General features: G+C 43.9%; 5 protein-coding genes across 11 annotated transcripts; 3 read left to right on the top strand and 2 right to left on the bottom strand.

Moving 5' to 3' along the window:
• The first annotated feature begins 27,664 nt into the window (after positions 1-27,664).
• On the top strand, positions 27,665-27,991 carry LOC136523996 (uncharacterized). Its single transcript, XM_066517489.1, has one exon. It carries the CDS (start codon positions 27,665-27,667, stop codon positions 27,989-27,991), a length of 327 nt encoding a protein of 108 aa, XP_066373586.1.
• A 2,076-nt stretch (positions 27,992-30,067) lies between these two features.
• Positions 30,068-30,526, top strand: LOC136523997 (uncharacterized). Its single transcript, XM_066517490.1, has one exon. The coding sequence runs from the start codon at positions 30,068-30,070 to the stop codon at positions 30,524-30,526; it is 459 nt and encodes a 152-aa protein (XP_066373587.1).
• A 479-nt stretch (positions 30,527-31,005) lies between these two features.
• LOC136521191 (protein neprosin-like) lies at positions 31,006-35,045 on the top strand. Its single transcript, XM_066514896.1, has 7 exons — positions 31,006-31,361; positions 31,481-31,567; positions 31,674-31,916; positions 33,768-33,932; positions 34,012-34,065; positions 34,186-34,332; positions 34,423-35,045. Exons 1-7 carry the CDS (start codon positions 31,149-31,151, stop codon positions 34,798-34,800), a joined length of 1,287 nt encoding a protein of 428 aa, XP_066370993.1. The 5' UTR covers positions 31,006-31,148; the 3' UTR covers positions 34,801-35,045.
• A 5,784-nt stretch (positions 35,046-40,829) lies between these two features.
• Positions 40,830-41,860, bottom strand: LOC136523085 (oleosin L-like). The gene has a single exon (XM_066516862.1). It carries the CDS (start codon positions 41,598-41,600, stop codon positions 41,076-41,078), a length of 525 nt encoding a protein of 174 aa, XP_066372959.1. The 5' UTR covers positions 41,601-41,860; the 3' UTR covers positions 40,830-41,075.
• Positions 41,861-42,303: 443 nt separating this feature from the next.
• On the bottom strand, positions 42,304-49,431 carry LOC136520443 (uncharacterized). Of its 7 annotated transcripts, none has more exons than XM_066513975.1 (8): positions 48,853-49,431; positions 47,946-48,037; positions 47,498-47,608; positions 47,382-47,416; positions 46,873-46,968; positions 43,534-43,730; positions 43,043-43,257; positions 42,304-42,632 (listed from the first exon to the last, which is right to left on the bottom strand). In XM_066513975.1, the coding sequence occupies exons 1-6, from the start codon at positions 48,902-48,904 to the stop codon at positions 43,724-43,726; spliced, it is 393 nt and encodes a 130-aa protein (XP_066370072.1). In that variant the 5' UTR covers positions 48,905-49,431; the 3' UTR covers positions 42,304-42,632; positions 43,043-43,257; positions 43,534-43,723. The 7 variants fall into 7 exon arrangements, 4 of the variants coding, with proteins under 4 accessions (XP_066370072.1, XP_066370071.1, XP_066370074.1 ...); XR_010775239.1 differs by having other exon boundaries at positions 42,305-42,632; positions 47,498-47,620; positions 47,946-48,024; XR_010775240.1 differs by having other exon boundaries at positions 42,305-42,632; positions 47,498-47,620.
• Positions 49,432-72,089: the final 22,658 nt, after the last annotated feature.

Raw genomic sequence — 72,089 nt, forward strand, 5'->3', positions numbered from 1 at the left:
AAGCATCTTTTCAGCTCTTTTGCTCTCGTCCGATATGCTCAGGCATGATTTTAGCCATTTTGCTATTTGGATCGGGTGTTAGCTTATTAGCTACCCTCATCGCGTGGGCTCAAGCATCTTTTCAGCTATTTTGCTCTTAGCCGGTATGCTCAGGCATGATTTCAGCCATTTTGCTTTTTGGATCGGGTGTTAGCTTATTAGCTACCCTCATCTGCAGGCTCAAGCATCTTTTTAGCTCTTTTGCTCTCAGCCGGTATGCTCAGGCATGATTTTAGCCATTTTACTTTTTGGATCGGGTGTTAGCTTATTAGCTACCCTCATCGGCGGGCTCAAACATCTTTTTAGCTCTTTTGCTCTCGGCCGGTATGCTCAGGCATGATTTCAGCCATTTTGCTTTTTGGATCGGGTGTTAGCTTATTAGCTACCCTCATCGGCGAGCTCAAGCATCTTTTTAGCTCTTTTGCTCTAGGTCGGTACGCTCAGGCATGATTTTAGCCATTTTGCTTTTTGGATCGGGTGTTAGCTTATTAGCTACCCTCATCGGCGAGCTCAAGCATCTTTTCAGCTCTTTTGCTCTCGTCCGGTATGCTCGGGCATGATTTTAGCCATTTTGCTTTTTGGATTGGGTGTCAGCTTATTAGCTATCCTCATCGGCGGGCTCAAGCATCTTTTTAGCTCTTTTGCTCTTGTTCGGTATGCTCAAGCATGATTTCAGCCATTTTGCTATTTGGATCGGGTGTTAGCTTATTAGCTACCCTCATCGACGGGCTCAAGCATCTTTTTAGCTCTTTTGCTCTCGTCCGGTATGCTCAGGCATGATTTCAGCCATTTTTCTTTTTGGATCGGGTGTCAGCTTATTAGCTACCCTCATCGGCGGGCTCAAGCATCTTTTTAGCTCTTTTGCTCTCGTCCGGTATGCTCATGCATGATTTCAGCCATTTTGCTTTTTGGATCGGGTGTCAGCTTATTAGCTACCCTCATCGGTGGGCTCAAGCATCTTTTTAGCTCTTTTGCTCTCATCCGGTATGCTCAGGCATGATTTTAGCCATTATGGTTTTTGGATCAGGTGTCAGCTTATTAGCTACCCTCATCGGCGGGCTCAAGCATCTTTTCAGCTCTTTTGCTCTCGGCCGGAATGCTCAGTGAAAACAACTAGGGGAAAGCCATAATAAGACATATGTTGTCGAGGAACACCATCTTTATTGATCATGAACGTTGATCTCTTGTGGCTTGTATATATATTCTTCCTTGAGTTGTTTTCATGCGGTGAATCTTCTTAGTTGGCTGATGTGCTATGTATTGTTGACTTCTTTTCCATCTTCAGTTATCAACTTGTATGCGCCAGCTGTCGATGTTTCGATGATTTTGCTTGTCCGGGTTGTCTCAGTTGTTTCTATCCAGGAACCTTTCTTGTGTCTTCTCCTCTGCAGTAATCATCTTTTCTACTATGCGTCTGAATTCTTCATTATTTCTTGGATTTTCTTTGCAGAAGTCCTAAAATTGCCACCTAGCCATGATTCCATGAGAGAAAGCTTCGATTACTTCTCATTCAGTGATGTCATGTACTTGAGCACATAGTTCCCCAAATCGTCGATAGTAATTTTTGAGACTTTCGCCTCCTTTCTGCTTGAGTCCTTTTAATTCTGCGTGGGTGATGGGGTGCGTAATGATACCCGTGAAATTTTCATAGAAAACTCTTTGCAAGTCCTCCCAATTTCTGATTGACCCTAGATTTAATTTTTCGAACCATTGGAGGGGCATGGTTTCTAGGGCCATGGGAAAGAACAAGGTCTTGACATCATCATCTCCTCTAGCTAGTTCAATCGACTGCGAGTAAATCCTAAGCCACTGCCTTGGTTTGGTCTTACCATCATATTTAGAGTGGTTGGATGGCTTGAACTTGTGAGGTAGTCTTTTTGAAGCAAGTCTGTTTGCAAAATAGGGAAATCTATCGTGCGTTCCGGCTTCTGTGTATTCTGATTCAGCACCTCCTTCTAGCCAACTGTTGTCTTGGTGAGAGACATTCTCAAGGGTGTATCCAAGTAACCCATGAACTGCAGTATGCTATCCATATACCATTGCAAGTCAACACAGTTGCGCCACCGAGTACTTTCCATAATTAGCTTGTGTGCTTGATGTCTTCTTGCATGCTGCTGTATGTCATGCCTCTTCCTTTGTTTCGCTTGAGTAATGAAAGTACATATAAATATGCACGTGCATCCTCATATTCGTGCTCATCTTGCTGACACAAAATATTCTTGTTCGACCATGATCTGATCCAAGTAAGGCAACCTAGATGATCCATCAAAAGGCTTCGGGTGGGTAGTCCCCTCACCGGAGACCCCATATCACCCCCACCTTAGAACTTCCAAATCATCACAACAAGGTCGACCTTAGCTATCGAGTAGTTGATCACCCCAACCGAGTAGTCGAACGTCTTGGCGACTTGTAGAGCAGTAACCGAGTAAGACAACGTGGGGCGTGTGTCTCACCCAATGAAGTAGTGGCCATGTAAGGTAGCCAGCGGTGGGCGAGCTCCTTATTTGATGATGTGGTCCAGAAAATGGTTCCCTTTCTAGCGAGTAGGCTTCATGGATTAAGGCCTCAGCAACCCAGGTAAATCAACTATAGTAGAGCCGCAGAGGCATATGGATAATATCCAGAGATATATGATGATTAAAGAATATTTGAAAAAATATTAAACCATAACTTAGCTTGATTGGCGGCCATGTGGAAGAATCAGCACATGATCCTGACATTTTGCGCTCAGGAGACCCCAGTGGTTGTAGCCCCCAAGCATCAGCTTACGAGTACTTGGACATGAGCTGTCGAGTAGTTGGTCACCGTAGCTAAAGTAGTCAGAAACTGTGATGAGTAGTCAGACAACTGGCTTATTTCTGGCCCTCAGACTTGCCATCGTATTCCAGGGCGTTGGGAGATATGTTGGATTCTGACTCATCTGAGGATCTGACATCTGGTGCTTGTGGTGGTATCAGCGGTGATTGTCGAACCATAAAAACTTCTTGGGCATGTACTGCTTCTATGTCTGCCTTGCATGAGTTGTTGGCGTCTTCTATGGAGGCATCGGTGTTGTAGAGCATACTGCCTTTTTGGTAGGGTAGAACGGCTGTCTCATCAACTAATCGGGCGTTGCTGCTTCTAGGAATAGGACCCGGCCAGTGGACGAGGCAATCTTGAGATGTCATGGTTAGTATGAGGCCTTCCTATGCTCCGGTAAGCTGTAGCCTTCGCACTGGACCGGTGACTTCTTGGAGTGGGTCTTGGTAAGATCTTGCCATGTTGTTGAGTCCAATTGGGAGAGGACCCAACTTCTTCAAAGGACTCTGAGTGTATTCCGAGTTGTTTTCTTGATAGGCTGAGGCCGCGCTCTAGAGCCCCACTAGAAAAGAACTTGGTTTCTTGAAAGAACTCGGTAAAGACTCCATCTCGGATGTAGAGCCTGAGTTTGAGTCAGATGCACAAAGCCGCGAAATCTGAGTTGGATCAGACATCATGAGCTGCACAAATCTTCCGACGAGTTGATCTGTCGTAGTCACCGAAATAGAAAGGTCTTCAAGGTGACCCAAATCTTCGAGGAGATGGCTTTGGAGCTTGCCATCATTGCCTGCCTTGTAGATCCATGAACCGAAGATGAAGGTTGATCCCATTGAGAAGATCATGTTGTCGAGGTCCGTCGAGCTCTTGGGTGCAAATTCACCAAAAGCCCCTACCTGGCGTGCCAGCTGTCGATGTTTCACCACCAATAGCCTACCATGGGGGTACCTGGGGCAGTATGTTTGGGCTTCAGCATATACAGAACTCGACGGTAAATGCAAGAGACAGTTGATTTATCCTGGTTCGGGCCCTCGACCATGATCGAGTAATAGCCCTACGTCCAGTCGATGTTAGCCTTTGCATTGAATTAATTGTAAAGTGTTATGTTGTGTTCTGTTGTTCTCCCTATCTAAGGAGCCCTGCCCTCCTTTATATAGTCAGGAGGCCAGAGTCCTAGTTCGTTTACAATGTAGAGTCCTAGTAGGATTACAGGGTAGTATTACTACTAGGATTACATGGGAGGAATCCTAATCAAACTAGATCTCCTCTCTTCCTTACGGTATATCCCATGGGTCCTGCATCGACAGTTCACCCTCACCCATTGGCACCAAAACAAAGGGACCTTACAATAAGGTCCATAGTCTAGTTCACATAACTCCTCTATGCGGCCATAATATGTTTCCTTATTCCCATTTGGGTCCATGACATCTATGCGAACACCACTATTTTGGTTGGTGCTCCTTTTATCTAGGGCTATCATGTAAAATATATTGCCATTTATCTCGTACCCTTTGAATGTCAGAATATGCCAAGATGTTTCACTAGACAACAAGTATAGTTGCTCATCTAGACTCTTGTCACCCTGACATCGTTCTTGCAACCAACCGCTGAAAGTTTCCATGTGCCGACACATAATCCAGTCTTTAGTCCTCCCTAGAAATTCGCCACGTACAATGTCCTTGTGTACCTCAATATACAGATCCACCAAGGAGGTGTTTTGCAGAACTATGTATTATGCTTTACAGAAATAATAGTCCTTGCTAATATATGCTTTCTTCCCTAGTGTTCCCTTTTCACTTAGTCTACCCTCATGCCATGATTTAGGAACACCAATCGGGTCGAGGTCAGGAATAAAATCAATGCAAAACTCAATGACCTCCTCTATTCCGTAGCCCTTGGTGATGCTTTCTTCTGGCCGAGCATGGTTGTGAACATATTTCTTTAGGACTTCCATGAACCTCTCAAAGGGGAACATGTTGTGTAGGAACATAGGACTGAGAATACTAATCTATTTGATCAAGTGAACTAGGAGGTGCGTCATAATATTAAAGAAGGATGGCGGGAACACCAACTCAAAGTTGACAAGAAATTGGACCACATGATTCTATAGCTTTGCTAGATGTGCTGGATTGATTGCCTTCTAAGAAATTGCGTTGAGGAATGCACATAGTTTCACGGTGGCTAATCATACATTTGGAGGTAAAATCCCTCTCAATGCAATCGGAAGCAATTGCGCTATAAGCACGTGGCAGTCATGAGACTTTAAGTTTAGGAATTTCTTCTTTGCCACATTTATTATCCCCTTTACATTCGAGGAGAAGCCAGATGGGATCTTGATGCTGTTTAGGCATTCAAACATGCTTTCCTTCTCTTCTTTGCTAAGAGTGTAGCCGGTAGGACTTAAGTGCTGGCATCCATCATCTACCTTCTCTAGATGCAGGTTCTCTCGTTCTTTCATACATTATAGGTCCTGTCTTGCTTCTAGTGTGTCCTTAGACTTCCCATACACACTCATGAAGCCTAGCAGGTTCACACAAAGATTCTTCATTAGGTGCATCACGTCGATCGCGCTACAGAGCTCTAGGACTTACCAGTAGGGTGGCTCTCAAAATATGGACTTCTTCCACATGGGTGCATGTCTGTTAGCATCATTCGGAATAGGTTGGCTGCCAGGTTCCTTCCCAAAGACTAATTGTAAATCCTTGACCATATTGAATACATCCTCACCACTATGGTTGTCATGCTTTGTTTCACGCTCTGCCTTACCTTTAAAATGCTTGCCTCTCTTTCTTAGGGCGTGATTCAATGGAAGAAATCAATGATGTCCCATGTGCATGACCTTTCGACATTTTTTTAAAAATATACCTTCCATGTCATGAAAATAGTGCGTGCATGCATTATATCCCTTATTTGACTGTCCTGAAAGATTACTAAGAGCAGGCCAATCATTGATTGTTATGAACAACAATGCTCGTAGGTCAAAGTGTTCCTATTTGTACTCATCCCACACACGTATGCCTATACTGCTTCACAAAACTAGAAGTTCCTCAACAAATGGCCTTAGGTACACATCAATGTTGTTTCAGGTTGCTTCGGGCCTTGGATGAGCACTGGCATCATAATGAACTTCCGCTTCATGCATAGCCATGGAGGAAGGTTGTACATACAGAGTAACAGGCCAAGTGCTATGACTGCTACTCTGCTCTCCGAAAGGATTTATGCCATCCGTACTTAAAGCAAACCTTAAGTTTCTTGCGTCATCTGCAAACTTTAGGAATTCTCTATCCATTGCTCTCCACTAGGACCCATCAACGATGTGTCTCAACATATCGTCTACCTTACGGTCTTATTTGTGCCATCGCAACAATTTTGCATGCTCTTTGTTTCTGAACAAACGTTTCAAGTGTGGTATAATAGGAGCATACCACATCACATTGGTAGGGATTCTCATCCTGGGACGTTCACCATCGCCCTCAACATCACTAGGGTCATCTCGCCTGATCTTATACCTTGATGGTGGCATACTGGGCATGCATCCAAATTCTCATACTCGTCGTGGTAGAGGATGCAATCATTAGGACATGCATTTATCTTCGAGATTTCTAATCCCAGAGGACAGACGACCTATTTTGCTGCATATGTAGTGGCGGGCAATTCGTTTGCCTTCAGAAGCATCTTCTTTGCGATAGTCAGTAACTCCCTAAATCGCTTGTCGGATACACCATTCTTTGCCTTCCATTGCAGCAATTCAAGTGTGGTACCCAACTTTTTTTGCCCCTCTACGCAAGTCGGGTATAGCAATTTCTTGTGATCCTCTAGCATGTGCTCAAACTTGATCTTCTCCTTTTCACTTTTGCATTCTCTCTGTGCATCACAGATGGCCTGACCAAGATCATCAGCAGGCTCATCTTCTATTGCTACCTCTTCTTCAGCTTCCCCCATTGCAGTATCATCAAAGGCACCGTATTCAGCAAAACCATGAATAATAATGTTGTCATCATCCCCTTCTTCTTCTTCATCTTCTTCCATTATAACACATCTTTCTCCATACTTAGTCCAACAGATATAGTTTGGCATGAAACCCAACATAAGCAGGTGTTCGTGTAGGATCCTTGAGCAAGAATAATCCTTCTTATTCTTACATAGAACACATGGGCAGCACATGAAACCATTCCACGTGTTTGCCTTGGCCACATTTATGAATTCATGCACGCCCCTAATGAACTCTAGGGAGCGACGGTCCGCGTTGTACTTCCATTGTCGGTTCATCTGCATTACATGATGTACACCACATCAAAAACTTGTAATAACCCATATTATACAACATGCATGATTAACAGTTAATTAAAAGATTCAAAATATCCATCAATCAACATGATTAATTAATATCCTATACCACACAGCTCACGTACTCTCGAACATTAATTTATTAAAGCCTTGATACAATATAGATAATCCCAAATAGCACTAAACAAACTAAACCTACAATGCACTTCAGCAGAATAAGGATTTCGTGACCATTTCCAACTAAAATAGATAGATTATTCTTCTACTGGTTCACTGCCTCATCATACAAAGGTGCACTCATCAGTCGCCTTTGCAAGAGATTTTTGGATGTGCTCAACATACTCTTTCTCCCAGTACCAACCGTCACAATGATCCAGTGCCATCCCACTGAAATTACAACAACAAATCAAGAACTTTAATCAAAATCATCACAAAAAATGGCTACAAAGCATAACAAAACATGACAAAAAAATTACTCACTTCACGATCGGGACGCGTGTAGAAGATGCAGCCTTGGTTGGGGCCCTTCTTCTCCACCATGTACTCCCTCACAGTCTTCTGCCCACACTTGCCGCATGCAATGAGAGGGAGGTCCAACCTTAGTCGCTTAGGAACCCCATGCGAGGCCAAGGACCCAGAAGTAGTCGTCATCTATGACTCTTTATACTCATTTTCATCAACTACTATAAATTTCTCATTTTGTGAACCATGAAATTAATTAAATGAGCTATATACTAGAAAACCTTTTATTTCTCTATTTCTAAACCATAAAATGAGGCAATGAAAGGTGCATACTACTTTTGATGATCTACTATAAGATTCCTTCATCTACATATGCAAACTATCAAGTGATTTTGATCTCAAATGGCATATAAATAAAAAATATTCACCATTATTCCTAATTTAGAAAACAAAAATTTTCTCTATTTCTATACCATGAAATGAGGCAATGAAAGGTGCATACTAGTTTTGATGAACTACTATAAGCTTCCTTCATCTTCATATTCAAACTATCAAGTGATTTTGAGCTCAAATGGTATATAAATAAAAAATATCCACCATCATTCCCAATCTAGAAACCATAAATTTCTCTATTTCTAGACCAAGAAATGAGCCATGCTAGTGATGAAACATGGGAGGATAAAGTTGGTAACCTTTAGAACCGAAAAATGGATGGAGGAATGAAGTCTTCACCAATCCCACAAGCACGAACTCCTTCCACGAGCCAGAACAGAGAGCAGGTAAAGAGCTTGAAATGGCTCGGGCTGGAGGAGGAAGGAGAAAGTATATAGCCCGGGACATGTAGTCCCGGTTTGTGATATAAACCCGAACTATAGGTAGAATTCTAGTCCTGGTTGAAGCCACCAACCGAGATTAAAGGTTTAGTCACGGCTGATAGCTCCAACCGGGACAAGAGGATGACCTTTAGTCCTAGTTCGAGCCACCAACCGGGACTAAAAGTTCCCTCCTGCTCCCCTCCTGCAAAAGTTGCGCCTCTAGTCATTGGGCAGGGGACTTTAGTCCCGGTTGGTAGCTCCAACCTGGACTAATCTTTTCTTTAGTCCTAGGCCCAAAATGACCGGGGCTAAAGCCTTGAACCGAAAGTTTGTTCTCTACCGATGTCAGTGAAGTTTTATTGTAGTAGTGCTAGCTGATAGTGAAAGGCAAGTAATTAAAAAAAAAACCATGACTTATAGCTTTTTGAACTCCTTGTTGAAGATGAAGGCCTAAAGCACGAGGGCGGTAGAGTGTTGAAGGCCAATAGCCTGGGGAAGGCACCGCCATGCCTCTTCGTGCCGACTTGGTTGAGAGATTTAGCTGTTGCTGCTGGTGGTCTCCATGTATTGGGAAATACTACGGTACTCTCATTATCTAATCTAAGAGGTAATAACTCAAAGAAATTTGTACTATTAATTTATTGAATTTTATAATAAAATGAATGAATAAATAAATAATAATCTAAGAACATATAAAAAAAACTCCCAAATCCTTTAATCATCGGAGGGAGGTAGCTTTCCTTTCTTGGTGTGCACCAGGCCAAGGGAGCGGCGGTGTGGCCGGGTGGGATCCAATGGCACACGTCAGCGTCACAGAAGCAACAAGCGGTCATTGGCATTAATTAAAAATTCCTTTCGATGCATAACGTGTATTTGGAATTTGACCATTGACACGATGGATTTTGCTAGCTGACAGTCCGACACATAGATTAAAAAAACATGTTATACAATCTTTTTTTTTTGTTAATGTCCGCTTCCGTGGTATATAACATCAACGAAGATCTCCAATGGCAATGCAACTATGATGCATAACAAGCAGGTGTATTGATGCATAAAAAAAGTACATGTTAATTAGATGGATCAAAAAGATTTGTCAAGACAAAGGAAAAGTACACACTACATGTATGTCACGTCCGAAGTTCCAAACAAAAAGATTTGCCACGCTCAACATATCATGCATGTATCAATTAGATCTAAAACAAATATTTTTAATCTAAAAACTTTCCTTTTTATCTCATTTTACAAAATAAAAAATTAAATAATATATATTTCATGTATTACTACCTCGTAACAAGTGATCATAACCGTCCGATCTAATTAAATGAACGACCCATAGTTATTTAAGAGGACCACAACAAAGCCCCCATGCATTGTTGATCATAGTACTAAGTATTGGAGATGCCTAAGGGTGTCCTCAATGATAACTTGTAAATAGTTAGCTAGACGAAACTTAGAAATAATAAGAAAATAATATTGTAATGGAGGGTTATGAGCTGTAATAGGGTTGTTTCTAAAAGATCGTGCTAGAACGATATAGTTATTTCTGGAAAGTCGTGCAAGACTAACAATTTAAAAGTCCTAGTTGTTTGATTTCTCTTTGGTAGAGACCAAAACTCTTCCTAAACTAGCTATTTAAAAACCACTAGAAACACCCTAAGAGGACTAGAACCGTGCAGGACACACGAGAAAAAGAAACATAAAACCCACACGGCAAGATGGCGCGGCTCACATCCTTGCCCTTGCTGCCTTGCAGTTGCAGCCTCCACCGCTCACCACGGCAGTCTTGCATGCGTGTTGCCATGTCCGGCACAAGAAACAAAAAGCTAGCCGCGAGAACACAGCGCGATGCAACACTGTGCCGCATGTATGGGCAGAGACATAAGAAAGTTAAAGCATCAAGACTTCATCGGCCGCCGCGCGTAGCGGACCATGACCAGACCGACCGGGCCTAGGCGCCTGGCGCGCCGGAGACATCCTCCATCCTCACCCAACCAGCACAATGGCATCAAAAACCAGGTTCGAACCATCAAAATCGCTAGCCTGCAGCTGACCACAGCATGTCCAATGCTTTTGTGGTGGGATGGTAAAAACTAATAAAAAGGTTAGTGCCATCGTATCATATTGGGTTTGGATCTACCGTCGTACTGCCTGGTTATTGTCCTGGCAGTGGTGGCCGTGGGGTGTGGTGGCTGGGTAACGAGACGATGGACCTCTGCTGCTGCTGGTGGTGTGCCTGGGGGCTTTCACGCACAACAGATCAACCACACGCTTTTTCTCCCGCGGTGCATGTGCGAGTGTGACCACGGAACACCGGTGGCCTGTGTGGCTGTGTGTGACCACTAATCACTAGTATTAGCTATCTACGAGAGTAGGTGTAACGGTCCAACTAATCTCAGCGTCATAAATATAGTAGGCTGCAAAAAGCTCAAAAAGTGTGACGGAAAAACGGCAGACACCTTGCTACATTATTATTTTTAGCATTTAATTTCTGTCAAAATATATAGTTATTTAGACAGAAAATCTTATATGTCATGACAGCACCTTTCGTGAACCCACGAAAACACGAGCGTTTTATTTGAATGTTTTAAAAAAAAATATAAAATTTGCATGCACAGGTTTGTTATTTATTAGGCCGTCGTTCCATTTTAATGCCCTGAGAGACGCTCTTGACAAATTCTCTGATCTGATCCAAAATAATGGCCGATTTTCTAGGTATCCAGAGTATAATAATTATTAGTTCTTTACCTACGACTATTAGTATTTCCATAATAATTCCTCTGGACCAAATTAAATTCTCCAGCGCTAGAATATTTTAAGCTTAACTAAATTTATTGAAAGAACACCAATATTTGTAACATCAGATTAGTATCTAATGAAATATATTTGACATTTATTTAATATCTTAGATGTTGTTACCTTTTTCTATATAAAGATAATTGAATTTAAGATAGTTTAACTACAGGTGATTTTTGAATTGATTTGTTTTCAAAACGAAGCAAATATTACTATATATATTGTTGACTATGCTTAGTGGGCGAGGGCTCCATATAAAATACTAAAGTTAGGACATGTTAGTATCAGTTCAGAATTGTGAATTGTAGCTTTTGTAATCGCAAACTGAAAGAAGCAACTCAGCTTCAGTTGTTGGTTTCCCGACCGGTCATTGAGTTAAAGGTTTTTTTTTTTTGGGTGTTAGCTTTTTTTTCCCTCAATCCCGCAGATAGCGGCCTCTCAGGGTTTCCTGCTTATGTTTTTCTTGTGTATTATTAGAAACAGGCACTGTCAGTGTCGGTTTGTTAATAAAAGGAGAATTATTAAAATCCAATAATCTACTCCCAATCTCCCATGTCTAGCTCGTAGATTGTACCAGTAATTTGCAACGTTCTTTTCAGAAGCTTTTCACAATCTAACTACAAGCTGAAACAAAACATGGTCTAAACTTTCACTGAGCTAGTATTATTTACCTCTTAGGTTCAAATTTCACTTTCAGGGACTATTTATTATTGGGGACATTGCTGGTGCTACTGCTACACTACTATAGAATGTTCCAATTTTAAGCATTTTCATGTTTGATTTAATATAGGTAAATAGTAGTAAATTTGTGACTACATGTATGTGCACTTGTGAACTACAATTAATTGCTATACGGTGGCAACCATGGCAAAAATATTGATCATAAGTAACACATATCTTACTGAACATAAAAACAGTAAGAACAGCAATATACCCCATCAAGGGTAGTGGCTCAATTCGTACAAATCAACATAATAGGTTGCTCAATCGAAGTCGTGGAATATAGCCGATGCAGGAAGGTGTTCACAGTGCAGTTCTGCAAATCTCCACCAGGAAGAAGACAAAGAAGATCGGCAGCAACCAGTCGCGTTAGAGGCTCTCCAAAAATCTAATCACTCAACACATCGGAGCAAGTGTCACAGACACAGGCATGGTTCCGGAGGCCTGCTTTCCTGATCCTCTATGCGCGATCAGCGCAAGTGGCAAAACCAAGCCTAGCCCGTACCACATCATGTCGTCGAGCAGCTTGAGCCCATGCACATCACGTCACGCTCACGGCTCGACGGCGATGGTGCCCGCGTGTGGCACGCCCTTATTCTCTCGACTTCTCAATAGGAGCACAGGTAGTCCATCTGTTTAAATTGAGTCAACATATAATCAAAATCTCATACGAGAAAAACTATATTGCACCGTAACATTAAATATGGGTCTAAAATTTATTTGATTGAATTAAATAAAATATGAGTCAAACCCATATATTAAATCTTACATAGAATAGGGCATCATTACCGGTACTGTAATAGTGCTAATTGGTACAAGACTTCTCTTGCGTGTCAGTGCATGCATGTATATACATCATATATCTATTTGTGTATGTAGACATGCCACGAGTACAAACCAAAATGTATAGTATGGAGGTAGGTCGAGCGCATTCATGAGCACCCAAGAAAGAGTTAAATGCCCAGTTCCCATGAAGGATATCAGCCTATCACGAGGTCACAGAAGACAGCCAGAGCAGCCACATGTGCAGGCGACTTTCCCTTCTCTACATGGCTGGAGAGCTGGTGGATCTGCAATTCTGAATGGTGGCATAGTCCAAACAAAATGCCCACTAATTAAGATCTCTATCTAACAGTTGAGCTGATGGGTACAGGAGGTGAATGATGTTTGGTCGTGTCGAGGTAACTCTTGACTTAGGTGGTGCTGGGATCCGGTGACTAAAATTTAGGAGGTGTGTCAGAAGAATGTTGCATGAGGTGTTCGGATACTAATAAAAAAAATAAATTACATAATCCGTCAGTACTCCACGAGACGAATTTTTTAAGCCTAATTAATCCATCATTAGCATATGTTTACTGTAGCACCACGTTATCGGATCATGGACTAATTAGGCTTAAAAGATTCGTCTCGTAAATTAGTCACAAACTATGCAATTAGTTTTGTAATTAGTCTATATTTAATACTCCATGCATGTGTCCAAACATTCGATGGAACAGCGACTAAAATTTAGGAGGGGCAACCAAACACCACCTTAGTGGAGGCTTCACACATGATTTGACTTCCTATCACAAAGATTTGAACCCTGTAATTGCAGCACCACGTTTTCTCTGGTTAGTCCTATTAACCTCGTTACGAAGGTTATAATCACTGTTTGCGAATTGAAGAACACAAGTAAGAATAAAAAAGAACACAATCTCAAATATTGCTAATATAGATTAAACTCAAAAGTTAGGTTAAATCATTGATCAGCGAAACTGCTTAATGACAGATTATTTTAATTAAAACTACAACCCGAACTTTGATGATGGCTACTGAATATATTATATTGTAAGGGGCAGCAAACGACCTATGGATGCATCCCTAATGCACTTTGATGTGATACACAACCCAACAGCCTAGAGGATGGTATCGCAACATTATGACAAATGTTGTGTGTCCAATTGTTTTGATGATTCTCGTTAACACTGATAGAATTTTGATGTGTCAGTAGCACTCTCGGAAAGGTCATCTCATTAGCTTTAGTGTGGGATACTTTTGGCATCCGACGTGGACTCGAACTTGATATGGATTAGGCCTCCAACCTAGCTTGATGCATGTAAGAAAAATGGCACCTAGCATGGAATATAGTTGAGTTTGGTGGTGATTGAAAGCATGATCGAATGGACTAATGTCAGTTGATAGTATATAAGGTTTAGGTAATTTGGATGAAAGGATAGATTGGACTTAATAAGTAACATGGAGGTCTAGTGATCAAGACCTCAAGGAAGACCATGGAGATGCTTAAAAGATCATACAACACATGCAAGAAGTCCAAGACATCACCTGCGCAAAAAAAAAAAGAAGTCCAAGACATCACATAAAGTTGCCTGGACGGGAAGACGCAAAGAAACGAAGACGAACAAGGGCTGCAGGTACTTATTGGATAACCTCAGTGATACTCTATACAGGGGCTTAGGATCTCATAGGCACTATTTATAGGAGGGATTTGTACAGACCAGAAAGGTCCGGTGGAGGGACATGCACTGGAGAAAGCATTAGCCTGAACATATTTCTGCAGAAGAATTTTCCAACCACCAAAAAACTCTAGTGGTACTAGCTAGGGACGAAACACCAGAGGAAGCAAGTGCTCTCGATATAGTTATGTAGAGGGTTTTTGTGCTCACCAGAAAAGCCCGGTGGCACCGGAGAAAGACGTCCCAACGGTCGGCAGAAGATCAATGGCTAGTCTACGTGACAGTCGCTGGAAACTCTGATGGGGTCACCGGAGCTTTGCAGTGCCTGTGCACAATCTATATCTTGCCACCAATGGCTATATTCTTTGGGGAGGCTATATACCCATATGGCCAGCCAAATAGAGTGCATTCGAGCCCAAGGGAGTGTAGAAAGAAATGAGGCCCATAGCTATCAAAGTGCTTAAAGTTTACATAGGTGATAAGTGTAGTTGCTCTAAGAAGTGCTTAGGCTAGTTAAACCACCGTTTTAATGCTTGCTCTAGGTTTAGGCTTAGTGTTTAGTGAGGTTTGCATACCTCTTACCACTCGGTGCTTGTGGGAACCATTGCTTCTACACTAAGGTCTTGTAGTCATGCAAGACCCTTTGATGTGCGAAGAGGCCACCGAGAGTGTACGAAAGGGAATGTGTGACCTACAGCATTTTTTTTGTTGAAAACACGATAGTGAAGACGACAGTTAGCGGTCTAGAAGAAGGCCACCATGAGACCTACTTGTGCATGGGGAAAGACCGTGGGTTATCCACGGAGTTATTTGGTCGAGAGCTTGGCCCTCAGGTAAGCATCCTTGCGAGGGGCTCCAACGAGAATTAGGGAGCTTCACCATACCTCGGGAAAATCACAATGGGAATTTGCATCTCTATATCTGAATTAAGCTTCCACACTTTACATGCTTTCTTAGGTTGTGTGTTTACCTTTCTAATTTATCTTGCTAGGCTAGCTCTAGGATTGGAACCTAGGTTGCATACCTCTTTGCGGTGGAGATAGGAACTCAAATCCTAGTTACACGTTTAGATAAGTAGAATTAGAGGCTATAAGTTTTAGAAAAGCCTAATTCAACCCTTTTAGGCGTCATGGCCCCTTACAATGCCCACGCTCGTCTTCTAATCCCTTACGATGCTGCAAAATATTAGTTCTGACAAGAGGCAAAATAGCTTGTTCATTTTATAACAATTTAGATTTAGAACAAGACTTTGTAGCATCAACACTCGTCCACTTGTTTAATAGCACATATTAGTTCCAACATGTTCTTTATAATCGATCGCTCTATATGATCTTACAAAATTTCAGCACTAGTCATAGGTAAAGTGTAATTTTTCTACCATTGTTTTTGAATGAGTATTTATTATCAATTTTACTATGCAAACTGATTTTCATTTATCTGTGATTTACTGAAGAACAACAAACATGTTTGCATAAGTACTATGTCAAAATCAGCTCTACCCTTATAAATATCCATTAAAATTTCTATGCGTGCAATTTTATTTACCTTTATCTTACCACAAGAATTTATCCGCTTGATGTAGTATAGATGTGGGTGTGGTTGTGCGATCAAGCAAATCTTATCACTAGCTCAGAGCTTGCAATGTTATTGCTACTTCGTCATCAATGATGATACAACAACATCGCTTCATAACAACAAAGGAAAGCTCGAACAAACTGTGAAATTGGTCACTCTGCCTTCTCCATTTGAGAATTTAGCATTTGCTAAGGTAGTCACAAGAGAAAGGACAACGAGGTGCTGCTCTTCTAAATAATCCACATCATTTTTGCAAGTAAATTCTGAGATTGAGAATCAAACTTGTCTCTCATAAGCATTTTTCATATCACTCCAAGTTCAAGATTTATCATTACATAAACAGATTCACACCAAGTTAAAGCATCATTAGTTAAAACACTATAAGCATTTGCAATCTTTCATCTTTCACACATACGCATTGTGCAAAAATATTATCAATCTTTACTTCCCACTTAATATACTAAACAGTGCTAAGAACATGATAAGAGGTAGGGATGAAAGGATATAATGACCTGAAGGTGCAGCAGCAATTGTATGCCTCGGCTCTCATACTGAAGAGTGGTGTAACCAATCATTGTTAGTAGCAAACAAAAAACACACAAATGTATGTTTCCCTATATATCAATTATTGAGATGTGTACAAAGAGTAAAGTCACACACTCAAGAATCTTACCGAGTTTTTACAAGTGTTCTTACCAAAGCAAACAGTAGATAGCATAACCGGCGACTAGTTCGTGACACCTGTGAGGGCGTTAAACCCAATATTGCAAGGGAAGAATATGTATTGAGCAGAAGTATATATGTAGAGCTCGGGTGGCATAATATAGTAGCAAGGAATAACATAGTTCAATTTAGAAACTGCAAGATAAATAGTACTAAGTTAGCCTATTTTGCTAGCCTAGACTCGTTCTCGGCCTAATTCAACCAAGTAACAATACAAATCAACATAAGAAAGTATGCAAGTAATTATGTTTTCATATTTTCTTTTTTTTTGTTGCGATATTTTCCCTTTTTGCACGTTCTGCTTTTCCTTTATTATTCTTTTTTTAAACAGGATACACGGCAACAAAAGTATGATTAAGATTCTACAACTCTGACCTGAACCAAAGCATGCGAAGCAAACAAATATGCGGGTTAGACTTCTTTTTTCATTCTCTCAACTCTACTAGAACTCATATATGTGCACGTGAACAACAAATAATTTTGGCCAGACTCGACATAAATAGTGGGTGCAAATGGAGCATGAAGTGTCGAGACAAATAACAGGGATCAATCTAATGGACGCCAACACAAGGAAACAACAATGGACATTAGAGACCAAGGATAAGACCTAGACATGATGAACACACACTACTAGAGAACAGACTTTAGAATGATGTCCCAATTTAGCATTAGCCTCAACATTTTTTGCCCCCGGGACTAAATATCTACAATCCTTATATAGGCCATTTTTTCATTTGAGAAAGCTTGAACAAAATGTAATTCAAATTTCACAAGTGTGTGACATAGTTTTAGAAAGTCTATATGAGATTCAAGAAGTTGTGACTAGTGTTTGATAAAAATTTCTCAAATGGGAAAATAAGCTATGTAACAATTGTAGATCTTGCTGAGATGATCAAACTTGGTATTCAGAGTTTTTTCATCTGAGGTCATTTAGTGTCTCATTTGAGCAAGTTTGACCAAGTCAAATTTGGTCAAATGAAAAAACAACACTTTGACTCTAGTATTATGAACTCTAAATTACTTCTAATTGAAAAGTTTTGAATACCAAGTTTGTTAAACTCAAAAAGATCTACAATTGTTGTTTTTGTCAACTTTCCATTTGAGAAAGTTTGGACGGTTCAGATTTGTGATTTTAAAATTTCGACGCCTACAAACTAGTTTTCGGAAACCTAGATTGTCTCAAATTGAAAATTTTTGAATACCAAGTTTGTTAAGCTCATCAATATATACAATCCTTATATAGTCCATTTTTTTATTTGAAAAAGCTTGAACAAAATGTAGTTCAAATTTCATAAGTGTGTGACATAGTTTTAGAAAGTCTATATGAGATTCAAGAAGTTGTGACTAGTGTTTGATAAACATTTTTCAAATGGAAAAATGAGCTATGTAACAATTGTAGATCTTGCTGAGATGATCAAACTTGGTATTTAGAGTTTTTTCATCTGAGGTCATTTAGTGTCTCATTTGAGCAAGTTTGACCAAGTCAAATTTGGTCAAATGAAAAAACAACACTTTGACTCTAGTATTATGAACTCTAAATTACTTCTAATTGAAAAGTTTTGAATACCAAGTTTGTTAAACTCAAAAGATCTACAATTGTTGTTTTGGTCAACTTTCCATTTGAGAAAGTTTGGACGGTTCAAATTTGTGATTTTTAAATTTTAACGCCTACAAACTAGTTTTCGGAACCCTAGATTGTCTCAAATTGAAAATTTTTTAATACCAAGTTTGTTAAGCTCATCAATATATACAATCCTTATATAGGCCATTTTTTCATTTGAAAAAGTTGTAGAACAAAAAATACTATATTTTCTTTATTTTTATAGGTTCAACAAAAATTTCCTGTCAATTTTGGTCAAAAATCGAGAAAAAATTGAAACATTGACGTTATAATAATGTGATAATAAATTTCCTATCGAATAATATTAGTTTTATTAATTTTAAGTTACAAATATATTTTTGCATTAACAAAATACTTAGTATTAGTAACATTTATATTCTATATTCATAAAAGAAATTAAAAACTTTAGGTTACAAAATTTTCCTATTTACAATAAATAATTAGTTAATCAAAAGTATTTTTTAAAATAAATATTGCAAAGTATTGAAGTTGCTATGGAATTAATTAATTAACCTAGTATTAAACAAAATCAAAATCCCAGGCCTTTCCAATTACACTGGCGGGTTGCCAAAATTTGAGGCCTTCAATCCCGGCCCAGGCTAAGAACCGGGACTAAAGGGTGGGCGGCAATTTTGGTGCCCGCCCAAAAATACCTTTAGTCCCGACTGGTAACACCAGCCGGGACTAAAGGACGTTTAGTCCCGGCTGGTGTTACCAGCCGGGATTAAAGGGTCCCGGCCTATATATATCGAATGTCTGTTCTGTTCATCTTCGATCTCGCCTCCATCGCTCAGCCCCGCCCGGCCGCGCCATCCGCCGTCGTCGAGCTCGTCTCTGCCGCGCCGCCGTCATCGTCTACCCCCGCCCGGCCGCGCCATTCTCCCGGCCCGCATCGCGTGCCGCATCCATCTCCGCCGCCACACCCGACCCCACCCTCCGTCGCCGACGCTTCCCACGCGCCCACCGTACCCTCCGTCGAACTCTTGATCTGTGCTCTCGATCGGCCATATTTTTTAGATTTTTTTACAAAGTCTAGGCTGTATGTTAGATTAAAATATATTAAATTTTAATTAGTAGTTTATTGTTAGTTTTTTAGTTATTTTTTAGATAGTTTTGATATATGTTAGATTTAAATGTATTAAAATTTAATTAGTATTTTATTTAGATAGTTTTTTAGATAGTTTTTTGTTATAGTTTTTGATATATGTTAGATTAAAATGTATTATCTATTACTAGTTTATCTGATTTCATGTTAAATTTATTTAATTGGATTTAGTAATTATATATTCTATCTCTCTATATATATCTAGAGAGAGATTCTATATGTATACATATGTACTTAATTATTTCTATATGTATATATACATGTACTTATTTTCATGTGTTGAGAGAGAGAGAAAATTGTATCTAGAGAGACATTCTATATGTTATCACATTCATATCTAGAGATATAGACATATGCACTTATTTCTATGTGTTGAGAGAGAGAAAATATATTGTATCATGAAAATATATTGTATATATATACATGTACTTATTTCCATATTTTTTGATCGAAAGTGTTTTTGATTCGATTCCAAAGCCTATACCTTATTATTGTTTATCCTTATGAAATATTATGTGTTATTATATTTAATTGGATTTAGTAATTCTATATGTGTTATCACATGTACTTATGTACCATAGTAATTCTATCTATGTGTTATCTTGAAGATACAAATGGCTGCTCCGGATGATAACTTGAGTGATGACATAATGGCGGATATTATCAACGCCGGCACCAATGTGGATGTAGATGACACGAGTCAGTACTTTGCTGATTAGGAGGATATCCCGAATATGCCGGTGGTTGAAGATCAACAAATTGTCATGCAAGAAAATACTGGCGAGGTATATTCGATTATCTATCATCTCTTATAGACGCATGCGTACGTATATTTGTTGTTAATCGTTGTGTTTCTACTCATGTAGCCGGTCTCTAGATCTACATCAACCACCGACAAAAGTAGGAAAGTCCGAGGGCCAAAAAAGTCATTAGAGGGCCATTTCATAATATCAAAATTCGACACCAACACCGGCAAACCATTGGGACCACATGCTCAGACATATGTCAATCAATGTGGGTTCATTGTAAGGGATAGGATCCCAGTTAGTGCTCGTGAATGGAAGCAGAAGATATCCGCTCCTAATGTTAGTTTTGTATCTGATCGTGACAAGAACCTAGCTTGGAGAGATATCACTCAGCATTTCACATTACAAGCAGATGATGCTTTGAAGGAGCTAGTGAGGGATTGGACGATGAAGAAGATGGCAACATTGTTCCAGAGTTGGAAGAAGACATTGTATAAAAAGTTTATCTTGAAGAATGCTACGCCGAATCTCAATGCTAAGGCATTTGTCAAGTTGGAGTCCTATTGGGATGCCTTCGTAGAATACAAGACATCTCAAGACAGTGAGGAACGTGTGATAAGGAATCAGCAGAATGTCCGACAGAAGCAATACCATCATCGCATGGGATCAGGTGGTTATAGGAGTGCTATTCCCAAGTGGTAGAACCTAGAAGCAGATATTACTGCCAAGGGAATTATACCTGAAACAATAGAGAAGAACTGGCCTCAACGCGCGAAGAATTGGTTCTACGCTCATAGGGGAAGCCTAGACCCAGACACTGGCAAGCTAATTTTTGGCCAAAAAATTGAGAGAGCAACACAGAGACTAGCTCGTGCTAGGGAAGAAGCTGATAGTGGTGTTTTCAAGCCCAACAGAGAGAAGGATGAATTGACATATGCCCTAGAGAATTCCGAACACGGTGGTCGAACAAGAGGCTATGGGGCGGTCCATGGCTACACGCATTCCCAGCAGACAAGGATACCTACAGAAGTCGCCAGAGAAAGAAGGATGAGGAGGCAGAACGAATCCGTGCATTGGAGCAATTTGTTGATGAGTCACGACAAGCATTGCTTGAATCACGTGAACGAGAAAAATCTCTTGAGGCAAGAATGCAAGAGGAGATCAAGAGGCAAGTGCAGCTAGCAATGAGTCAAATGCAATCGCAATCAACGCCGGGAGTCACTATTAGCCCCGTTGGTCAGATGAAAAGCAGTTGTGCTTCTATGGAGCTACCAGTTATTCAAGACGACGCTGGGTTGTGCTTCCCTATTGATGACATTACCGAGCCTCTAACAACATATGAGCTACACATTCCAGATGGTAATAATGCATCAATCATAGTGGTTGTCGGGGTTGTATCTCCAATAGACCGAACAAAGACACCAAGAATCCATAGGTCAGTTATTCAACCTGGATATGCTAGCATCTCAGTCAATAGAGTGCTCAAAGGTTACAGCAATGTTCCTCTTGACATTGAAGGCGGTGATGGGGAGAAAACACTAGGAGAAGCAGAGAAGACATTTATTCAATGGCGCAAACGCTTCATCATCATTCCTGGGGCGCCACTGCTTCCCCTACCTCACCCTAGGTACGAATGAAAGTGAATGAAATATTATTTTCCATTAATTTTCTATTGGCTTCAAAAATAATTGACACACAACTTGTTTTTGTAGCAGGGTCTCCCCCTAGCCTAGCCTAATCATTCATTCCCCATCTCATCACAGCGTCGCGGGGGGCGAGATGAATTCATCCCCACGGCGATCACCAACTCCTACACCGGCCCCATCGCCTCCACAACGATCTCCAACTCCTACACCAGCCCCACCGCCTCCACAACGATCTCCAACGCCTACACGCCGATCTCCACCAACACCGGCCTCATCGCCTCCATGCCGGTCTCCAACACCGCCCCCACCCCCTCCACAGCGACGCACTACAAAGACATCTAAGGTCCCGGCGGCAAAGAAGACCCCGAGAAAAAGAGTTATTTCTCAAGAAATACTTTCTGAAAAGACTGATGAGCAAATAGCAGCTGAAGAAGACAAAAAAGTGAAAGATTTTTTTATAGATATCAAAAACAAGAGTCAAGCGAAGCTTAAGGAGAAGCCGTACTTTTACATACCACGAGATGTGCTGAGGCAGAAGGTCGATGCACACAAGAAAAAGATGATTGAACTTCGTAAGCCTTCGCCACTATCAGACTATGACCGCTCCCTCGTGAAGTCACATGATGCAGATAAGAAAAGGAAAAGAGCATCAGGGAAGGATGTCCCACAGCTCGAACAACAGAAGAAACCAATGCAAAATCTTGTTGTTGCTAATGAATATGGTTCCAACATAGAAGTCTATCGACCAGACAACTCTGGAGAAGTGTCGGTTCAAGCCCTTAATGCTTTTTTTTAAGATACTGGTTTAACCTTGGATCAATTGACGGGCAAAGCTCCAATCCAGAACCTGGAAGTTGATATCTGGAAGACTTATAAATATGGCAAAAGTCTGTACAACCCTGCGGCTCTGAATGAATTGGGTACGCAAATGTACTTGCTCAACAAGTGGTACATGCAGGCGTGTGGCAGGGGTGAGCAGTGGATCTTTGTCAGATTTAGAGACCATCATTACTTCCGTGGCGATGACATCTTAAGTATTAGTTTCAAAGAATTACATCAACTATACCACATGGACGCTCTGGACAAATCAATCATTAGCTCCTTTTGTTTGTAAGTGATTCTTACTTTTATTTAATAAACTCACTTCCATGCGTACGTGTATATAATTATCCTCACATGTAACTTATATTTATATATAGATTCCAGATGTCAGAGCTCCAAAGAATACAAGACACTAGTGTTGGCTTCATTGATCCTTATATCGTATTCAAAACCGGTATTATTGTCAAGGAGCGGTGGGTATCTAAAGCACAGGATAATATCATGATGTTCTTCGTGAAGCAGCACGACAAGACAACAATACTTTTCCCGTACAACTTTGAGTAACTGTTAATAATAATGTAGTCTACACATTTTATGTAATATCAATACAACTTATATGCATGACGTGTGTGTATAAACCAATGCAGGTTTCACTGGATACTCATTGTCATTGAGTTAAACTCAAGTCGGTTAGTAATCTTTGACTCGTTGAGAAAAGAGCGGGCACTATACCAAGATATGATAGACATTATCCAGGGGTAATTTCGATCTCTTGCGCACAACTATTATTGAATAGACTTTGCCATAATTTATTAACGATCGTACATTATTGGTCGCATAGGGTTTGGAAAGAGTTTATTCGGCAACATCGCAAGGATTACAAGGCACCACTTAATGTAGTTGAAATACTAGTAAGTTGTACTATATACACTTCCCCATGTGTTTAATTACTATATCGTACTTTAATTTATGTGTGAGATGATGAGAATAATCTTCTTCTCGTACAGTGGTGTTTGCGGCAGGAATCAGGTAATAACTTGTGTGGATACTACGTTTATGAATTTATCACTGCGCACATAAGAAGAACTCCTAAAGATGTCCTCAGAGTACGTATATATCAATTTTTTATTTATTTTTAAATGAATATATATATATATATGTATTAATACTTTTCCTTTTATTTCAAATGCAAGACTGAATGGTTAAATGAAGGGTCATGCAAAAAGACCATCTGAAAGCAGTTCAAGAGTCAATAGCAGGATATCTTCTAGAAAAAGTGCTAAATCCAAACGGCGAGTTCTACTTTGATCCTAAGAAATAAATGATGTAAATTAAATGTTTATTGATATCGTTATTTTCGAGAACAAGATTATGAAAGTATTGTATATATACATATATATATCTATAATATATATAGGTTCATACTTTATTCGAATATAATAATGCTCAAGATGAGAATTAGATGTAATTATATGCGTGCGTATATTTATATTAGCAGCGTAGAATACGTACATAAAAACATATTATATATTAAACAAATACATGTAACTGAACTGAAAACAAATTAAACAAAAAAAAGAAAAAAAAAAGGAACCTTTAGTCTCGGTTGGGGTTACCAACCGGGACTAAAGGGTGCGGCTACGTTTGCTCGGCTGGAGGGCCTTTAGTCCCGGTTGATAACATCAACCGGGACTAAAGGTCCCTTTTTAGTCCCGGCTTGATGACCCGGGACTAAAGGTGGCACCTTAGTCTCGGGATCGTTGTCCCGGCGCGGTAACCGGGACTAAAGGCCGTTACCGCCCGGGACAACAAATCCATTCTATAGTAGTGACAATGACATTCAGATAGTTTGGGGAGTTTTGTGTGAGTTGGCGTGAGTTGATGTGAGTGTGTGGGCTTGCCTTTCGGCTGGCCTAGGGTGTGTTATATGGATTCTTTCCCTTTTTTTACTTCTTAATATAATGATGCGTAGCTCTCCTGTGTTTTTTCGAGATGAACACAATGACATGTGAGAGATGATTATTCAATAAAGTAAAATGAAATAAAAATATATAATGGTGCAACTGGTGACGAGACAACAGGAAAACAACGATGAACGTAAATATTTTTGTGGGACAATTTTTGGATTTATAGGGAATCAACTGAACTAGGGTAAAGAGCAAACCTAATAGTAATACCTCAAGCACTCTTTACCACTTTATAGGTAAGTTACCCCCACCTGACAAAAGATCGGACACCTCATATACACATCATGAACCCCAAAAGTTTTCTAACATTCATGCTTAGCAGCACACACTATTGTAGTTAGATTATGTTTGTTTAACATGCGTCATATTAGGTCCTAGGAAACTGGACTTTGAAAATTCCAAAAGATTGTGGATACTTAGTAATAACATGGATTATACGTTCTGACCATTTCATCTCTTTCGCTCATTAGGTGGGTAAATATGTGCACCATGATTTGGGAAAAATTAGGTATGAGTGGACTGTTGGATTATGGAATCTAGGCAATGTGTCAAAAACCATATGTTTTTTCAGCTATGAAGGTGGGAAGCTCCCGCACTAATATGGTAGGCGGCGAATGGCATTGGGGCAGAGGCGGCGGGATCTAGCCACCGACCTGGGAGTCAGAGAAGGGAGGGATGCCGATGGGGTGGCCTGTCCAAAGGCGTACTCTAGCAACAGGCACGGCCTAATGATGTTTTCCTATTGCGGGTCAAATCGATCTTGCGTGGACAGGAGGGAGAGGTCAGGCAGAGACAACATGGGTCCACGATGAGCTCCCAGTGCAGAGTAGCAGGAGAAAGTGGTAGAGTGGGGCTAGATCTGCCCACCAGAAGGCTTGGCGGAGAGGGAGGGGGCGACTCATGCCTAGCCATGGCATCTAGAAGGTCCTAAGCTGAGGTAGTGGAAGAGGGAGCCGTCTTGGGCGCTGCAGGATTGGGATGGCACCTAGCCCGGCTGCACTGCGATAGTGTGGGGACAATTCACGGGCATGCCTAGCTGCACATGGCGGTGCAGTACAATGAAGATCTCTATGGAGGAGGCTACTAGCACTATGAGATGGATGAAGGCAGTCCTGGTCAATGGATCTAGGTGGCAGTGAACAATAAGGATAACATGTGTGGAGGTAGGCAATCCGATGATATGACCCATGTTAGAATGACGAGGAGAGTGAGGATCTACTGCCTAAATAATGGCGCTACCCCCATTGGAGATCGATCTCTCTGGGTGCATACAAGCGATGTCTTCTGACCATCAGATAACAAATTGTTGACATTATATTCATGCTTAGCATAATTGTTTGAGACAATTTGTTTCCGACAAACTTCTCAACTTAAAAAAATTGTTCTTAGCATATAGAAAAAAACATGGTTACATAGTATAAAAAAGAAAATGGAAAATAAGGAAAGGATGAAAAGAGAAAAAAAAAGAGTGAGGCTAATTTAGATTTCAGATTTGAAACCGGTGTTTTTTATAGGAAAATAGGCGCTTAGGGCACGAGAGGCAAGTGTCACTAGCACATCGTTCCATGTAGTGCGGACCCTAGGTGTGCACACGTGGGCGCAGAGCTAGAGCTCATGGGGCTGATCGCATGGCAGTGGGCACCTCCTCCATGTGGCCGCCATCGAGCGCAACACCCGTCACTAAGGATGACAAGGCCCTGCGTTGTGGCCAGGCATGGCCGATGCCGCAAAGCATAGTACCCTTATAGGTGGGGCACACACGCGAGCGAGGTCCTCAGTGTAGGCATGGGAGCTCGTGGAGTATAAGATGCCGATGAAGGGAGCTTGGTGCTGGTGACAAGGCTACATGCACAGCCGTCGGTGTGAGGTGCGGTCTTGACTACCAGTGATGGGGTGGAGGTATGGCCACCATGGGCTAGGGGTGGGAGGTCGACCCGAGCTGACGTGTCACAGATAGAGATTAGAGAAAGGAATGAAGGTTGAATATAGATCTATGGTTAAAAATGTTGTCTATGGGTCTACAAAATTTTGGAGCCCATGGTAGAGTAAATTATGAGAAGGGATAATCTATTAGACCAGTATCAGTGGGAGTTTCATGAGAATTTCATGGACAATAAATAAGCTGACGTGGCATAATATAAATGAAGAAAGAGATAATGATAGTTTAATGGGATGACACAGGGCCGACGTATATGGACTACTTGGTCCATATACACTATGGTTGCTCTTATGTTCTCCATTGATGGCATGGATAAAACTACAGACAAATTTCTCTCTCTACCATTGTGGTTGACCTTAGTAGTATTATACTCTATCCATTTTAAACTCTAGGGTGTTTTTGTTTTCTAGATATATCATTTTTATTATATATCTAGCAAAAGTTATGCATAAAAAAACTAAAACGTTTTACAATTCAGAATTTAGAACAGAGAGAATAGCAGAGAGAGAGAAAAAATGAAACAATGCCAGGCCCAGTGACCGTGTTAGACTAATGTAACTATAGAAGGGATTGTAGCGCCTGTGTGGTTAGGCTTGCATGCCACCCCCGGCCGTACATGTACTCTTGTACACAATATGGAATACAATCACTAATTTCAATCTTCTCACATGATATCACGTGGTTCCGTTCCGCAACCAATTCCGCTGCCGATCCGATCGCCGCTCCGCCGCTGACTCCGTCGCCGAACGTGCTGCTGATCCGATCGTCCACCTCTCACACCTGCCGCTAACCAGATCGCCCGTCCCGTACCTGACCTTGTCACCGGGTGCGGTCACCGATCTCATCCTGATCCGATCGCCTGCCTCGTGCTGTCTCATCACCGAGCGCGGACGCTGGTCCGATCCACCCGCAACTGCTCGCCCATCCCTGTTGTGACTCTGTCACCAGGCCGTCGGCCCGTCTATGATGGCCGATGATGATGACGCCACCGAAACTGCTGCCAAGGAGGCCGAAGACCGTCGCCTCGCAGTCAAGGCCGCTGCTCGCGCCGACGCGGCCCGTCGGGCTGAGGAGGCTTGACTTCGCGCCGCTGCCCTCGACGAGTACGAGCGTGCCTATGAGGCCCTCTGGGCGCAAGCTACTGTCGTCGTCAACATGAAGGCCCTCATCCCTGTCGTTCTCGATCAAGCGACGAACACCTACACCAAGTGGCGCGGCATGTTCCTCACCATCCTCGGCAAATATGCCTTAACTCATCAAGTCCTTGAGGACGAAGCCTTCCCGTCGCGCCCGGCATGGGTTCAAGCCGACTGCTACGTCCTGACGTGGATCTACGACACTGTCTCTCGCGACCTGCAGCAATCCCTGATGATGCGGCAGGGTCCTGCTCACAGGGCGTGGTGCTATCTCGAGGACGAGTTCCTCGGCCAGAAGGAGTCCCGGGTGCTCCTGTTCGAGACGAAATTCCGCAACTTTCGATAGGAGTCCCTGAGCATCACCGACTACTGCCGCCAGCTCGAGTCCATAGCGGCTTCCCTTGCCGAGTTCAGCGACCCCATCAGGGGATCGGCAGATGGTGCTCACGCTCCTCCGCGGCCTCGGCGGCAAGTTCCGCCACATGGTGTCCATCCTCAAGATGCACATGCCGTTCCCGACATTCGTGGAGGCCCGGATACATCTCCTGTTGGAGGAGATGGAAATCGACACCCGTCCTCCATCCCCGCCATCCGCCCTCATCGCTGCGACACCGCGGCCTGTGGCCCCTGGCGCTCCAGCACCTCCATGCCTGGGGGCACCTCCTCCAACACGCCCCCAGCGCCCACCAGCGGCCAACATACTGGTCGTCGTCGCGGCCGCGGCGGACGTGGAGCCCAACAGGGCCAATCGGCTCATCCTGGTGGCGCTCCTCCAGGCGGACAAGGTGCTGCACCCCCTGGCATGCATCCATCCTTTGCGTACCCATGGGCAGGTACTGTACAGATGTGGCCATATGACCAGTCCGCCCGCACGCCACCACCTCCGCCTGCGTTCAGCGCCGTTCCACAGTACAAGCAGCTTCGGCGGCAGCCCCCAGCACCTATGGCGGAGCCTACGGCGCCCCACCTCCTCCGTACGACGCTGTTCTACGGGGGACCTTGCACCACCAGTGTTTCAGGCGCCCGCACCAGCGTACCAGGCAGCGCCCTGGAACCCTGCTCACGGCGGGTCATGGCATCAGGACGCCCTGACGCACTCCTTCAACACCATGACGCTAACCCCGCCGGCCTGCTACTTCCGAGTGGTATGCCGATTCCGGTGCAGGATCGCATATGACCTCGGACGCTGGTAAACTCTCCACCATTTCCCCACCCTCTTCATTCACTCCTTCATCTATCGTTGTGGGAAACGGTGCCTTGCTTCCTGTCACAGCCACTAGATCACACACTTTTTCTTTACCACAGCGTACTCTTGTTCTCAATAATGTGCTGGTGTCTCCCAACATTATTAAGAATTTAATTTCCATTCGTCGTTTTACCACCGACAATAACTGCTCCATTGAGTTTGATCCTTTTGGCCTTTCTGTGAAGGATTTGCAAACCAGGAACGTGATCGCCAGGTGCAATAGCTCTAGTGACCTCTACCCGTTCTATGCACCCTCCACCAACACCTCTATGTTCCTCACTGCACCCACCTCCCTTTGGCATCACCGTCTCGGTCACCTTGGGCATGAAGCTTTGTCCAAACTTATTAGCTCTAGTGTCATTTCCTGTAATAAAAATGATATCGACCACATATGTCATCCGTGCCAACTTGGTCGCCATGCATGTCTACCATTTGGATTATCTAGCTCTCGAGCTCATCATAACTTTGATTTAATACACCGTGATCTTTGGACATCTCCCATTGTTAGCGTGTCTGGTTACAAGTATTACCTTGTCATTCTTGATGATTGTTCCCACTATATTTGGACATTTCCTCTCCGCCTCAAATCCGAGACTTTCTCCACCCTTTCAATTTTTTTCGCTTATGTTCGCACACAATTTGGCATCACCATCAAGAGTGTCTAGTGTGATAACGGCCGAGAATTCGACAACTCTCAGGCCCGCACGTTCTTCCTCTCTCATGGTGTTGCACTCCGCATGTCGTGTCCATACACCTCTCAACAAAATGGGAAAGCCGAACGTTCTATTCGCACCTATTAACAACATTCTGCGTTCCCTTTTGTTTCAGGCGAGTCTTCCTCCGGTTTATTGGGTTGAGGCTCTTCACACTGCGACATATTTTGTGAACCGCCTACCCACTAAAACCCTCGCCTTCTCGACACCATACACCGCCCTTCATTCCTCTCAGCCCTCTTACGCCCACCTCCGTGTTTTTGGGTGTGCTTGCTATCCCAATATGTCCTCCACAGCACCCCACAAACTCGCCCCTCGCTCTTCTTTGTGTGTCTTCCTCGGCTACTCCTCGGAACACAAGGGATATTGGTGTCTCGAGCTTCAGTCGAATCACATCCTCATCTCTCGACATGTTGTTTTTGATGAATCTTTTTTTCCTTTCTCCGACATGTCGACCACACCCATGGCACCAGCTGCCCTTGATTTTTTAATTGATGATCATGATCTTACTGCTCCGCCACAGCTTGGAGCTCGTCTTGTCCGTGCAGGTACTCCGCCGATCGTCTCGGTTACCCCGGCGTCGCCAAGTGTGCATGGCACTGTGCCCGTGCATGGGCCTGTTGCCACACCCCGGCATGCGCCACACAGCACCGAGCCGCAGTTGCTAGTCCTGCACAGTGCTGCTGCTTCTGCGCCAGTCCCACAAGGTGCTGCTACTTCTGCGCCTCCGTCATCTAGGTCGTGGTCGCACGGGCCCCCGTCACCAGGCACTGCTGCCCCTGTGCCCCGTGCGCAGGCTGCTGCCAGTAGCGCCTCCGTCCCCACGGAGCTCGTCCGTACTGCCGGTTCTGCTGCCCCTGTTGCTCCAGCACAGGCGGTTGCCAGCGGCACCGGCCGTACCGCTGCTACTCGACCATATTGATGTGAGAAGATTGAAATTAGTGATTGTATTTCATATTGTGTACAAGAGTACATATACGGCCCGGGGTGGCATGCAAGCCTAACCACACAGGCGCTACGAGCCTACGATCCCTTCTATAGTTACATTAGTCTAACACGGGGTCAAGCAAGGCCAGGCGAGGGCAGAGGTACCCTTGCTTTAGCTGAACGCTTAGTTGGCACTGCAGTGTTTTTTTGCGACACATCCATAGCACCTAATGCTTTGTATGGGAACTCCAATTGTCCGGTCTCCGCAGTCACCCCCCGCACTTCATTTGTCTATATTTTTTTTCTTTTGATTTGAAGAAGGCAAACGGCAAACCCTGCATCAGGCACTCAGAAGGAGAGAGAGAGAGGGGGGGGGGGGGGGGGGGGGGGGGGGACGGGGGGGGGGGGGGGGTGGTGGGGGTAAAACGAGTGTGACTCTCTTACTTCAAAGGAAAGACATACACATACAAAGGACAGTGAGAAGGAGGCTCACAATCATAAGGGACCAAGAAGCTTGCTCGCAAGTGGCAAGGCACTAGGGAGGAAGAAGACAACGACGCACTACTACTATTGGTTGTGCTTGCTCGCGGCTAGAAGCAGACAAGCAGCTGCGGGACATGGCTTCTTGCAGTAGCTTCTACTTTGTTCCCTTGCTCCTCCTGCTGATGCTCTTGCTGGCCTCTCCTCCCGTCACTGCTGCACTGGCATCTTCCGAGTCTAGCGGCAATGCCACTGCTGGAACGCTGAGGCCCGGGAAGGAGCTGCTCAAGCACAAGAGGATCAGGGCTCTGCTCACCAAGCTTAACAAGCCTGCTCTCAAGACCATCCAGGTCACTGCTCGTAACCTGAAACTTAATTTCGATCCATTTTTTTTTTCAGGAGCAGGCTCTTTCCGATCTCCCTTTGTGGTTCGCGAATCTGTAGCTTGTTTGTTTCTTTTTGCATGCAGAGCCCGGATGGTGATATCATAGACTGTGTTCCCTCTCACCTCCAGCCTGCATTTGACCACCCAAAGCTCAGAGGCCAAAAGATTCTGGTAACACTAACCAACACACAGATTCGTTCTTTTGGCGTTCGCTTAGTATTATTAGTAAGCTGTACACATGTTATACGTTAAACGACTTTTAATGCTGATTTATTAGGATCCACCGGAGAGGCCCAAGAACTGCAACTTCACCCTTGGCAGCAGGGGCAGCGGCAGCAGCAGAGTCGGCGAGGTGGTGGTGCAGGCGTGGCATGCTACCGGCGAGGCGTGTCCGGAGGGGACGGTGCCGATACGGCGGACGACGGAGAAGGATCTCCTCAGGGTCAGCTCCCTCAGGAGGTACGGCAGGAAGCCCGTGCGCCGAGGCGTTCGCCGTGATTCCACAAGCAGTGGCCATGAGGTTTGTCTTATTACGACCAATGTTCTCCAATCACCATTTTACATACTACTACAAAATAAAGAAATGATATAGAAGTGATGTAAAGAAACTCTGCAGTCCAGAGTTTTCTTTACAGACGGTACATATTCCATACTCCATAGTAATGCAATCAATTGTTTCCTGCTCGATCTTTAAAAAAAAAATTGTTTACTGCTTTCCTGACATGGTAGATGGCACTAAGCAAGGCAACGTAGTTTTTTTTTTCTTTGCTTTGCAGTGGCATGCACATAACTTTTGCAGGGCCGTAATTTTAAGTACTCCAGAGAGCAAAACAGTTTTAATTGTTTTATTCAGTAGCATATATAGTACCTAAAATTGATGCAACACCCTATAGTGCACAAGGAAAGAAAGAAAACAGATGTTTCTACTGCAGGGGTAATTAAATTAGTAACCTGAGAAGCCCCAAAGTAGAAAAACTACAAAAGCTAAGCCCGTGCACTTGGACCAACATAGCACAACAATTACTGCTTGCATGAATCTACATAAACTTCACTTGGGAAAAATCCATAGGAGAAAATTTACTTTGCTGCTAAGATCCATGCCAAGCTTTGTCCTCTTCTGTAGTCCACTGTCATCTTATTTTTACATGACCTCTGCATGCTTGACCACAGAACCTGGCCACTGAAATATATACTCTATTTCAGTCAGTGGCCAGGACTGTTGTTAGACTCCTGTCTGCTTAGCACAGATTTTATTAATAGCATGTGTAATCCTGTCTTGGTTTTGATGTTGTTTAGTATTTGCTGAATTTTGAACACATTTTATATTGATAGCAGCGATTTAAGTAAGATCTCACCTTGTTAGGTTCCAATGCTTGCTGCTAGGTCAATGACAAAGCCCTCAAATTTCAAGGATGAGTTCAAACATGTAGTGATAGTTAATCAGATAGGCCAAATGGTTCCAAAGAACCATGCGTTTACATAACATTAAACATTCACTTCTCTATGCAGCCAGTGAAGCTGCGATTGGCCTCTTTAGGCAAGGCTAACTATTTGACTTCATTAAATACAGCAGTTTATACTTAATATTCAGACATATATTGTTGATTGCTGCAGATCTTAAACTTTGACTGGTGCCTAGACAAAAAAAATTCTGCCTTAGTTTTAGCTTATTTTAGAAAAACAAAACTATTGTTCAATTTTAACTTCACCAATTACATAGTACCTAACCATATATTTTTTTGACTTTCTATTGATAAGGTCATGAACTTTGACCAGTGTCAGGATCAAGTTTCCCCTGATATTGTTTTTTTTCGTCATAAGTTAGGGAACATCCTATTATGTGATTTTGTAGTGGACCAACTACTTCACTATGGTCTTGATGAAAAAAATATCATGGTCGTTGCATCACTGATGTAGTTACCCATTGCATTTTTGCTTTATTGTCCTATAACCTAATCTTTTGCTATAACTGAAGACCTCGACGTGTATCAAGTTAGCAAATGGGATAAGGGAGCCTAAAAAAGTGGAAGCTCAGAGTTATAAAAAAAATATCATTTTAGACATCAGATTCAATGTACCTCGATTGAATTCATCGAGAAGCCTAATATCCAGCTAAGACATGGCAAGAGACAAAATAGTTTTCAACATCTGCACAGAAGCTTCATTAAGCTAATCCAGATGAGCAAATCAGAGCTTCTTGAATCATGAGCTCATTTGACCTGGCCATTAAAGTAAATATGGTTGCTCTGTCTTGTGTCCAGAGCGTTTAGTTGGCCGTGTTAGTACTGTACTGCCAACTAAACTAGTCAAATCTCACTGGAACCCTTGCTGGGACTGTATGTTGCTGATATGGGTTTTCACTTGGTTACAGCATGCAGTTGGGTATGTAAACTCTGAACATTATTATGGGGCCAAGGCCAGTGTTAATGTGTGGTCACCAAGGATAGGTGACCCATCTGAGTTCAGCCTGTCACAGATCTGGGTCATCTCTGGCTCTTTCGGCAATGACCTCAACACCATCGAAGCTGGATGGCAGGTACATTTGAACAGATCAGAAAAATGAGCAGATAGTAATTAGCAGTATGAATCCAATAATGTGTGTTACGCTTTTATAGGTAAGCCCTGAGCTATACGGAGACAGTAACCCAAGATTCTTCACCTACTGGACAGTAAGTGTGTTTATCGGATAAGCACAGCGACATTCTGTAGATTCTTCACCTACTGGAGGTCACATGTTTTGTTTTTTACCATAATATAGGATCCTAATCAAACGATCGAACATTCTGTAGACTGACGCGTACCAAGAAACCGGGTGCTACAACCACAATTGCCGCGGATTCGTGCAGACGACGAACAAGATTGCGGTTGGTGCGGCTATCACCCCGGAATCGGTGTACAATGGCAGGCAGTTTGACATTACTCTCATGTTATGGAAGGTAACTAATTAACCGATTCTCATTTCAAAGCAAACTAGTGTACCTGCCGTAAAGTTTTTCTGACACCAGTGGTCCCTGCATGGTGTCCAGGATCCAAAGCATGGGCACTGGTGGCTGGAGCTGGACCCGGGCCTCGTAGTCGGATACTGGCCGTCGTACCTCTTCACCCACCTGGCTCGCCACGCCAACATGGTGCAGTTCGGCGGCGAGGTCGTCAACACCCGGCCGTCGGGGTCGCACACGGCGACCCAGATGGGCAGCGGCCACTTCCCCAGAGAGGGCTTCGACCGCGCCGCCTACTTCCGGAACCTGCAGGTGGTGGACTGGGACAACAACCTCATCCCGGCGGCCAACCTGAAACTCCTCGCCGATCACCCCGGATGCTATGATATCCAGGGAGGCTCCAACAGCTACTGGGGAAGCTACTTCTACTACGGAGGACCAGGGAGGAACGTGAAATGTCCCTGAGATAAATTCTGATCGGATCGAATCTTGTTTTCCTTTTGCTGTTTTTTCTTTCTTGTTTGCTTGTTTAATGTTGTTTTCTCTTGTCTTTTTTTTCTGATAGCAAGTACTGGTTTAGCCCTTTCTAGGATTTTTGTAGGTCTTATACGTCTTTAACGGAAGAATGCATCAACAGTTGAGACTTGAGAGGAATTTGTAAATTTGAGAAGTACCTGCCAGATCATGCATTCAATTCGCAGAATACACACTTTGTTCCCTGATTCATATTCACACACACAAAAAAACTAATCTGCTGCAGTTTTACATATCATCGGCATGTTTCAAAGTTAAAGAGACCTCGTCCGCGGTTTAAAGATCTCATCGGCGGTTTCAAGTTAAAGATCTCGTCGCCATGTTTTACATAGATTGAAATATATTGGCGGCCCTTTAACTTGTCAGCCTGTGCCATTCCGGTCCACCAACTTACAAACGCGGATAACGCGCCCCTGAAACTTGTCAATTGGTTCACCGGAGGCCCATTTCCCATCCGGCGCGGCCTCCAGGCGACGTGACAGCACGTGTGCCGCACGTTTGAATACCGACCACAGGTGACATTATGCAACTAGGCCCGTCCGCATCTGCCAATCTCCAAAATCTCATCTTGTCTTCTTCAAGTTCTGCGTGTTGGGGGCGAGGCGGCGGCGGGAGCACGGCGGCTTGTGACGGAGGCACCATAGCTAGCGAGTCAAGGGCGTCTACGGCAGATCCAGCCGATATACCGCTGATCCAGTGCAGGGAGTACGGGCGGGCAAGGGTGGTGCGCCAGGTATCGAAGCAGAAATGGAGCTTTGGGCAGGCGTTCTACTGTTGCCCGTTCTACAAGGTTAGTGGTTCAATTAAGATGAAGTTCTTGTTCTTGCTAGATTCGAAGCTGATATTAGGGATTTTTGTAGCGAGATGGGTCTGGTTGCCCTTTCTGAAAGTGGGAGAAGGAGTACTTGGAGGTGGTGTTCGGCAAGAACACTGCTGGTGCTAAAGCAAGTCCCAGCAATGAAGGCACATCCATGGTGGAAGCCCCTGATTTGAAGATGAACACTGATGGAGCAATGCAGGCACACCCATCTGCAAGAACACTGATGAAGAGGGAAGTTGTATGTGCTGAAATGGTGAAAGAAGTAGTCATGGTGTTGAAGGCTATATTTGTAGTCTGTGTTGCTCTACTGTTTGTACTCATTCTTGTTCTGTTAGTCCTATTGGTGAAGTAGGTAAATGTGTGATCAGTACTGTTATCAAGCCATGTATGAAACCATCAATGAATAACAACAAGATGATGTTCACAGATCTTGCAATGTCAATTCCTCAAGATGGAACCATAACAGGATGATGTATTTTCACAGATTTTGTCCATCAACCATTTACCATGGACATTGAGACACACATGTCATTGTCCTGAATGTAAGGCACTAAGTACTATCTTCCTATGCTTATATGAAAGAACCAAAAGATCCCTAACTATCTTCCCTGTCTGGCTGGAAGAACCATAAGGAAGCAAAATAAGCCTAAAGCATCAACTAAGATGTTTTTCTTGCTGCTTTACAGGTTCACAGAAACTGGCACAGTTTGCCTATTGACCTATACAAAAGCATCACATACCACATTCACAGGTCTTCAAGCCTTCTTGGCTTGGTAGTTGTATTCTTCTTGGTCTTGCCTTGCTGATTATATGGGCCACTCAGTGCATTGCTGCTTCAATCTTCCTCTTCCAGCCTTGCTTGAAGTGGTTGGGGCACTGGCCTCATAGTAGGCTGGTTGCTCCTGATGAATGTGGAATCTGGCAATGGTTCCTTGTGAAGTTGTCTTTTGCTTATTTGTGAGGACTGCATGGAATCAAGTTAGGTGTTTACAAGTTCAATTTGATAGAGTGGACGAAGTTTATGTGCACTTACATCTGCATGCAATTGAGAAAGGACAGTTTCTGTCATATCTGATAGCACTGGCTGGCTCCCCTCTCCAAACTACATGGAAGCCTACAATGCCATGCTTCAGAGTGTATGAACTATTAATCCAATTGACATGCTAAATGAGTTTCACTTACTTGGCTAGTAACTGGTGCTTCAAAACCTTCAGCTGATCCTTCTTCTTGGCCATGATCCACATTTGGATTGTTTTGAGGTTGTAGTTCAGGCCTGATCCCAGCCTTCCTCAGCTTGCAACCACCTCTGTTATGCTCTTCTGTTCCACAATAAGAGCAAGTAATGACAGTATCATGCTTGGACATTTTAGGACCAAACTTGCCCATGACTTCATGAGGTTGCTTCCTTCTGTTCGTGGGTGGCCTGCCAACTTTTTTCTCATAGACTGGTGGAAGTACATTTGGTCCTTCAACTTTCTGCCACATGCTCCTATCTTTGCAAGGATAGATTTTGGAACCATATGCTTTTAGGTAGGTTGCAGTAGAGTAGCACTCATGGACCATGGACTCAGAAGGAATTCTCTCTATCCTCAAACAAGATATAGCATGAGAGCAAGGGATACCAGTCAGCCTCCCACCTCCTACAATCACACTGCCTAATGCCTAGGTCCACTGTGTATTGTCTGTCCAACACATTGACCTGAAAAATGCCATTACCAGCAGGCTGTGCATAACAGGTGTTTGCCCACTGAGAATTCTTATGAAGTTTCTTCCTTATCTTGGGGCAAATAGTACCATCCCACACAGTCCCTACATCCTTGTACTTTGTATGATACCTTGTCATCAATTGTGTCTTGACTTTCTCTAGCATGCTCAAGATAGGCATTTCTCTAGCATCTAGTATGTATTTATTAAACACCTCACGACTATTGTTTAGTAGAATATCACACTTGGAGAAAGTGCTAAAGAAAGCCCTAACCCAAGTATTTGGTGGCATCTTTTCTAGCCATTCAAAAGCTTTCTGGTTAAGGACCTTAATCTTCTCCATGTTCTCATTCCATCTAACTACTGTGGTTGACCTAGCACAAGTCTAGAGCTGGTTCTTTAAGTTCTCACCTTTGAATTGCATCTGGAAATTGGAATAAAGGTGTCTGACATAGAACCTGTGTTCAGATTCTGGGAAAACCTGTGCAACAGCTGGTACTAGACCCTGCAAATGGACAAGAACAGATTAGCATGAATACAACAGCTGCAAGTTAAGAAGATGTGCAAAAGCTGGTACATTCTGTTTGTCGGTCATGACAGTCCATGGGTATGTGTTTTCAATGCCTAGGTCTTGTTTCAATGTTTCCAAGAACCACTTCCAAGTAGCCAGAGACTCAACTTCTACAACTCTAAATGCAATTGGATAAATGCAGTCATTTGGATCAATTCGAACTACAGTGAGCATTATCCCTCCTTACTTAGTATTAAGGTGGCAACCATCTAGGCAGATTATAGGTCTACAACCAGCTAGGAAGCCCCTCTTGCAGGCATCGAAAGAAACATACAAGGATGAGAATAGGTTTCCAACAAGATTAAGATAGAAAGTGCTCCCTGGATTGCTTCTTCTCAATTCATGTGCATAATCCCACAACTTATTGTACTGCTCTTCTTCATCACCAAGTATCTGCTTCATAGCTAGTCTCCTGGCCCTAGCAAGTGTAGTTCTTGGGGGTGTCAGATTCCATTCCTTCTGGACTTCCTTGCAAAGTTAGTTAGTGTCATCTTCTTGTCAGCCTAAAATGACTCTAAGTATGTATGAGCAAGCCACCTTGAGGTACATCTCTTCAATGTTCACTTCCTTTGGCAAGTGTGCTGCCCATGATAAGTCTTGATCATCAATCCCTGAGTCCTGCTATCACTTGAAGCATATAAATTCCAAAGACACACATCTGCAGTAATGAGCCTTAAACCTTTTCTTCTCATTCTTGGGCATCTTGATCTCTACCCTCTGCTTCATGCTATATTGTGTGATAGCCTTCCTGAGCATCTCAACTGATTCAAATATCATGCCAACTTTGACGATGGGATTGTCTATGTCTTCACTTCTGAATGACTTAAACCTTAGACCTTGTCCTTCTTTATCAGATTCTGGCAATTCTAGCTCAGATTCATCTGTTGACTCCTCTCCATAACCAGCCAAAGATAAAACCTTTGTCCCCCTTCAGTTTGCTACCAACAACCTTCTTGCCCTTACCTTTCTGCTGCCCTTTGCTGTCAGTCTCCTCTGTAGCATCCTCATCAACATAGTCCACAAAAATATCATCATCATCTTCCTCTAAATCAAAATCACTATCACTAAAATCAAAGTCATCTTCACTGTCACCATCATCTCCATGCACATCATGCTGCACTGATTCCTGCTCCATTTCAAAGTCATCTTCACTGTCACCATCATCTCCATGCACTGAATGCTGCACTGAATCTTGCTGCACTGAATCTTCTTCTTCCTTCCCAACAAATCCTCCCTTGGCTGGGCTGATTACTGCAGGCAGTGAAGCAATTTGGTTTGCCACTATGTCATCCCAGTTTATGCCAGGCATGCTGTTATCATGATCAAAATAGACAATAAGGTTCTTCACCCTATCAACAATGCTAGTCATCACCAATGTCTCTGAATCTGACTCAATCACCCTAAGTCCACGACCAAGGTCCATTCTAGGAAGCAACCAGTATATCTTCAGAGCATCTATTTTAGGACATTTCAACTCATCAACAAAATCCAAGAACCACAATGGGAACCAGGTATCTACCTCGCAATGGTCAAACTAGTTCACTTTTCCACCAATGTAAGCCTTATCCGACTCCTGACCAACAAAGAAACCACAGTGGTGCACCTCAACAGTGAACTTGTGATCAGCATCGCCTACATTGAACCAAATGATGCTCATTACTACTTAATTTATTTAGGCGACACCAGAAACCCTAAACCCTAGCCACCAAAACAAACGAAATTGGCATACACCAGGAACAAGTACATGCACACCACCGCATTCTAAAGGCACTAATAAGAAGGTTTTGAGCTTCGATTGACTAACCGTAGTCCGGTGGTGGTTCCCCTTCCGGTCGCAGGCACGGCGCCATGCCGTAGATTCACCGCAGTCGCGGCGAAAACCTGCGCTCCCCAAGTACGTCTCGTCGTTGCTCTTCCGCAGAATCTTGCAAAGTTGCCGACTTTTGCCTCCGTCGCAAGCCGCCGCGCCCCCGCCGCCGCCTCGCCCCCAGCACGCCGAACTTGAAGAAGACAGGATGAGATTTTGGAGATTGGCAGATGCGGACGGGCCTAGTTGCATAATGTCACCTACGGTTGGTATTCAAACGTACGGCGCACGTGCTGCCATGTCGCCCAGGAGGCCGCGCCGGATGAGAAATGGGCCTCCGGTGAACCAATTGACAAGTACAGGGGGCCCGTTATCCGCTGTTTGCAAATTGGTGGACCGGAATGGCACAGGCTGATAAGTTAAAGGGCCACCAGTGTATTTCACTCTTTTACATATCATGCTCCTGACGACACTTCTCCAACAACATATCTTGTATATCCATATCTCGTATATCACACTCATCGCTATCGCTGAGGGCACTGGGTGAATTGTTTATGCACGAATACATTATTAGACATGACCAACCTAAAAATTGCTAGGCAGATCTTTAGCCTGCCTCTACCGAAATCGCTAGGCAGATTCTTAGCCCACCTCTACCGATCTAGCTCCCTGCCCACCTCTACTGAATAACCTAGCTCCTTGCTAGTACGTGACGTAATTAGCGTTAACATCATCCTAAAATTGGTATTTGAAAAACTCGTATGAGACCATTGGTAGCAACGGCAAGAATATCCACCGTCTCCATGTTGGTGCCGTACGAGAGGACGCGCTTTGCTGCATCAAGAGCCGCTTGTTGGTGCGTCTTACTCACTCCGTCAAAAAAAAAAACTCACTGTCAAAAAAAACTTCGATGTTATAAGATTTTATTTTTAAGAATAAATGACGCATTAAAGTTCTAAGATTTTTATTTTTTTTAAGAATAATTCTTGCATTAAAAAGAATATACAAAGACATACACACTAGTACACTACAGTCTAATACCGATATAGCCTAATCTATTGTCTATATAAGAGCTAAAACATCTTCATAGGATATTTATTAAATCCTAGAATATAAAAAAAATTAGGACGGAGAGAGTTTCAATTTTCCCATAAACGTTATTATTACAAGTTACACAAATCTATTTTATTCCAGCTGTAAATTAAACCCGTCCTCTGCAACATCGTGTGATCCATCCAAGCTAAAATCCATACCATGCGTCACACACCTGCGAACTAGAAAAAGTTGCACATGTCGCAAAACCATCATGCACTAGCAACATCGATGTCCCGGGGCAGGGGCCGCCGGTGCCCCACGAACGCAGCGGGGCCTTCCCGTTCCACGCCATGACACTTCAATCCCTGGTCCAGCGGCTGCACCACCATCCCAGTCACCCCGCCGCCGCCTTCTCCATGCCATCGCCAGACGTACCCGACGGCCCACGTGAGCGCCGAGATGCCCGCGACGCTGAGCGCGCCCGACGCGAGGAGCCCCGACGCAATAAGCACCGCGGCCAGCACGAAGGGTATGAGCACCGGGCTGAAGATCACGAGGAGCGGTGTGGCGAGCGCGAGACCGGTCAGGGTCGCCGCCACCGCGAGCCCCGAGGCGCCCAGCAACGCGGCACCCAGCGGGACGAGGAGGGCGGCCGTGGCCACCGTGGCCATGCGCGGGCTGGCCCGGAGCGCCGACTTGGCGTCCAGGCCCCGCATGCGTCGCAGCGGGTCGTGCCGCAGGCCGCATGGGTGCGGCTGCTGGTGGCCGTGCGTCCGCGCTGACGTCGTGGCCATGGCAACTTTGTAAGGGCCGTGGCGGCCACGAGGACGAAGAGGCTTATCTCTTTATAGCCTGGAGGAGCTGGATGCCTGGATCAGTGTGACGCGACGCGTGGGGTGGGTGCATGGAGAGGCACCTGACACGTGCACGCGAGTCTGATCACTGGGGGTGTCACCGCTCAAGGCTTTGTTCTCGTCGGCTTGCTGCTACGTGAGCAGCACACGTACCATAAAAAAAACTGATTGCCTTGAATTTCATTGTTGCAATGAGCTGAATAATGGCTATATAAGTTGAAAGCACAAGATATGTGAATGTTTCATCAAGCATGGTATAATTAGCTTGTGTCGTGCAGTAATGATTTTAGCAGTGTTGGATCAATTACAGACAAAATGGAGTCACAGGAATCACTGTGAAATTATTCATTTCTAGTCCGTCAGTGCATAACACTGAAGAATAGACTCGGTTAATAACTCTGAAAATTGCAGCACACTGATGTGTTAATGCTGATTTTACAAGGCACTACTACAGAATCGTGGGCGGTTCGTAACCCTTTGTAGGGACAGTTTTACCAACCGCCCCTACGAAAAGGTGGCTACAAATCGCTGATTTGTAGGAGCGGCTGGTATTATCAGCCACCCCTACAAATTGATTTGTAGGGGCGGCTACAGTACCAACCGCCCCTACAGTACATTTTTTTGTAAAAAAAAAAATCAAATTTACAATTCAAATTCGACCAGAACATATATACTACTCATGGATATATGGACAGATAGATTAGTCACATAAATCCATTACATACAAAGATGTCTTGTTTGCATCAACGTAAATACATATAAGATGTCCAAAACATTTAGCACCCCATTTAGTACTAGCTAAAGCTCTCAACATCCACACCACTAAGAACTAGCCAAAGGTTAGTACCAACCTAAGTGTATGCACAGGCAAACACTTCAAAAGATGAACAACCAACATGCTACACAACCATTCAGTCTTGAAATGAGACCAGCACCAGCACCTCAACATGTGGCTTGATTCTCATGATCACCCTACAAAAGATTGTGATGCAAAAGATTCAACGGTGCAAAATTGAAAGTTCAGGCAGTTTATGCTAGTGTTGCCAACTGTCCTTATTTTCTCATAATGATCAGAATAGATTTTTTCTATTAGAATATATTTCTTTTATTGCAAACACCATCTAGCAGAGCAACCATGAATATATCAGACAGTATATTAAACGAAGTTTTTTTTTGGAGAGGAACAAGTTTAATGTTTTAGAGCAAAAAGAGATGTACACTGTGCTAAGAGTGAACGAAACCAAATGATGGATCTTATGTACTTACACCAGGCATAGAAAAGCAAAAGAATTAGCACAAAACCACCCTCCATTGCACTGCATAGTATAAAGAATACAAAAACTGAATAACAGGTGAGCATTGCTAGTGTGGAAAATACTTACCGAGATGATGATACGTCCAGCAGTGCCAAAGGCAGCATGTCCAATATCAGGGTAGGTCTCGAGGCCATCCTTGCTTTCCAGGCAACGCCGCAGGACTATATCAGTGTACCATGCCAGTGCACCCAATACTACCGGTATCACTAGTCCAAGCCAGCCACCTTGCTTGATAGCATAAGGTGTTGACAGGATCCCCACACCACACAAGACATTCACTCCTGCATATGACAGCAAGTAACTGAACTAAAGCTTTGTCTTACATAAACGAACATAGTACATGTTAAAATTTATAACTCTATTATGTAGCTTAAATACTGAAAAGAGAGAGTTTGGCATTCTCTATGATACAAACTGATTTATCTGATAATTGAGATGTAACCAAGGAACTAAAGCTGCAGAACCAAAACTACTAATTCTACCGACTTCTCTCCCAGGAATAAACAAAAAAAATCAACTGACGTTGGTTTGAAATGTTTCCAAAACAAGAACTTCACCTATAACAAGATCCCATTCGGATGATTTCACCATCTAGGATGCTCAGAAAGGTGCCATCAAGGAGTGTGAGCCACGGGAGTGGAGGGGGTAGGGACTGCAGTCTAGCATTGGAGCGCCATGGGTGGCAGACAAGGCCCAGGAGCTCTGGAGGGAGGTCTGACCAAGATAAAGACTCTGCAGCTGCCATCATCAAGTTCTGCAAGCGAATTCATAGGGTTCAGAGTTTAACATAGCAAATGGTTGCAAGTAACACTAAATAATTTAGCAGTACAATCAAAATATGAAGATGATCAGCAAACCATTATACCAGAAACAAAGTTAACTTGCTGTACATAGTGCTACTTATGCTTGATCATTGCAGTCTCTAACGGGAGCATCAGTTGCCCAGTTAGCAGGAAACAATCATATCCATTTGTTTGGTAACAAATAAGGTACTGCAACTACACTTAGGTTTGTTTAGAACTCATGGTGCCAAGCTAAACTGCTAAAGTAGAACCCACTATCTTCTCCAACGACAACCAGAATCAAGTAGAAGCAGGAGTACAACAAATTGCGAGGAAAATACAATCACATTTGCAACGACCTAACGTTCTCACGATAGCAATGTTGCAAGGTATTCCACTTTTAGATGCAAAAGCCAGATTGGCCTGACTGCAAAATAACTTAATCTTATATGCATATTACAAGCATACATATCACCAGCAAAACATAGGAAGCCCATATAGTATGTATGTAAGAGGGTTTAATTTCACTCCATATCAAGCACTCAACTACGGACAGGACTTACTTAGACTTGAATCAAGCATCACATTTTCGAAGTTAAAATCAAAGGTTGGGATCCTAAGGGTGTCAAGCCAAATCGAACCTTTGCCTGCTGCTCTCCCAAATCCCAGCGACATATACCCACTCAGAGAATCAAGCCCCCACAAAAAAAATCAAAGAGCAGCACAGGCAATCCACCCAGAATTTGTTGTACAAATGTATTGTACTGCTTCAGCAAAGGTGCAGACCCCAACCGGTAAAAAAATTCCGGTCATGCCTAAACTCGTACGGCTCGCGGAAACGCCGTGGCAGATCTAGAATGAAGGAAAGCTATCTGTTCAAAGGAGGAATCAAAGTCCAGAAGAGAGAGAGCTCGGAGCCGTACCTTCCATGAGGCGGTCGGGTTGTCGTCCTCATCCCCCAGGGCGGGGCCGGGCTGGGCCGGTGGCTGCAGGGGTGCTAGATTGGAGCGCCTGTTGCTGGAGCTAGAGCAATAGGGCGACTACTCCCCCAACTGCCTCCGCGCTCCGTGGTGGCTGGACGGCAGCCCCAACTCACTCCAAGAAAAGACATCCGCGTCTCACTCCGGCACCAGGCGGAAGCCCCGGCCTTGGGCGCCGCCTCAGCATCCACCTCCTCCATGGCGTCCTCCGGCCTCGGCTGCATCCCGTCGCTTCGGGCGGGCCCCTCTCCGAGCCTCTGCTCGCTGCGTGGGGGTGGGGACCGGATCTAGGCCCGCCGTGGCCGGATCTGCCGCCGGCCACCAGCCAGCACCCGTGCGCTGCCTCGGCCGTGGCTCCGCGCCGCCGCAGTGGAGGCAAGGAGGTGGGCGGGGGAGGTGAGGAGGAGGCCGGATCTGCGTGGGGAAGGCGAGGAGGAGGGCGGGGGAGGTGAGGAGGAGGCCGGATCTACCGCCGGCCACTAGCCAGCACCCGTGCGCTGCCTCGACCGGGGCTCCACGCCGCCGCGGTGGAGGTGTGGGATGGAGGGAGGGAGCGAGCAGGTGGAGGCGGGGTGTGTGCGAGTGAGCGACCCGAGGAGGAGAAGGGAGTCTGCGGTGTTTTATACGTGCAGCGTTAGTAGAGGCGGCTGGTGATTGAGCCGCCTCTATAAATGATAATACTAGAGGCGGTTGGTGAGTAAGCCGCATCTATAAATTAGACCCTATTTGTAGGGGCTGCTCGTATCACCAGCTGCCCCTGCTGTTCTATTTATAGGGGCGGTTGATCTCTGGGCTGTCGAGCACGTCACTGTAGGGCCGGCTCCATCACTAGCCGCCCTTACAAAAAATTCATCCCGTTACTACAAACCGTTTTTCACGTAGTGAGGTGCAGGAGAAATGATCATGGGCGTTTTGAAGAAGTTTTGTGCAACAAATGTAAGATTAATATGTGTTTGGGCTTCAAACTTTACCAAACCCATAGCTTGTTCGGCTGAGCAAGAAGCTGACTTGTTCGGCTTGTTTTTCCAGCTGGGACTAGTGTTTTTCTCTCACAACAAACCAGTATAAATAGTGTTTTTAGTTTGAACAGTGTTTTTCAGTCCAGCCGAACAAGCTCCCAGATATTTGGTCATGTATGGTTAGTATTAAGATTAGGATACACATGTTGCAGGTTTTGGCAATCTGACCATTTCTGTAAAAAAGACATTCATGGCTCTTTCCAGTGTATAACATGGGTTAAATATGTTGTCTCTATACCGGAATCGATCTGTATCGATACGAGGTGTTGCTGCCTGAATTTGTATTGCTCTGAAGCTTGTGTCTTAATGACTATTGACTAATGCCGTTTACATAATTTTTTAAGGCAATGTTTATTTTTTTAGTGAAACAAAATTGTCTCTACAGCTTGTTTGCTGCAATGGTTGTATGTCTGTTAAATATGAGCCTATGACTATATAGCTACGAAATACATACACCAAATAGCTCTAAATCTCGCACTACTACAAAAAGTATTTCTAGGGGCGGCTGGTAACCCTTTTGTAGAGGCGGTTTGCCCAACCGCCCCTACGCAAGGGTCTCTACAAATCATGCATTTGTAGGGGCGGTTCCCAGGCCGCCCCTACAAATCGATTTGTAGGGGCGGCTGGTGTTTTCAGCCGCCCCTACAAATCGATTTGTAGGGGCGGCTACAGTACCAACCGCCCATACAAATCATTTTTCCACCAAAAAATTAAATTTATAATTCAAATTCGACTAGAACATATATTTTTCATGCATAACTTCATCATGACTTATCTTCTTCTGCGATTATACTGAAACTCAATGACAATACACATTTATTTATACCAGATTATAACAAATATTCCATGACAATACAAGGTGCAAATTATTGTGCTTGCTGTGAACATCGCCTGAGATACATGGATGATTTTTCCTTTTTGATATCATAGTGCTTAGCATACAGTTGGTATGATATTCCAGGAAGTATCACAATATAAACTTTGGTGATATTCATGGATTACAGAACAAGTGAACACACAATAAATTTACAGAACAAGTGAACACACAATATAAACTTTGATGTTATAATTAAGACTTCGCCGGAACATATGTAATCCATGGCTCCTATACATACTGTTGTTGTTGCTGCTGTGGTGGTGGAGCTTGAAACCTTTGTGGTTGCCGCTCAAACTCTTGATGTTGAAGTGCTATAGCTAGCTCCAGATCAGAGCTGCAAGCATAGGAGGGCCAATGTGGTAGCGTTAGAATTTAGATAACACATGCAAAGTGACTCAGGAGTGCACATCTATGATGATTCAGCACGTTGAGCACATTCAAAATCACAGTAAGGCATATATTGGTCATTCAAGTACATGCTAAGCCGACTGTCCAATACACAATGATAGAAAAACCATCAAATAGTCGAAGTTCAAGAAAGTTATTGCGCTTGGTTAACAGCAACAATCAACAGATCAGAAAAGAAACTATAGCTTCAACTAGCATATCATTTATAGCCCTACTGACGGACATTTTCTGCACAGTACCATTCATACAAGATTCACATGGTTGCTGAAATCCAAACTAGGAATGTTGTACACACACAACAATAAAGCACATTGAGAAAAACAGGTAGGAAGAACATACTTTCCAGAAGTGTTGTCAAATTGAGCAAGATAATCCTGTGAACAAAGATAAATTTGAACTAGTTAACATTAATGTACCTAATAAAAACTACAACAGTTTATTGATGTTATACATACAACAGTACTCATCATAGCTCTTGATGCATGGCTCTTGATCCACGTATTGCTTTCTTCTATGTCGTTTTCTGCACTTGATTTCCTTGCCCGAAAATGCAATTTTCTTATCACCTATGGAGTAAACTGTAAAGTTCAACTCAAGAGGATTAACGTAAGACACGCAAAAGAAAAGGTACAAGAAGTCCTTTAGGGAAAAGGTACAGGCCCTAATGAAACATTCCCAGCACAGCTATATAAGAAAAAATTGTCACACAAACATTTCCTATTGCAAACTATATTCTTTAAGGACACTTCAGAATGTGACAATGAAGAAAGCACAAGTTCTCTGAGATTTCCAATACATAATTCTAGAAATATCAACTTCTATTTAAGTACCATAACCACAAGTAACCTGGACTTTAAGTGAAGAACAAATGCTAATAATACAGAATAAGAATGAAGTATAGACCTGGATAGTACTGGGTTTTCTCTTCCTTTGAATCATCAGAACCATTTGAGGATTTTGTGAGCACATCAGAAGTCTTTGCCTGTGAGCAGGTACTACACAAATGTCACTACAAAACTCATCAGGCTATCTTAAGGAGAAAAGGATACAACACAATCAGGTAATATAGACACAAACTGGGATACTTTTTTTTATTCTGTTATTTGGAAAAACATTTGAGTGTGTGCACATGTGCACCAAATTCTATGATTCAGTAAGCTATTTTCTCGAGGCCAAATGAATTAGTTATATACTAAATAAATCAGAAGAAAATGATCATAGAATAGACACTGCTGAAACAAAAATCTGAATTTGAACTCTGAGTTAGGGATCAAAATTATCAAACTTTAGGACCTTTTATCTCCTGAACCATTGAGAGTTAGACCTAAAACCTTAAACCAAAATGGTAGAGCTATATACCAAGAATGATTGTTGTTAAAGCCAATTAAGTTGTTTACACATGAAATTGATAGGAAGGGATCAATGAACAGAATTGGTTCAGGGTCTAAACAGTAGGTATTTGACTTGAAATAACACATATTCACATTCGAGAGGCAACAATACTGGTGCTAAACTAGCCACATATAGCAGACACTAAAAATCAAAGTAACAGATCTATCTAGATTTGTAATAGGTCCCTTATCCAAACTTTTCCCCATTTGAGAACTGGTGACACGCATGCCTCTGTACAAGGAGAAACATGATCAAAATATGAAACTACTCTGTAGACACTTGATAGAGAACAATCTAAACAAATCATCGAGAGTAGGCAAGCCAGTTTAGCGAAACTGCAGCAAATTCCTAGAAGGTGTAGCTTGCAAGGACATGACTTGTAGGAACGAGAAATTCATATAGAGACAGGAATCCAAACCTGAGACAGCAGCCGCTCCATGGATCTGCCCCCACGACGCCAGCGGGCACATGCTTATCTAGGCCTTCTGCACAACTCACTGGACCCACTTGCGTGCTGAGCTCCAGGAGGTAGAGGACTCATCGGGGGAGCTCGCTGGCGCCGCAGACATGGAATCCGGGTCACCGGAGAAGGGAAGGGAAGGCAGGGGTGAGCGCGGTGTGTGTGGCATGGAGGAGATGAGGCGACATGGCTTGCGCTGAGGCGGGGGAGGGGAGCTCCATGGATCTTCCTCCGCACGTGCTCGTGGGACCACTGCCGTGGACCTCGATGCAAGCTGGATCCATCGAGTGGCGTGCCCAGCGCCTGCTCTCCGGCTGGCCTCCTCCTCACCAGATCTGGCGACGCCACCGGAGGGGAACAGGTTGAGGGACCGTGCCTAGATCTCGGCCTCCGTGGAGCCGTCGTGGTTGGGGGATGGGGAGGGATGGTGGCGGTGGAGAGGAAGAGGGAGGTGCGGCGGCGGCGTAGGTGTAGGGGAGGTGGCGACGACGGGGACAAGAGAGAGAGAGAGGGGAAAGGATCAGGGGAACGGGACTGGGTGGCAGCCAAGAGGTAGAGATATTTATTATACAAGGGATTTATAGGGGCGGCTGGTGATTGAGCCGCCCCTACAAATCGTAATACTGGGGGCGGCTGCTGAGTGAGCCACCCTTACAAATCGACCCCATTTGTAGGGGCGGCTTATATTATTAGCCGCCCCTACTATGTCATTTGTAGGGGCGGCTGATCTAGTGGCTTCTGAGCACGTCACTGTAGGGGCGGCTCCATCACCAGTCGCCCCTACAAAAAATTTATTCCGTTGCTACAAACTGTTTTTCACATAGTGTCGATTTGTCTTGAATAACAATAATAATTTGTCCAATAAATATGTTCACCGGAAGAATGGTAGAAGTTACCTTAAAGGCAAATTTTGCTAGAATCGTAAAATGGGATGGCGCACACCGCCAGACTAAGAATTTGCTTAGTATTATTACAAATTTGTGGTTCTTTGCCAAAAGACAACCCACTAATTATTTTATTCATTTGTTAGTTTTAGGAGAGAGGTGGAGGAAATGTCTTCTTTGCCCTCGTCATCAACCTCCTGTTCACTTATTTTGTCGTACCACACCACCGCCACCTTCTCATCTTCGTCCTCAACATTGGTCCAAGGCCATAGTGGTCGGTGCCGGATCAGAGCACAACTGGCCGTGCGCGCGGTGGCACACACGACCAAGGGCACTACCAGGTGGCGTGCACGAGGGGCAGGCCGGGCGGCTGCTGCTTCGCTCGGCCTTGGCTGGCGGCCAACGTGGATGCACGCTGTAGTGCCAACGACAGTGCGCTTGCTCTTCTGTGCATGAAATGAGAGGGGCGCAGGGCCTAGGCAAGCAGGCCACACCGATCCACGATGGCACCACATGGTGGTGCGCATGGCCAAGGGCCAGGACAAGGCCTAGGTAGCTTGGCCGCCCAGCCAGCAAAGGCGCGGTGGGGCTAAGCGCCAGCGACACCAGGAGAGGAGAGGAGGAGCTGGCCATTGGAGGATAGAGAAGGTGGAGCTAGGAGTGGAAGATGACTGCAATGGCAGTATGATCTATTCACACGCTCTCTCTCCCAGACCACAGGAATATTATTTTTATTCGTGCAGTGTTCAATGGCAAAGAACCACAAATTTGTAATAGTGCTAGGCAAATCATCGATTAGCGGTGTGTGCTGGCCAATTATATGTTTCTATATTTGTCGATGGAATATCGTCGGTAGTCCACCGAGGGGCACCTCGCGATGGTAGATTGATCGGTAGAGGAGCGTGTAATCGAGAACAAGAAGGCAATAGAGACACACGAGTTATACAGGTTCAGGCCGTCGGTACGACGTAATACCTTACTCCTGTGGTCTGTTGGTTTGCATTAGCTATCGTATGATTTGCTGCGAATTCGTAGGGGGTCCCTGCCCGCCTTATATAGTCTGGGGGGCAAGGTTACAAGTCAGTTAGATCTGAGAGATAACTGGAAAGTAATAACAGATTACAAGAAACATGGGATCGTACATATCCTATCAGATCTCGTAACATCCTCAGGATATCCTCTCCGTGCCTTGTGGGGGCCACCGAGCAGAATCATGCCCAGCAAGTCTCCTTCTTGCAGGCTAGGCCGCCCCTGGAGGCATAGCCCATGTGACCTGCCGTGGGTATCTGGGGTCGTACCCCCCACAGCTAGTCCCCGAGCGCCTTGTACCCGTTGTGCAACGCCATCTTGAGACTTTCCGAGCAGGTGCGAACCAAAACCGAGCTGTCCAAATCATGATCTGACCACCATAAGGAGTTGTCGAGTAGTTGTGAGAAACTGCCGAGCAGCATACAACATCGCCGATGTATGTTCTGAACACGGCTTGTCATAAGGGTGTAAGGAGCTCAAATCCAAAATTAAAAATTCCTGCATGGTTAAGTGAAGTGTGCCCACTTAGAATCCAAAAATAATGGTAAAGATACCTGGTTTATCCTTTGGATGCTCGGAGTCTTTCAGAAAAACAAGCACATTCACCGCAAGGTGAAGTGTGCCCACTTAGTCTCCGAGCCTGATAGTAGGTGATGTAGTCACGTGGTGCCGGGCTCAGAAATTAGTGAACCGTCCGAGCAGGTAGCCAGCCCCCGAGCGTAGCCTCGAGACAAAAACAAGCACATTCACCGCAAGGTGAAGTGTGCCCACTTAGTCCCCAAGCCTGACAGTAGGTGACGTAGTCACGTGGTGTCGGGCTCAGAAATTAGTGAACCGTCCGAGCAGGTAGCCAGCCCCCGAGCGTAGCCCCGAGACAAAAACAAGCACATTCACCGCAAGGTGAAGTGTGCCCACTTAGTCCTCGAGCCTGACAGTAGGTGACGTAGTCACATGGTGCTGGGCTCAGAAATTATTGAACCGTCCAAGCAGGCAGCCAGTCCTCGTGTTTCTGGCGTAGATATCGAATAAATCAAATCGTGGCGAGAAATTTGGAGTAATGGTCGTATAGTATCGATTACTAAGCCTCATTAAAATGCGGAGAATTCGGAGAATGTGATGGCGATAAATGAGTGGCGTGGGCTACTATGATGCGATAGCCCAAGTTGCGGCCCATCAAACCATTTTGGAGGAATCGATGTAGCGCTGATCGCGGGAACGGTTTCCCAAAAACCCTCAGAGTCAAGGCAGAGTGGGGGGAAGTGCTTTATAACCACGCCGCCACTCACATCGCCTCCTACCTCCGTCAAGCCACCCTGCTTCCTACCTTCGCAATCCCTGTGCTTCACCTTCCGCACCAATCGCGAGCATTCACCTTCAACCCTAGGACCAAACCATAGGAGATGGCCCTAAAAAAAGGAGCCATAAAGCCGAAGAAAGTGGCCACCGGAGCCAGCTGCAACGAGGAGTGGGTGCCGTCGAAGACGTCGGCGGCGGATCTCAATAAGATGGTGGCGGCGGGCATTCTCCCCAACCGTCTTACTGCTGGATGGTGGCTAGCTAGTGGTGGGCCCTTCTCGACACCACATACTGATGAGGTAGTAGTATTTGAGGATTATTTCTGGCGAGGGTTAGGGTTTCCTGTCCACCCCTTTCTGAGGGATCTTATAGAGTTTTGGGTGATTAGCCTCTATAATCTACACCCCAACACCATTCTGCATGTTTCTATCTTTATCCATTTCTACGAGGCGTTTCTCGGTGTTCTTCCACACTTCAACGTCTTCAGGCACTTGTTCTGTCTGAAGAAGAAGGGGGGTAGCGGTTCCAAGGTGGTCGGCGACGTGTACCTACAGCTCAGGGATGGGATGGCCAGCGAATATATCAACGTTCCGCTGAATACCTCCCTAAAAGGTTGGAACTCTAGATGGTTCTATATCAAACAAAGTCACCCGTTGATTCGTTGCGACGTCCACCACATCCCGGTTAACCATAGTAACTGGTCGGAGAGACCTAACAACGCCGACACTGAGCAAGTAATGGAACTTTTGGAATTGAGTAAAGGCTTGGAGCTTAGGGGTGAACTGGTTGCAGCTAGTTTCATAGTTCGGCGCATCCAACCCTGCAAAGAGAGGGCCCACCCAACATTTGACTTTAAAGGTGACAATGACGGTACCCGTGAAAACACAGACCGTCTGTTGAAGAAGGAAGTGATAGACCATGCCATGGATCTATTTTCTTCGAATGTCTCGTTCAGCTGGCCTAAAGGGATGAAGGCTTTCAACTGCACCAACCCACCTCCTCAAGTAACCATTTCGCTTCACGTCTATCAGGCATTAATTGCCGAGCATAGGACTGACTCACTTATGAAAAGATTCATTTGCAGGATAGGGCAATATACTTTTCAAACATGCCGAGAGCCGATTGGCCAAAAGGAGTAGATCCTCGGCGGCCACTGCAGCATGAAGAAGGTGAGCTGAGCTCCTCATCGGATAGTCCATCCCCAGTGTCAGAGAAGGTCCGCGGGAAGAGACCAGCAGTAGACGAGCCGGCCCAAAAAAGGAGAAAAACCGCCAGCTCTCATGCACACAAACCAGGAGGCATCTCTCTTGGAGGGGACCGAGCAGTTCGGCCACGACGAACTGCTGTGCTGGAGTGGTCGGACGATAATGAGGACCAGTCAGCACTTCCACCGAGCATGACGGAGGTACCGGCGGATAATGTCGCTCCCAAGCATCAAGCAGGGGAAAGTTATGGTCGGGCAACAGCGGACGCCCCGGCGATGCAAAGTACCAAAGCCCCCGAACAACGCACAGAAGGTGGGGCCTCCGAGCACCAAGAAGAGCGGCAGCCCACTACGGAGGCGCAGGAGTCCTCCCACAAGGCCGACCAAGCAGCCGTGCCTGGGGGGTCAGGCAGGCATCACCGATTCAAGAAAATCAATCGGAAGACCAAACCGTGAGTATATTTGCCTTGGAGTAATTATATTGTTCTTTGATTTCACCTTGTTACTAAGAAGCCGATATGACGCAGTGCGACGCCAAGGCTCGTGACCTCAGAAGAAAGAATGACGACTGCCCCCATCTAGGAGTCCCCGAGTGTTCGGCGAACAGAGGACGAGCCAGCCGCCGCTCCCAGCATACCTAGCGATGGTGAATCGTTGGCGCACACGATGGGCGCGTCGGCGACCGCAACCGTGGCTACGACTGAAAAGGTCATTCCCTTGGAAACAGAAACTGCGGTTGTTGTTGTTGATGCGCTGGAGGTTACAGACGCCACCCCGTCAACGGCCAGGGGGCAAACATCGTCGCCCACAGGGATGCCAGGAGTGGTCGGAGCGGCGGTCTGACCACATCTGTGGCAGAACCTCCTAAGTTATAGGGCCCACATGCACCTGTCACTGTCCGACGACCTTTGACATTTATGCATATGTTTCCAATAACTTAAAAAGACTGTCGGGTGTCCTCGGGGAACCCTGAATCATCCACGATTTCCGAGCAGGATCACGTTACAGAGTCATTGCAGTATTACAACATTTATTCAAATATCAAAACCAGAGTAAAAACAGCGGAAGTCTTACGATAACATAGTTCACAAACCAGTTGTTTCAAACCTTACAAACTAAGTTCGATAATTATTACAAACCATAGTAGTAGTGGAGTGGCATAATGAACATATACTTAACACACAAAATAAACATCCTGCCCAAGGATCACACATTTACTTCTCATCGTCAGAACGAACGATAGTCATGCAGCACGATCCAAAACAGATCTGCTCATGAAGCTCACCTGCAACAAGGGGTCAACGAACCCTGAGTACGAAAGTACTCAACAAGACTTATCCAAAATATTAACTGATAAACTCAGTAATGCAGGCTCAGGGATTCAAGGTATAGCTTTAACAATGATCAAAGTTCTTTTGCGTAAAAGCTCTTTTAACAACATTTTTTATATAGAAAACTTTTCAAGAATTATATACAAAGCTGACACGATCCGCACTGAGATCATGAAACTTCATATCCAACACCTTTACAAGCCTTATTCAAGTTTCGGTTATTAATTCTACGATGATGAACAGTGAGTTGAGTCTCCATAACTGAGGAGCAACGACGATTCGAACCGATTAAGCCCAGCTGGGGATTCCAGACCACACGACATATGCAGGTCCCCGACTCACATATATCAGCCTACCCTCAGATCCTCTAAAACAAGAACGGGTCCGCACCACCTGAGAATATAGTACTCCACCATTCCAGCCCATGGCCACGTGGGTACACGCTATTCCCGCCATCTCTCCACTCCTAGTGCGCGAGTAGCCATTCTCGTGATAGAATTTCCAAGTTTAGGCTTACCAGAGTATGTGGTTAGTACTACAAATTCTCACCTCATACAATTCAACAATGGACGTGCCTTAATCGACACAGGCGGAAAGAACCCGCTCACAAGACCTCCATGTCTTGTGGCTCACACACACCGAGTCTGCCCGGTCTAGATTTATTACTCCACATTCCCATATCACATGCTAACAATATTGACCAATGTCCCATTTAAAACTTGCAGGTGGTAGGGGGTCACCCGACTTTCATCGTTCTACGCATAGCTAAGCAAAACTAGGCATATACGAGTTTAAAACTGGTAATGTGCTAAATATGGAATAACAAGGGTGGTAATGCACCAATTAGGCTCTTACTTAACTCCTAATCACTTAATGCAGTAACGGAAAGCAAAAGCGAAATTAATTTGTAAAACACAAGGTAGGGTTGTATGCATCCGGGGCTTGCCTTCGTTGACGGAAAAGTCCGGTTCCTGCGACGTTACACAAGGATTCGATCCGACCTCAATAGACGGATTAACCTCCTCAATAGCTTGATTAACTACCACGTTTTCACCTTCGTTCACTACACGTAATAACAATGCCATGTTTAACATGATGTGGAATATGAAACATGATGCTCGATGATGGATGCAAAATTAAAAATTTGAATACAACTTTCCTTCGCGGTACAGTTGCAAGTCAACCAACTAAATCCTTTTTCAAAACACATACATCAATTGCCAAGGATCATCATCAACTAAGGACCCAATGTCATCACTCAATCCAAAAGTCCAAACAAAAACCTAAATCATTAAAGGTTACTATTTGCTTTAATGAATTAATTATTTAATTCAAAATTATGAAATAAATCAACTTATTCTAATTGAGCTCAAAATTTTAGTACATGTTCATTACATGTTAACTAAGTGGCAAAACAAATTTCATATTTTTTTGATAAATAAATAAGCCTAGAAAAATCAAGGAAATCCATTTATGAATTAATTGAGCAATTTTTACCACATTTAAAAATTACTGAAAAACATTATTTCATATTTTTCTTAAATACTATACATCACAGAGAAGTCACACAAAAATTTTCATAATTTTTGGAGCTTTAAATAAATCTATACAAAAATAACAAAAACAGATACTATTCAATCAAATATGAAAATAGAAAAAAAATCCATTTGAACGATGAGTCACTGACAACGGGTCCCACATGTCATCTTCAACCTCCGATGTTGACTACGGCAGCGACGGCTCTGACCAGCGATTTCTCGCCGACGGTGAGATCAACGGCGACGGCCAACGTACTAAAATGATCACCAAGTCTAGGCGCATCGATTGACGTCCCTATCAGCACGGATTACGGCCCTACACTAGTAGTGTTACACCAGCGAAACGAAGCCGAAAATGGGGAAACAGAGGGCATGGGAAGGTCCAGTAGCTCACCACAAACACGTTGGAGCAAAGAATGGGACCGGATGTGCTATGATGACACGGGTCGACGTTGACAGGGTTCACGACGGAGCGATCTTCAACGACGGCGATGCTCTGGTAGCTGTGGTGGTCAAAATGAGAAACCAATAGGTCACAAAGCACTACATCATTGCAGCAAAGCCAAAGCAAGACTCAGCAAGGGTAGAGACTCACCATAGCGCGTTGGCCACGGCGACGCGGGCTCGACGGCGGGACAGCCGGCCGTGGAGAAGAAACACAACGAGCGGTGGTTCCCAGCGAAATTAAGCTGATTTGATGGGTTGGCTGAGCACGTAAGGCTAAAGCAGAGCTAGGACTAGCTTATCAACGACGGTGGAGCACGACAACGACGGCACGGGCTCGCCGGAGTGGAGCAGCGGCGACGGGAAAACAGAGCAAGGGAGAAGGGCAACGACGATGGCGGCTCAGGCTTAAAAGGATGGCCAAGAAGCTCAAGGAAGCCACGACGTAGCCTTTAGCGCGCCAACGCGACGCCTAGACGGCCACGCGCGCGACTGGAAGCAAGCCGAAGCACGCCGGCAGTGTAGCGCAAGCGGTGAACACTGTTCATCGAAATTATAAGTTTGCCATTCACCAAAATTCACAAATTACTCCCAAATTTTCATAACAACTCAAAAATCTCCAAAAATAAAAGTTGTTCAAAATCAAAAGTTCTACAACTTTGCTTTTATAACCATTTCCTAATTCGGTCTAGATTTTGAAATGAACTTTTGAATTCAAATAGGGAAATTTAACGAATTACGCCTTTTTGAATTACTCAAAATTTTTCTAAACAACTTAAAAACTCCAAAAATAAACTTTGTATAACTTGCCAAGCTCTACACTTTTGCTTTTGGGCCCAACCCCAAAATATGCTTAGATTTTGAAATGGATTTTCAGGGTAGGATTTAAATGTTGAAAAGCGGGGTTTTCTCGAAAAATTCAAAATCCAAACAAACATTGAACTTGAGTCAAACAATACATTGCAACACATACCACATAAATATAAACTTGTATTAGTGTATGCATCTCAAAGTTTTCACCAAATGCCAAATGCTTTGCAATGCATATGATGACATGTCAGATTTTAATATTTAAACACCCGAGGTGTTACAATCCTTCCCCCTAAAAGAAATCTCGCCTCGAGATTCAAAGCCATAGGGTAAGTAATGGAAAAGGAAATGTGTTGCGAGAACACATTCAAACTCTATTCATAAAACAGCTGAGGTCCCTTTATAAAACACAATTTGTACTACCGAACTCAACTTACATTACTCTATTCTATATAGACGCTAGAAATTCTGGAAACTTTTCTAACAAGTAATCTTCTGATTCCCAAGTAGCTTCCTCTTCTAAATGTTGATTCCATTGTATCTTATAGAACTTGATTGTCCGTCTTCGAGTAACATGATCTTTCTGATCTAACACTCGGATAGGATATTCGGAATAAGTTAAATCCGGTTCTAGTTCCACTCCTTCAACTTCAACATTCTGTTCAGGCACTCGGAGATACTTCTTCAATTGAGAAACATGGAACACATCATGCACAGCTGCAAGATGTTCAGGTAATTTCAAGCGATATGCCACTTTTCCATACCTCTCCAAAATTTGATATGGTCCAATGTATTGGGGTGCCAACTTTCCTTTAACACCAAAACGGTTAACTCTCTTCATTGGTGATACTTTCAAATATACAAAATCTCCTTTGTTGAATACCAATGGTCTCCATCGTCTATCCACATAACTCTTTTGGCGGGACTGAGCTATCTTTAGATTACTCTATATTTGCCTAACCTTGTCTTCTGTTTCTTTCACAAGGTCAACTCCAAAGAATCTTCTCTCTCCTGGCTCAGACCAACTCAACGATGTTCTGCACCTACGACCATAGAGTGCTTCAAATGGAGCCATTCTAATGCTTTCTTGATAACTATTGTTGTATGAGAACTCGGCCAAAGGTAAGCATTCGTCCCACTTATTGGAATAGTTAAGGACACAACACCTTAACATATCTTCAAGTACTTGATTAACCCTTTCAGTCTGTCCATTAGTCTGCGGATGATAAGCTGTACTATACAGAAGTTTGGTACCTAATGAAGAATGCAATTGTTTCCAAAAGTTAGAGACAAACTATGTACCCCTATCTGACACAATAGTCTTGGGTACTCCATGGAGACTCATGATTCTTGCTAAATACATCTTGGCATATTGGATCGTAGGATATATTGTCTTGACTGGAAGAAAATGTGCTGACTTAGTGAGTCGATCTACAATAACTCATACTGAGTCAAATCCCTTTGATGTCTTGGGTAGATCAACAATAAAGTCCATACTTATGTCCTCCCACTTCTAAGATGGAATAGGTAATGGTTGTAACTCACCAGCAGACCTCAAATGTATAGCTTTCACCTTTTGACAAGTATCACACTTTGCTATGTATCTAGCAATCTCTATTTTCATTTTAGTCCACCAGAATCTTTGCTTCAAGTCATGGTACATCTTGTTACTTCCCGGATGGATTGATAACCTAGTAGCATGTGCCTCATCTAGAATTGACTGCCACAACTCAGGAACTTTTGGTACCACCAGGCGATCCTTGAACCACAACACATCTTCATTGTCAATACTAAAGCATTCCGCTTTTCCATTCTTGACTCTTTCCTTAATATGGGCTATACCCTTGTTTTCCTTCTGAGCAGCAATAACTTGATCTCGAATAGTGGCTTCAACAATTATGTTGGTCAAACTTCCTTGTTGAATTACTTCTACATCCAACTTTTCCATTTCTTGACATAAATTCAAACCCATTGTTCTCACTGCCAGACAATTGCAATAACTTTTGCGACTGAGGGCATCTGCAACTACATTTGCTTTACCAGGGTGATAATGTACTTCCAAATCATAATCCTTAATCAGTTCTAACCATCTTCTTTGTCGCATGTTTAACTCTGACTGAGTGAAGATATACTTTAAGCTTTTGTGGTCTGTATACATATGACACGTATTACCAAGCAGGTAATGCCGCCAAATCTTCAGAGCATGAACCACAGCTGCTAACTCCAAATCATGAGTCGGATAGTGTTCTTCATGTTGCTTAAGTTGCCAGGACGCATAAGCAATGACTCGGCCTTCTTGCATCAACACACATCCAATACCAATACCTGAAGCATCACAATAAACATCAAACGGCTTCTCGATGTCAGGTTGGGCTAATACTGGTGCAGTGGTTAACAGTCTCTTCAAAGTCTGGAAAGCCTCCTCACAATCTGATGACCAGACAAACTTAACTTGGTTCTTCAACAATTCAGTTATGGACTTTGATATTTTCGAGAAATCTAGAATAAACCGACGGTAATACCCCGCCAAACCCAGAAAACTCCGAACTTGATGAACTATAGTTGGCGGTTTCCAATCAAGCACATCCTTCACTTTGCTTGGATCAACTGCAACTCCTTCGGCTGACAAGACATGTCCAAGAAATTGCACTTCCTTAAGCCAAAAATCACACTTGCTGAACTTGGCATATAGTTGATGTTCTCTCAAGCGGGTCAGAACAATTCTGAGATGTTCCGCATGTTCTTTCTTATTCTTGGAATATACTAAAATGTCATCAATAAACACCACTACAAACTTGTCTAGCTCAGGCATGAATACTGAGTTCATTAGATACATGAAATGAGCTGGAGCATTTGTCAAACCAAAAGACATTACCAAGTATTCATATAATCCATATCTTGTGGTAAATGCCGTTTTGGGAATATCTTCAGGCTTTATCTTGATTTGGTGATATCCTGACCTCAAATCTATCTTGGAGAAAACTTTGGCTCCAGCCAATTGATCAAAAAGCAGATCTATCCGAGGTAATGGATACTTATTCTTGATGGTCACTTCATTCAATGGATGATAGTCGACACATAACCTCAAAGTCTCATCTTTCTTTTTCACAAAAATTGCCAGACATCCCCAAGGTGAAGAACTAGGTTGGATAAACCCTTTCTCAATCAATTCTTGTAACTGAGTCTTCAACTCGGCCAATTCCTTAGGTGGCATCCTATAAGCTCTCCGAGAAATCGGAGCTGTTCCAGGTTGTAACTCTATATTGAACTGTACATCCCTATCAGGTGGTAGACCGGGTAAATCTTCAGGAAACACATCCGGAAATTCACACACTACCAGAATATCTCTAATCTCTTTGACAGCAGTTGCACAAATCTTGCCCACTGATCTTCTTAGGGTTGGAAGTTGGATAAGAAGTTGAGAATTACTATCAGGCAAACTTACTCTTAAAGTCCTATTCAAAATATCTATAACAGTCTTATGCTGATACATCCAATTCATTCCCAAGATTACATCTATATCCTGATCCTTAAGGATAATCATGGTAGTGGAAAAAATATGCCCACCTAGGTTTATGGGTACCTGGTATACCATTTCCTTAGTATATAGACGTCCCCCGGGCGACTGTATAAAGAAACTTTCCTTTGTTGCCCCAATTGAAATTTCATGCTTCACGACAAATGTTCTATTGATGAATGAATGCGATGCGCCAGAATCAAAAAGTATAACTGCAGGGTGATTGGCAACAGGAAACATACCCATCATCACTGGCTCCCCTTCCGGAATTTCTCTAGCTTGAATATAGAACACCCGTCCTGTCTTCCTCTCATCTTTGCCCTTCTGAGCATTCTGATTGAGTTTCTTGTTTGGTGTCTGACCCTGTTGTTGATTAGCAAGGGCCTTCTGATAATTTTGATTAGCCTACCTAGGATATGGACATTCCCTAGAGAAATGACCAGTCCTTCCACAATTGTAGCATGGATAGTTGTGACCCTGGGATGTTGGAGCATTGCCACCAGGAGTATTGGTTGACTGTAAATTCGGATAGGTTATAGCAGGACGAACATTTGACTGTTGCCCAGCATGGAACTGCGGTGGATGATAAGGAGGACGATTATGATGTACTGAATGATAAATCACTCTCTGCCTCTTCGGATTTCTCCCAAAAGATCCAGACGACACACTCTTTTTCTTTTTGAGCTCCTTATGCTGCCGATACTTTGATTCTGAAGCAATTGCAATATTTACTGCCTCATGGTAAGTGACATTGGTGCAAGTGGTCATCATAGTCTGCAACTTGGTATTCAGGCCTCTCATAAACCACCTCTTCTTCTTGGCATCAGTATTGACATGTTCGGATGCATATTGGGACAGATGATTAAATCTTCCCACATACTGCATCACGGTTTGATCTCCTTGTTTCAAAGCAAGGAATTCATCTAGCTTCATAGCCATCACTCCTTCGGGAATATAATGGGCTTTGAAGGCTATATGGAACTCAGCCCAAGTTATTGGAATGCCAGCTGGTTGCATAGCCACTAAGTTTGCCCACCAAGCACTTGCTGCTCCTCTAAGTTGTTGGGCGGCAAACGTAGGTTTCTGATACTCCATGCATGGGATAAGGTCAAATTTCTATTCCATGGTTCGAAGTCAGTCATCAGCCTCCAATGGTTCATCTGCCTTGGTGAACACCGGGGGTCTTGTGTCTATAAAATCAACATATGTAGCCTCCTGTCGGTTATGGTGGCATCCACGGTTTCTGTACATCTGATTCTGATTACTCTAAGCCATCTCATGAAGCAAACGAGAATTTTCAGCTGTCACATTGACAAGTGCAGTTATAGCATCAGCTAAATTGGTTGGAACTGGTGGCAGATCTGGAATACCGTCCTCATCTTGTGAAGTTCCTAGAATAAACGAACCCTGTGTACGACGCATCTGCTCATAACAAACCATACTTTATTCACATGTCTTTATTGAATTGTACCAAAGCTTACTCTAGACACATTACATAGAGTTTACTAATGTACAAACAAACCCACGAGTACGAAAATAGAACTACATAACTTAAACTAAAGCTACTATTATACAACTCTACTCTTTTCCTCAATTTCTTCAAACTTCAGGCTCGGTATCCATTCCGGAATTATTACCGCCTTCATCATCACTTTCATCAATCATTACTAATTCTTCAGGATCTTCTTCTTCTTCTTCCTCTCCTGATTCATCATCATTGGCAAGGATGACACCGGGGTCCATGGCATCAGCTTGAGGCTCATGATTCGGATTTAGTAGATTGCTAAGCCTATGAACCTCCTCATGTAGATACGTATTATGTTCTTCTAAATCTTCTACATAGAATTCTAGCTCATGAGTTCTAGCTCTAGCTACATTTTCCCTGTGCCAAGCTTCATTTCTTCCTTCCACTGTACGAACTAACATACTTTCGTAGTTCCTATGTGCGGTGGTGAGATGCCTCAATTGATCCTGTAATTGTCCTATTTGTATAACATCCAAAGCCCTATCTCTCGTAGATTGTGCTAACTCCATAGAAACCCTCAGTATCTCTGCCTGGGGATCAGGCCTAGAACTGCTACTGCTAGCACCATCATTTCTAGGGGCAAGTTGGTGACGAGGAACTCCTTTGGGTCCGGTGGACTTACGGGGCATCATCTTGGCACGAGCCATACTGTAGGAAGCCAATTTAATCCAAGTAAGACCATTTGATCAAAATCTAAAAAGTAGCCTCAAACCAGACTCACTACTTAACTCCAGACTAAGAGGTGAAGGAAGTAACGAGTGAATTATTCCTGATGCATGAATCGTTCTTACGAACAAAAATAGCAAAGTTTATAATACACATAAACAATATTTGTTTTTATATAGGGCATAGTATGATTACTACTCCACCACACAAAACCTTTTTAATCCAATAGGGAATGGTGAGAAAGAAATAAGATAAGTCAGAAGCAATTTGGACCAAATTAACAAGTTAAATTTAGTCATCCAAATCATTTTGAAGTTTTTGTAAAACAATACAACAAAAACCTTGTAACGATCGCTCTGATACCATTCTGTGGCAGAACCTCCTAAGTTATAGGGCCCACATGCACCTGTCACTGTCCGACGACCTTTGACATTTATGCATATGTTTCCAATAACTTAAAAAGACTGTCGGGTGTCCTCGGGGAACCCCGAATCATCTATGATTTCCGAGTAGGATCATGTTACAGAGTCATTGCAGTATTACAACATTTATTTAAATATCAAAACCAGAGTAAAAATAGTGGAAGTCTTACGATAACATAGTTCACAAACTAGTTGTTTCAAACCTTACAAACTAAGTTCGATAATTATTACAAACCATAGTAGTAGTGGAGTGGCATAATGAACATATACTTAACACACAAAATAAACATCCTGCCCAAGGATCACACATTTACTTCTTATTGTCAGAACGAACGATAGTCATGCAGTACGATCCAAAACAGATCTGCTCATGAAGCTCACCTGCAACAAGGGGTCAATGAACCCTGAGTATGAAAGTACTCAACAAGACTTATTCGAAATATTAACTGATAAACTTAGTAATGCAGGCTCAGGGATTCAAGGTATAGCTTTAACAATGATCAAAGTTCTTTTGCGTAAAAGCTCTTTTAACAACATTCTTTATATAGAAAACTTCTCAAGAATTATATACAAAGCTGACACGATCCGCACTGAGATCATGAAACTTCATATCCAACACCTTTACAAGCCTTATTCAAGTTCTGGTTATTAATTCTACGATGATGAACAGTGAGTTGAGTCTCCATAACCGAGGAGCAACGACGATTCGAACCGATTAAGCCCAGCTGGGGATTCTAGACCACACGACATATGCAGGTCCCCGACTTACTGGAGTATGTGGTTAGTACTACAAATTCTCACCTCATACAATTCAACAACGGACATGCCTTAATCGACACAGGTGGAAAGAACCCGCTCACAAGACCTCCATGTCTTGTGGCTCACACACACCGAGTCCACCCGGTCTAGATTTATTACTCCACATTCCCATATCACATGCTAACAATATTGACCAATGTCCCATTTAAAACTTGCAGGTGGCAGGGGGTCACCCGACTTTCATCGTTCTACGCATAGCTAAGCAAAACTAGGCATATACGAGTTTAAAACTGGTAATATGGTAAATATAGAATAACAAGAGTGGTAATGCACCAATTAGGCTCTTACTTAACTCCTAATCACTTAATGCAGTAACGGAAAGCAAAAGCGAAATTAATTTGTAAAACACAAGGTAGGGTTGTATGCATTCGGGGCTTGCCTTCGTTGACGGAAAAGTCCGGTTCCTGCGACGTTACACAAGGATTCGATCCGACCTCAATAGACGGATTAACCTCCTCAACAGCTTGATTAACTACCACGTTTTCACCTTCGTTCACTACACGAATAATAATGCCAGGTTTAACATGATGTGGAATATGAAACATGATGCTCGATGATGGATGCAAAATTAAAAATTTGAATACAACTTTCCTTCGCGGTACAGTTGCAAGTCAACCAACTAAATCCTTTTTCAAAACACATACATCAATTGCCAAGGATCATCATCAACTAAGGACCCAAGGTCATCACTCAATCCAAAAGTCCAAACAAAAACCTAAATCATTAAAGGTTACTATTTGCTTTTATGAATTAATTATTTAATTCAAAATTATGAAATAAATCAACTTATTCTAATTGAGCTCAAAATTTTAGTACATGTTCATTACATGTTAACTAAGTGGCAAAACAAATTTCATAATTTTTTGATAAATAAATAAGCCTAGAAAAATCAAGGAAATCCATTTATGAATTAATTGAGCAATTTTTACCACATTTAAAAATTACTGAAAAACATTATTTCATATTTTTCTTAAATACTATACATCATAGAGAAGTCACACAAAAATTTTCATAATTTTTGGAGCTTTAAATAAATCTATACAAAAATAACAAAAATAGATACTATTTAATCAAATCTGAAAATAGAAAAAAAATCGATTTGAACGCTGAGTCACTGACAACGGGTCCCACATGTCATCTTCAACCTCCGACGTTGACTACGGCAGCGATGGCTCTGACCAGCGATTTCTTGCCGACGATGAGATCAACGGCGATGGCCAACGTACCAAAATGATCACCAAGTCTAGGCGCATCGATTGACGTCCCTATCAACACGGATTACGGCCCTACACTAGCTCGTCGTCGGCCATGGCGGACGCGGTGACACGGTAGTGTTACGCCGGCGAAACAAAGCCAAAAACGGGGAAACAGAGGGCATGGGAAGGTCCAGTAGCTCACCACGAACACGTTGGAGCAAAGAATGGGACCGGATGAGCTACGATGACACGGGTCGACGTTGACAGGGTTCACGGCGGAGCGATCTTCAACGACGGCGATGCTTCGGTAGCTGTGGTGGTCAAAATGAGAAACCAATGGGTCACAAAGCACTACATCATTGCAGCGAAGCCAAAGCAAGACTCGGCAAGGGCAGGGACTCACCGTAGCGCGCTGGCCACGGCGACGCGGGCTCGACGGCGGGACTGCCGGCCGTGGAGAAGAAACACGACGAGCGGTGGTTCCCAGCGAAATTAAGCTGAATTGATGGGTTGGCTGAGCACGTAAGGCTAAAGCGGAGCTGGGACTAGCTTATCAGTGATGGTGGAGCACGACAACGACAGCACGGGCTCGCCGGAGTGGAGCAGCAGCGACGGGAAAACAGAGCAAGGGAGAAGGGCAACGACGATGGCGGCTCAGGCTTAAAAGGATGGCCAGGAAGCTTAAGGAAGCCACGATGAAGCCTTCAGCGCGCCAACACGACGCCCAGACGGCCACGTGCGCGACTGGAAGCAAGCCGAAGCTCGCCGGCGGTGTAGCGCAAGCGGTGAACACTGTTCATCGAAATTACAAGTTTGCCATTCACCAAAATTCACAAATTACTCCCAAATTTTCATAACAACTCAAAAATCTCCAAAAATAAAAGTTGTTCAAAATCAAAAGTTCTACAACTTTGCTTTTATAACCATTTCCTAATTCGGTCTAGATTTTGAAATGAACTTTTGAATTCAAATAGGGAAATTTAACGAATTACGCCTTTTTGAATTACTCAAAATTTTTCTAAACAACTTGAAAAACTCCAAAAATAAACTTTGTATAACTTGCCAAGCTCTACACTTTTCCTTTTGGGCCCAACCCCAAAATATGCTTAGATTTTGAAATGGATTTTCAGGGTAGGATTTAAATGTTGAAAAGCGGGGTTTTCTCGAAAAATTCAAAATCCAAACAAACATTGAACTTGAGTCAAACAATACATTGCAACACATACCACATAAATATAAACTTGTATTAGTGTATGCATCTCAAAGTTTTCACCAAATGCCAAATGCTTTGCAATGCATATGATGACATGTCAGATTTTAATATTTAAACACCCGAGGTGTTACAACAGAGCTCCCCGGTGGTGCCTCAAGAGACAGTGGAGGAGGATGAGGTTGTGGAGATCGAGCGTGCCACACCTGAACCCCAGTCCGTCTGGATTCTTCGGAAGCGCGGGGAAGAGGTGGTCGTCGTCGAGGAAGAAAACACCACTAGGGAGATAAAGAGGTTGAGATCCGCCATCGCTGGAGTTATGACTCAAATCGAGGTGAGTGCTGCGCCAATGACACCGATATATGTTGTCGGAAGATCAAGCTTTATCTCTTTCATTGTTAATCTTCAGGGGATAGATCGGACAGCCGATCAACGGCATCAACTGATAAAGAGGATGGAGCCCCTTGCCGAGGAAAATAAGATACTCCGGGAGGCGTTAAGTCTTGCAGAGAAGAGTATTCAGAGGGCCCAGCGCGAGCGGGACCTTGCTGAGTCGAACTCGCGGGACCTTGAACATCAGAATGGGGTTCTGTCCGAGCGACTAACGGCTTCGTCCGAGCGGCTGAAGAAGACCTCCGAGGAGCTAGCGATTGTGTCCGAGGAACTTAAGACTATGTCCGAGCAGTTGAGCAAGAAAAATGGAGAACTCGATAGTAAAACTGAGCAGCTCGACCGGAAGTGCCAGCAATTGGAAGATGTATCCAAGCTAAAATCCGGTATTCTTTTTGGCGTAATGCGCTTTGCAGTAATTGGCCGTATATTTTCCTTTTCTTATCTTTTGTGCTTGCAGAGCAAGATGCAGAACTCAACCAGCTTCGCCAGACCGTCAAACAAATCCGATAAGAGAAAACGAAGGAGTCAGAGCGAGCAGATAAACTGGCCAAAGAATTGAAAGGTAGGTTTTCCCTGATCGGAAGTGACGTCGTAGTACGCTTTTGTCGTGATGAACCATTGTGGTTCTTGTAGATTATCGACATAAGACCAAGGCGCAGTTTGATGTGCTGGTGTAGGAAGCCAAAACCCAGAAGGACAACTTCAACACTATAACTGCCGTGATTAAACTAGTGCTCAACTATGTCAACGTGGAACCGGCGCCCTGTCCTGATGGTAGGCAGCAAGGGCCAGACACCATCATTCAGAGATGCAAGGCAGCGTGGGAGAACTTCAAAAACTTCAACCGTGACGCCGTTTTGACCGCTGCTACTCATGCCCTTGTGGTGGTTCGGTCCCATTATCCGTCCATCGACATCTAGTCGCTAGGTGGTGGGTTCGCCGATGGGCTGAGCGACGCGCAAACCCAGCAGCTGGAGGATGACATTGAGGATGTGGCGAAAGTGCTTGTCGGCGATATAGACCTGTTTGGCGAAACAAAAACTGTTGGCGAAGCTTAACAAAATTGCCCAAACATTACCACCTATAATAATTGATTTATCTGGCTATGAAGAATCGTCGTATTATCAACCGATGCAGATATGCATAGTATAAGCTGTATTCAATCAGTTAGTTTTCACTAAACTTGATGCCTTAGTTAGGCCATGACCCATAACGCATAATGCGGAGCCCATTCGTGTGTTGGAGAAACAAGCGTTGTTATAAGACCATGGCCTACCGCCCTACACGCTGAGCACTAAGCTCATTGTACGTTTGGTGGGACGTTAAAGCCTTGGTGTCCTCCAGAGTTGCTAGCGCGGGAAAACGTGTTGCCCAGCAGCCAACTTGAGTAGCTTTGGTGAGAGAAATGGCTAAAGCGGCGTCCGAGCAGTTAGTTCATTCCTGAAAGCTAGGCCTTGACTAGCCCATGGTCCATAACATTGAGCTCTGAGGCCCTGACACGTGTAGGACAAATAGGCATGGGCAAGGAACCGCAGCCAACCAGCCGTAACACAGAGGGCGGAGCCCTTAAGCACGTGAAGGATGTAATCAGAGACTGGGTCTTTTCCATAGAAAACAGAGGAAAAAACGCGTGCTGCTCGGAGTTTGGTGAGCTATGTTTTAATGTTTGGAGCGAGAAACCGTCGTCATTTTTGGTAGGATAACCTATGCGACCCGGAGGAAGCAAAGTAGGTGATTTTTGGAGAAAATCGTGTTCGGTGATTGGGAGCTCGGTGACCACGGCGAATTGGAGAAGTGTTCGGCGTTTTGGAGTGATCGTACTCGGTGAATTGGAGATAAATTGTTCGGCGATTTGGAGTTAGCATGTTCGGCGAATTGGAGGAATCGTTTGGTGATTTGGAGAAGTGTTCGGCGTTTTGGAGTGATCGTACTCGGCAAATTGGAGATAAATTGTTCGGCAATTTGGAGTTAGCGTGTTCGGCGAATTGGAGGAATCGTTTGGTGATTTGGAGAAGTGTTCGGTGTTTTGGAGTGATCGTACTCGGTGAATTGGAGATAAATGGTTCGGCGATTTGGAGTTAGCGTGTTCGGCGAATTGGAGGAATCATTCGGTGATTTGGAGAAGTGTTCGACATTTTGGAGTGATCGTACTCGGCGAATTGGAGATAAATTGTTCGGCGATTTGGAGTTAGCGTGTTCGGCGAATTGGAGGAATCATTCGGTGATTTGGAGAAGTGTTAGTCGAGCATATTGGAGGCCGTCACGGAGTGGCTTACATCTCGCTAACGGTAGTTGGAGCTTATGACGAAGGAAAAAATGTAGAGAAATTATGGAGACCAGAACTTTATTAATATCAAAGTAAAGAATACATATCTATGTTATTTCAGGGGTAGAAATGTATAAGGTGCTCTATGTGCTAGGAGTTGGGAACATCGAGTCCTTCTAAATCGCATAGGCGATAAGACCCTAGTCGAGTAACACCTTTTATGATGTAGGGGCCCTCCCATGGTGAAGACAGCTTGTGAAGCCCTTCGGTTTTTTGTTTCCGATGTAAGACGAGGTCGCTGATCACGAACGAACGACCTTTGATGTTATGGTTGTAATACCTCCGTAGACCTTCGAGGTACTTAGTTGTGCAAACGCAAGTAATCAGACGTTCTTCCTCGGCCCGATCAATGTCTTTTGTCTGAACAGCTGTGGCTTGGTCTTCATCATAGTTTTCTACTCTGGGTGCTCGGAATGCAATATCCGCTAGAAGTATGGCCTCTGAGCCGTAGACCATAAAATATGGAGATACGCCGGTACTGCGACTAGCTTGAGTGCGCAGTCCCCAGACCACAGCTGGTAGTTCTTTGAGCCATCTGCCCGGGTGCTTTTCTTCTTTCTGATAGAGCCTTTTCTTGAGGGCGTCGAGGATCATACCGTTAGCTCGCTCGACCTGACCGTTAGCTCTAGGATGAGCGACAGAAATGTATTTAACAGAGATGCACCTATCCTCACAGAAGTCCCAAAAATGATGGCCGGTAAAAGTTGTCCCGAGGTCGGTGATGATGCTGTTTGGGAGACTGAATCTATGTACGATGTCCTCAAAGAGCTCGACTGCTTTCTTAGCAGTAGCTGCGACGAGTGGTTTGTACTCGATCCACTTGGAGAACTTATCGATGGCGACGTACACATACTGGAAACCTCCTAGCATAGGTTTGAAAGGCCCGATCATATCCAGTCCCCAGCATGCAAATGGCTAGGAAGCTGGAATGGTTTGTAATTCTTGTGCCGGCACATGTATTTGCTTGGCGAAAAATTGACATCCCTCACATCGTTGGACGAGATCTTCTACATCGGTAATGGCCGTGGGCCAGTAGAAACCTGCTCGGAAAGCTTTGTCGACCAGTGTTCTCGAAGCTGCATGCTTGCCACAGGAGCTAGAGTGAATTTCAGATAATAGCTTCACACCGTCGTCTTGGATGATGCATTTCTGCAGTATCCCCTCCTTGGCACTTTTCCTCATTAGGCTACTGTCCACCAACACGTAGTGCTTACTTCGGCGAATTAGTCGTTCGATTTTGATTTTGTCGGCAGGTACTTTGCTGTTGGAGAGGTACTTGATGAATTGTTCCCTCCAATCGGCGATCTGCGAAGGTATCGTGAGCACCAACTGCTCGGCAGGGGGTACTTCTACAACTTCCTTGTCTTCCTTAATGGATGGTGTCAATAGGTCCTGAATGAAGATCCCCGCCGGAGCCATGGTACGAGAAGACCCTATCTTCGATAGTTGGTTGGCTATTTGGTTTTGATCCCATACCACGTGGTGATACTCGATGCCATAGAATTTTCCTTCCAGCTTCCTGATTTCGGCGTAGTAAGCGTCCATCTTCTCACTGGAACAGGACCAATCTTTATTGAGTTGATTGATAACCAGCGTGGAATCCCCGTATACCATAAGGCGTTTGACGCCGAGCTCGACGGCTATACGGAGGCCGTGGAGACATGCTTCGTCTTCCGCGGCGTTGTTAGAGACCAGGAAGTGTATGCGAAGAACGTATCGGAGTTTATCCTTTGTCGGTGTGATGAACAGAATGCCCGCACCGGCCCCATTAATATTAAGGGCGTTGTCGAAGTACATCACCCAGTGCTCGGGGCAAGTGGCGGCGACAGGTTCTTGGATTTTGGTCCACTCAGCGATGAAATCGGCGAGCGCCTGTGACTTTACGGTCAGCCTGCTTCTAAAGTCAATGGAGTAAGTGCTGAGCTTAATAGCCCACTTGATGATATGACTGTTGGCCTCTTTATTTTGGAGGATGTCTCCCAGAGGGAACTCAGTGACCACGGCGATCTTGTAGTATTCGAAGTAATGTCGGAGCTTGCGTGAGGTGATTAAGATTGCATATAACAGCTTTTGCACCTGAGGATAGCGAGTTTTGGGCTCATTAAGTACCTCGCTGATGAAATAGACCGGACGCTGTACCTTGTAGGCGTGTCTAGTTTCCTCGCGTTCGACGACAATAGCCGTACTGACAACTCGAGATGTGGCGGCGATGTAAACCAGCAGAGTTTCATCTGGTCGTGGTGCTGTCATGATTGGAGGTTTTGTTAAAAACAATTTGAGCTGCTCGAAAGCTGTGTCTACCTCCTCCGACCAAGAAAAAAGCTCGGAGGCCTTGAGGAGCTTAAAGAAAGGAAGCCCTTTTTCACCGAGGCGTGATATAAATTGGCTTAATGCAGCCATGCAGCCTGTAAGCTTCTATATATCCTTGACACACGTCGGCCGTTTCATGTTGGTGATGGCGGAGACTTTATTAGGGTTTGGTTCGATGCCCCGAGCGCTGACGATGTAGCCAAGCAGGATACCGGATGGAACTCCGAAGATGCACTTTGAAGGGTTCAGCTTCCATCGGTATTTGCTTAGGTTGG

Source organism: Miscanthus floridulus, chromosome 18 (assembly GCF_019320115.1).
Source record: "Miscanthus floridulus cultivar M001 chromosome 18, ASM1932011v1, whole genome shotgun sequence".
Lineage (NCBI taxonomy): Eukaryota > Viridiplantae > Streptophyta > Magnoliopsida > Poales > Poaceae > Miscanthus > Miscanthus floridulus.

Excerpts from the sequence above, each read along its gene's own strand:
- LOC136523996 (XM_066517489.1), top strand. The coding sequence starts at position 27,665 with ATGAAGGCCCTCATCCCTGTCGTTCTCGATCAAGCGACGAACACCTAC.
- LOC136523997 (XM_066517490.1), top strand. The coding sequence starts at position 30,068 with ATGGCACCAGCTGCCCTTGATTTTTTAATTGATGATCATGATCTTACT.
- LOC136521191 (XM_066514896.1), top strand. The coding sequence starts at position 31,149 with ATGGCTTCTTGCAGTAGCTTCTACTTTGTTCCCTTGCTCCTCCTGCTG. Across the intron at positions 31,568-31,673 it reads TCAGAGGCCAAAAGATTCTG|GATCCACCGGAGAGGCCCAA; the intron begins GTAACACTAACC and ends CTGATTTATTAG. Across the intron at positions 33,933-34,011 it reads CCATCGAAGCTGGATGGCAG|GTAAGCCCTGAGCTATACGG; the intron begins GTACATTTGAAC and ends ACGCTTTTATAG.
- LOC136523085 (XM_066516862.1), bottom strand. The coding sequence starts at position 41,600 with ATGGCCACGACGTCAGCGCGGACGCACGGCCACCAGCAGCCGCACCCA.
- LOC136520443 (XM_066513974.1), bottom strand. The coding sequence starts at position 48,904 with ATGTGCCCGCTGGCGTCGTGGGGGCAGATCCATGGAGCGGCTGCTGTC. Across the intron at positions 47,609-47,945 it reads GAAAACCCAGTACTATCCAG|GTGATAAGAAAATTGCATTT; the intron begins GTCTATACTTCA and ends TTTACTCCATAG. Across the intron at positions 47,417-47,497 it reads GAGCTATGATGAGTACTGTT|GATTATCTTGCTCAATTTGA; the intron begins GTATGTATAACA and ends CTTTGTTCACAG.